Source organism: Patella vulgata, chromosome 1 (assembly GCF_932274485.2).
Source record: "Patella vulgata chromosome 1, xgPatVulg1.2, whole genome shotgun sequence".
Taxonomy (NCBI): Eukaryota; Metazoa; Mollusca; class Gastropoda; family Patellidae; genus Patella; species Patella vulgata.
Genome location: NC_065879.2, coordinates 73,333,417 through 73,394,364, shown reverse-complemented (window position 1 = coordinate 73,394,364; position 60,948 = coordinate 73,333,417). Strand labels below are relative to the sequence as shown.

The window sequence follows — 60,948 nt, the reverse complement described above, 5'->3', positions numbered from 1 at the left end:
GCTCAGGTCGACCAAGGGCGACAACTCAAGCCCAGGATCGATTTATCCGTACCTTGGCCTTGAGAAATCGTGTCATCACAGCAAATCAGATCAGCGCTCGTCTTCAAACAGACACTGGTGTGAGAGTGAGTGGCCAGACGATTCGGAATCGACTGCATAGGGGTCACCTTCGCGCCCGACGTCCTCGCGTGATCCCTTGTTTGAGAGATCATCACATTCAGGCAAGACGTCGTTGGTGTAGGGATCGTCAACACTGGGATAATCGACGCTGGAGCAATGTGATGTTTTCAGATGAGTCAAGGTTCACTGTTGATTTTTTGGACAGACGTAGGAGGGTGTGGCGTCGTCGAAACGAGCGCTTCCAAGACGTTAACGTCATCAGACATGATCGATTTGGGGGTGGTTCTGTTATGGTGTGGGGAGGCATCACTGTTGCTGGAAGAACGGCTTTACATGTTGTTGCAGGGCGTGTTACAGGCCAGTACTACCGGGACAACATCTTGGCAGTCCATGTTGTGCCGTTCGCACGACGTCATGGCCGCTGTTTCATCTTCCAGGATGACAACGCAAGATGTCACAGGGCCAGGATCGTTACAGGTTACCTCCAACAACAGAACATCACCACATTACCTTGGCCAGCACTGAGTCTCGACCTCTCCCCCATCGAGCATGTCTGGGATATGCTTGGACAGAGGTTACGTCAACGTCAACAACGTCCTGCCAATGTCCAAGAACTTGCTGCTGCGTTGCAACAGGAATGGGACAATCTGGACCAAAATGACCTTAGACGTCTCATTAGGAGTATGCCACGTCGGATCAATGCTTGTTTGGCAAACAGAGGAGGATTTACCCGTTACTGACTTGGTTGTGATGCTGTGGTAACTTTGCTGTTTGACCCCGGGTATCATTTTACCCTTATAATGGTCAGTCTGTGCCTTACTTAGTCTAACGATCATTTGGAATAAATCGATGAATGTGAACTTCATTTCATTTTGTCATTTGTTTCTTCGTCAGTTTCATTAGGTGACTTTAATAACACTTAAAAATCAAATATCCCCTACTTTTTTTGAATTGTATACATTGTATAACCCTTAACGAGTTATTTCCCATTAGCGGTAATACCAAGCAGATTACCCGTGCTGAAATCTGTTCAAAATGTGAAAGCTAATACGGTTAGACTGTATGAATACAGGATCGAAATCCCTAACTTGCACAGATAATGGGCAATGTGATCGGGGCACTCCGCGACTTAACCGTCGGAAATACCATTAGTTATTTATTTATACGTACCTTAATACGGGAACTATACCAAATAAATACGATGGACTTTCTTGGCCAATACCAAGGTCGACCACGAGACGTCCGGTTGAGCAAGCCAACGTCTAACTCACTGAACCACCGTGGCTCCCTTGGATAAAGGCACTTGGAGGGTAATTAAAGATAGCTAATGAATTCAAGATTGTTCCATTTTCAAAATTATTCTTTTCAAAATGCAAGATAGAATTTTGGTGATTATTCGATAGTCGTCACTCTTCATTGTATAATCAGGGTATTTTGGGCGGAAGAGGTAAAGAACAAATTATAGTCAGGTGGGCGACGAATGGAACGATAATATAAATAAACGCAACCCTTTCTTTGTGTTACTTCTAGGGTCGTCAAAACGTTGTTACGAATCAACCATAATAAAGATGTCTCTGTCAAAATTATATTTGGAGTCTATTTGACGAATCCTGTCACAGATGTAAAATCCATGGACGCCAATATTGTGTCTTTTAACCTACCTAACTGTCAGAAAACGAGATCACAATAAATAAAAAATATTTCTGAATGATAACAAATTTACATTGGTATCCAATGTGGAAGGAAGAAGTCTTCAAAATCGAGACTAAACTCACGGCGAAGTGGAGTATTCGGGGCTATAAAGTTTTTAAAATAGATGACGGTTCCGTTGGCAAGGAAACCAGACCACCAGGAAAATGTTCCAACTGTTGTAATGGAGTGGTTCATCGATGTCAAAATGGCAAAGTCGATCTCTCGACGATTTCTTGTTACATATATGATGTCATTTCTACCATTAAGTACTTTCCGGGCCCACTTTAGATCATTTGAGCAGACCAAAAATATCACATGATCATGTTTCTCATGGAAATATTGAATACTTTTGTAAATGTAACTTTTGGGCGCCGTGCGATACCCATACGCTTTGTTCTTTTTCTTCAAATAGTCACCTCTGCGGATGTGAATTCCCACATAAATTAGGTTTTTAGGAATAACGCTCTTCTTTTCTTGGAAATGTAAAGTAACATATTGCTGAATCATGTCGTGTGCCTTTTGTCGAAAATGGTTTTTGATAACAAACTGATGTCGAATATCTTCCATGCTGTTTTCAAAGTATTTCCAGGACTGTAGAAAGTTTCTTATTCGATAATCTCGCGAAGGAGAGAAATTGTACACGTTAGAGTCAAATCTGCAGGGCTTTTTTTCAATTATTACCTTCCGCCTTTTGCATTCACAGACATGATTATAAGTTAGTACGCGCATGTCAAATAGAGTTAAAATGTAACTTCGTCTGCTTATGATCACACCCATGCTTTTGTTTTTGGCGATTCCAAATGTAGATGCGTACTGAAATAAATTGTTGCCCAAACCACCTTCAAAATAAATACAAAGTGTATGTCTTGGCCATTCTAAAGTATCGCGTGACGAAGGCTGAATGTGGATTGGCTGTTGTCTTGTGCCGTACATCCGGGAATTCAAAATGGCGATCAGGAAGAAATTGAAAACGAGGCTGGTTAACAACATGATCTTCAGGAACTCTGAAAGTATAACAAACTACGATTAAGTATATTCTTGAATAGAGAAAAAACAACAAACATGAGTGAAATGGACTGCAGGAATAATAATATTGACAATAAACGAACGGGTGAATGAATGAATTACAATAGGTTCAACTAATAGGAAGGACCTTGAATTGAAAATCCAGAATAAAAAAAAACGTGCGTAAATTCGTCTGTAGAAATAATATAATATTGTGCATCAGCGAACAGGTGAATGAATGAATTAAAATAGTTTTCAGCAGTCCTAGAATAAATTAAGAATTTTATATACGTTTGTGGGTTCAGAGAAAATGGTATTATCCTGACCAGTAAAGTATACTATATAGCGGCCATTTCGGTTGCCTTGGGTTAACTTGTTTCCGTGGCAAACTTTGTGGCAGACCACCAAAACTAGTACTAAAACAATTAAATATGTAAGGTGGTAGTTGACTTCATCTTGACTAATTAAATGCCATTTCAACCATAGACGGCTATTGATAATCTTCTTTTTTTTTTTAACAAAAAGGGTATCAAAAAATCGATATTTAAACCAGTATAACTCTTACGGGCACTTTAACCAGAATATCTCTTACGGGTACTTGAACCAGTATAACTCTTACGGGTACTTTAACTAAGCCGATTTAACAAAATTGGTATCAATCTTCAGATAAACTGTCATTCTTCAACTGCAATTTATAAATTTTGTATTCCTGTTCCTGACATCTAACCAAACAGCTTTCAATATTTGCCACTTCGGAACCACAATTTGAGAGCTAAAAGCAGGATTAGATACCTCTATTATACAATACAATAAGAGAGAGAGGGGGGGGGGGGGTGTTAACGTCTACTCGACACAAACTAGGTCATTTCTGGACTAAGATATGGTTCAATTTTATTTCAATAATTGGCTTTAGCGTTGCCACGTACAACCGGGGATTCGAAACCACGCCAGTTGACTCAAAGACAGGCCTTATGATACAGCACGCAACTGAGAACATGATTCACGTTGACGTATTATATTTTAGTTTTGATACTTCAATATCGACCTTTTGTTTAAATAGGCATTTCATATACTGGTTTGTGTCGAGTGGACTTTAAACTCTCTCTCCCTCTCTCTCTCTCTCTCTCTCTCAAACAGTGCACCAACAGAAAAAGTTCACCATTGGATATTTGAACTAAAATATCGAGCAAATCTGGTATAAATTCAGAAGAATTATAGTCTCAACGCCATAAATTACGAACTACAGTTTCATCACAAACTAAAACTAGGACGACAAACCACATGACTGTATTCAATTTTGTATTTATTTTTAATTTCCATCCAGTATTCTAAATTTTCTTTATATCCTGATTCCACAAAATTGATTGTGATTTTGTTGTAAATTTCAGGCTTTTTGAAAAATAAAATATTATAATATGTAAATAGAAATAGAAAGTGTAATAAATAGACTTGTCAATCGTTTCATTTGTTATGTTATTGTGTTTGTTAATATAAACTATATTTCGAGGGGCTTTAAATTGGGTCCACAACTTCGATTAATGTACAGTAAACATTCAGGTTAACTCTTGCCAGGTAGAAAATTGGTGAACAGACTTTGCAATGGCTCCCTACAGGACAAATAGTCATTTCTAAATCAAATGGCTGCTGGCACATTATTAATTAGTGATTTCATATTTACCTGGATGTCTAACAGTTTGCTTCAAAACTAAAGGTAACCGTCTCATGGTAACCACCATGAAGATGATAATAAACATTTTGACGAATTCACAGCTAATATTTGAATGTTATAGATGCTTCTATTAATCGACATTTCAAAGACTGATGATACACAATAATTCTCGCCATCGTTTTGTTTACATGCACACATCTAACAAATAATATCACCGTATGAAATCCGGACAAGGACTCAAACATGTGAACTGTTAGAGTTATCGGTCCTTTCAATCTGTATTAAAGTGAGAGAGAGAGAGAGAGAGAGAGAGAAATGGGGTTTAACGTGCACTCGACACGAACTAGGTCATTTCGGGACTAACATATGGTTCAATTTTATTTCCATAATTCAATTGCGCGTAGGGGTCTTTAGCAGTGGGGGGGGGGACCGGGGAAAACCCACGAGGTTGGACAGGCGACCCTACTCCTTGTCACGTACAACCGGAGAATCGAAACCACGCCAGTTGACTCAATGACAGACTTTGGGTTAATTGAGGTGAGAGTGAAATCAAGAATTTACTGTTCTTTAAAGATGGGTTCCCGCGTACAAACTGGGTGATTTAATGGTATATATGGACTAAAAACATATTCAAACTAAATAATTTGTCATAACTTTGCTTCAAATCTGTCTCAAACATTGTAATTTCGAAGGAATGTCCTGCTATAAAAATTCGATCAAACCAGGTCATGTTTACGTCATTGCATACATAAGACGATGTTGTCTTTAATCGCTTACTATTTATTACAAATATCGAATCCTAATTAAATTCTCGGATTATCCACTACCCGCGTCTTTTTCCGTCATTTTTATCTCAGAAAGTGTTGTACGTCTAACTCTTCATAAAGTTTATCAACTTTTACATCAAGCGCTCAATGTTCGCGTGTGACCTTTGACATCAGGCGTGCAGAAATTCCTAATCGTCGGGCTGTTGATTAGGGGAACCCCTACACCTTTGTCCTGTATACGCTCCATGAGTGTTTTTCGTGGAATTCAGTATTTTTCTAGTAAGATTGGATATCTCTACTTTCCATATATACCAAAATTACCATACTTTTACTGGAAATAACCAACCGATAAATACTTTTCTGGGAACCCATCTTTAAGAAAATATACGCTAAAGTTTAGCGTTTGAAATGATTGTTTACCAATTTCTTTAATGGTTGTGGATTAAAATAACTAAAATCTATTTGAAGTGTTGACTTCTTATTAAAATTTAGGTTCATACAAATTAATGTTAAGATACACTTTAAAACAAGAACTAAATTGAACTTAATAAACAAGCTGGATTCGGTGTCTGTGATTCTCCGAAAACGGCAACTGGCGAACGCCCAAAAAATTTGGGACAATGCGACTTGATGGTAGGGATTTCTTTATTCCCAGCGTATGTTTTATTCTGCTGTAAAAAATAGAATACCGGAAAATTCACTACGAAACGAAGAAATGTCAGATGCTGATAATACGAGAAGGCGTATATTTTAAATGCCATTTAAAGACATGTATGGTGGCCTATCGTTATCATTCAGGATTTAACAAAATTTCTTTAAAAACCTAAATAAAATGAAATGGAAATGAAAAGCAAAATCAAAATCAAAAGTAAATTAAAAGCAAAAGTCAACCAAAAGCAAAAGTTAAATCAAAACTGTGTGTGAAGCTGTGTGTGGACGGGATCGTTAAGAGGGGTGATGTTGCGCTGGGAAAACAAACTATATCACCACTTAAAGGGCGACGGGACCGGTCATCTATGATATCACTGCCATCACCATTGAAAGCACCGATGACAGTGATGTCAAAGATAGCTGGCCACGGAATTGTTTAAAGTGGCAACAGCATTCCACATGCTCTATCCACATTCAGCTTGGAAGTCAGTTGATAACATAATCTATGCCACGAAGGCTTCTTGGAAATATGTTAAATTGGTGAACAAATAATCATTTTACGCAGTTGTATATGGGAGAAATCGAATCTGTGCCCCTGAAGTCATATTTATATCGACACAAAACACGAATACTTAATCAAAATCAGCACATCGTCCTACTTTCCCGCCACAAATGACAATCATATTGGGAATATGCTAAATATGTGAACATGTGATCATTTTACATAGGTGTAAATGGCACAAATGGAATCTGCGCCCCGAGAACATATGATATTGACACCAAACCCTACTACTTAAATCAAAATCTGCACATCATCCCATTTTCCCGCAAAATATCATCATGAAGTGATGGAAAAAAAATGAAATACAGTCATGCCACCTGTCAATATTAATACGGTGCCAAATCATAGTTGATATGTCGATAACATTAGAAATAAGTTGAAAAAAAATAATATTATCGCCTAATGGTTACCCTTGAAATAATGGCGTTCCATTATTAAACGTCGAAACCTTCAAAATAAAGATTTTTTCCGCGATTTTGAGCTACACAAAGTTGAAGTAGCACAATAAATGTGTAACCAACCATTTAACCCTATCATCCATACCATGAATAGTTACTTAAGCCTGGCAGAAAATTTTAAGTGAGAGAGAGTAATGGTTGAAGGCAGTGCAAAGAGTTGGGAAAACTTAATGGTGGTCTGCATCCAAAAGGCGCTTTTATAAGCAGGTTGCCTCCCTCTAATAACAATCTACAAAAAAAGCTCAAATAAAATCTGAATATATTGTGTGTGTACTGCGGAATTCAAAAACTCATGGCAAATTGCATGCATTAATATATCTAGGAATATCTCTTTAAACAAGTAATACACGCAGACTCTTGGAAGCAATCTTCACCTTCACTTCCGTTATTTTTATGTCTAGGAATTGGCCATGTTTGGTTTGATTTCTCTGAGCTGGAACAGTATGTTTTATGAAAATGTAATCGCAATAAACGAATATCAGGCTCGGTGGACATTAAAACTTGGCATTGTGCAATAAACAATGCAGTCAATCAAATATGCAGCTGAAATATAGAATGAACAGTAGAGAATGTGAAAATAAACCAATATATTATAAAGAAATAAGATAGTAAGTTGAGAACATTGTAACAACAAATCGATATAACTTTACATCGAAACAAACCTAGTGATGTCACCGAGGTACATGAGACACAGCAACTTGAATTTTCTTTCTTTTCTTTTTCTTTTATATTTTTTTTGACGAAGCACTTTGTCGGTATAAACAATGGCGTGGAAGAAGGGTGAGTTCAAGATATATTTTAAAAGAATGTAGAGATTCAAGTTAAAGCCACAACAAGACAGATTGTTCACATATATTTCAAAAGTCAAAAGTATGTACTAATTTAATGTAAAGACTGTTGTTATCTACGTTATGAAGAGTGGACATTCTTGTTCTAATAGATAATGAGAAATTAATATATTGAAAATTTCATTCTAATTACTTTATTCTGAGGAAGTTATGACTGTTCGGAGATTTATCGTAGATCGAATATCATCGTAGCAACGGTACTTGATAGCCGAGACTTAGCCTCGTTTGTTTATTTTATAATTAAATCTTCAAATCTCGTGGATGTTTAAATATATTTAAATATCGATCATCCGATAGTCTAGAGATGGGCTTGTGTTAATAAATGTTTAAATGTTAATTTATATATCATTTGAAGTCAAAAGATAGACCTGCAATAGGCAGATTTAGCTCTTATATAATGCATCTTTAAGTACATCAGGGTATGAAAAGACGAATGAGGTACTTTGTACTAAAAAGAGAGTACAATTTCGCTTGTGCGTATAGAGGTCTTTGGTAGTGGGAAGAAACCGGAGAACCCAGAGAAAGCCCACGAGGTTGGAGAGGCGATCCTACTCTTTGTCACGTACAAGCGAGGAATCGAAACCTCGCCACTTGACTCAATGGCAGATCTTCTTATCCAACGCGCACGCGTAACTATGTTCGGCCACCTAACTACGATAGATAAACATGGCGATGTGAAATCAATAGAAACGAATCAAAAACTAAAATGACCATAATAACATAAGTTAGATTTGATCGATTGGAATAATTTGTCTGCAAACTTTATTTTTAATAGAAGAGGAAGCCAGGGTTTCTCAATGGGTATTATGCTGGCTCATTAACCAGGGGGTCTCGGGTTCGATCCTGGCGTCGGCGAAGAAAGTTCTTCGGGATTTCAAGCCTGGCTACACCGTTAACAGCACATAAAAGATGCCTGACAGTCGGAAATCCGAACGACAAGACGACTTTCTTTGCCAAGGCCTATGTCCTGCACCACCGATGAGAGAAAAGCAGGCTTTAATATCCGCGGAACTTTCCCCCACCGTGCTCTAAAATGTATACATGGAATATCCGAACAACTCTTCAGACTCTCCGGCATGACAAGGTGAGACCAGGTCTGTTATTGAGACAAGTGGTGTGTTGTCGATTCCCCGCTTGGACACGACAAGAAGTACGGTTTCCTCCTACTTCTAAAGACACCTACGTACAAGAGAATTATTGAAATAAAATTGAACCATGTTAATCCCGAAATGACTTAGTTTGTGTCGAATGAACTTTAAACCCTATCTCGTCTGAGCATAAAATGGTAGGTTGCCAGCCACTGCAACTAAGTGATGAATAGTAAAAACTTATGAAGTAATTATCTATCTGCAATAATTAAAATTTGATTGGCTTCTAGTTCTCCCTAGTGCCGACATTTATTATGGTTATAAAATGATAACTGTTCGAGTTATCAGACATGTACAGGTCACAATTCTATGGAATACAATTACTGCTTATTGCTGAGCGACGTTTCGACTAGGCTTCTCTAGTCATTATCAAGCTGTATTCCATAGAATTGTGACCTGTATATTCCAGTTCAATTACTAAATGCCATTGAAACATTTTATCAGAGATGCTTGTCAATCAGTAGACTTCTTCGAATCATGAACAAAGAAATAAAAACAAGGAAATGGTAATACTTGCTATAAGAAGGAGATCGCGTGACTAAGTGGGTAATACGCTGGCTAGCTAGCCTGGAGGTCGGGTGTTCGATCCCTGCATTGGCCGAGAAAGTTCATCCCGATTTTCCGGCGTGGTTTCCCCTTGTCAGTGATGCAGGTCGGAGGGCCTGACAAGGACAGCTGCCTAGTCGTTTGGATGGGACGAAAAACCGAGGTCTCGTGTACACATTGGCGTGCACGTAAAAGTTCCCTTGGCAGTTGGAATTCGATATAAGAGTAGGCTGTAGCGCCGCTGCCCGGGCAAAATTTCCCTCATCGCACACTGTATGGCCTATGCCCGTCTTCATTAGCCCAGGTTAGGAGCAGAACAGTAGGACGTTAAACCCCATTAAATTTGCTAAAAGAAGCCCTCGTAGCATAGATTATATTGTCAAGAAATGACACCCAAGCTGTGTGTGGACGGAGGCGTTAAGAGGAATGCTGTTGCGCTGGGAAAACATCTATGATATCACTGCCATCACCATTGAAAGCACCGATGACAGTGATGTCAAAGATAGCTGGTCACGGAATTGTTTAAAGTGGCAACAGCATTCCACATGCTCTATCCACATTCAGCTTGGAAGTCAGTTGATAACATAATCTATGCCACGAAGGCTTCTTGGAAATATGTTAAATTGGTGAAATCGAATCTGCGCCCCTGAATTCATATTCTTATATCGACACAAAACACGAACTCTTAAACAAAATCAGGACATCGCCCTACTTTCCCGCCACAAATGACAATCATATTGGGAATATGCTAAATATGTAAACATTAAATCTGCGCCCCCGAGATGATATTGACACCAAACCCTACTACCGTACTTAAATCAAAATCTGCACGTCGTCTCATTTTCCCGCCAAATATCATCATGAAGTGATGGAAAACAATATGAAATATAGTCATGCCACCTGTTAATATTAATACGGTGCCAAATCATAGTTGATATGTCGATAACATTAGAAATAAGTTGAAAAAGAAAAATAATATTATCGCCTAATGGTTACCCTTGAAATAATGGCGTTCCATTATTAAACGTCGAAACCTTCAAAATAAAGATTTTTTCCGCGATTTTGAGCTACACAAAGTTGAAGTAGCACAATAAATGTGTAACCAACCATTTAACCCTATTATCCATACCATGAATAGTTACTTAAGCCTGGCAGAAAATTTTAAGTGAGAGAGAGTAATGGTTGAAGGCAGTGCAAAGAGTTGGGAAAACTTAATGGTGGTCTGCATCCAAAAGGCGCTTTTATAAGCAGGTTGCCTCCCTCTAATAACAATCTACAAAAAGAGCTCAAATAAAATCTGAATATATTGTGTGTGTACTGCGGAATTCAAAAACTCAAGGCAAATTGCATGCATTTAAAATATCTAGGAATATCTCTTTAAACCAGTAATACACGCAGACTCTTGGAAGCAATCTTCACCTTCACTTCCGTTATTTTTATGTCTAGGAATTGGCCATATTTGGTTTATGGTTTCTCTGAGCTAGAACAGTATGTTTTATGAAAATGAAATCGCAATAAACGAATATCAGGTTCGGTGGACATTAAAACTTGTTATTCAGTCAAATATGCAGCTGAAATATAGAATTAAACCAATATATTATAAAGAAATAAGATAGCTGAGAACATTGTAACAACAAATCTATATAACTTTACATCGGTGCAAACCTAGTGATGTCAACGAGGTACATGAGACACAGTAACTTGAATTTTCTTTCTTTTCTTTTTTTTTTTTAATATTTTTTGACGAAGCACTTTGTCGGTATATACAATGGCGTGGAAGAATGGTGAGTTCAAGTTATACTTTAAAAGAATGTAGAGATTCAAGTTAAAGCCACAACAAGACAGATTGTTCACATATATTTCAAAAGTCAAAAGTATGTACTAATTTAATGTAAAGACTGTTGTTATCTACGTTATGAAGAGCTGGGCATTCTTGTTCTAATAGTTCAAAAATAGATAATGAGAAATGAATATATTACTTTATTCTGAGCGAAGTTATGACTGTTCGGAGATTTATCGTAGATCGATTATCATCTTAGCAACGGTACTTGATAACCGAGACTTAGCCTCGATTGTTTATTTTATTATTAAATTTTCAAATCTCGTGGATGTGGATGTTAATTTATATATCATTTGAAGTCAAAAGATAGACCTGCAATAGGCAGATTTAGCTCTTATATAATGCATCTTTAAGTACATCAGGATATGAAAAGACGAATGAGGTAGTTTGTACTAAAAAGAGAGTACAATTTCGCTTGTGCGTATAGAGGTCTTTGGCAGTGGGAAGAAACCGGAGAACCCAGAGAAAGCCCACGAGGTTGGAGAGGCGACCCTACTCTTTGTCACGTACAAGCGAGGAATCGAAACCTCGCCACTTAACTCAATGGCAGATCTTCTTATCCAACGCGCACGCGTAACTATGTTCGGCCACCTAACTACGATAGATAAACATGGCGATGTGAAATCAATAGAAACGAATCAAAAACTAAAATGACCATAATAACATAAGTTAAGATTTGATCGATTGGAATAATTTGTCTGCAAACTTTATTTTTAACAGAAGAGGAAGCCAGGGTTTCTCAATGGGTATTATGCTGGTTCATTAACCAGCGGTTCTCGGGTTCGATCCTGGCGTCGGCGAAGAAAGTTCTTCGGGATTTCAAGCCTGGCTACACCATTAACAGCATATAACAGATGCCTGACAGTCGGAAATCCGAACGACAAGACGCCTTTCTTTACCAAGGCCTATGTCCTGCACCACCGATGGTTATAAGATGATAACCGTTCGAGTTATCAGACATGTACAGGTCACAATTCTATGGAATACAATTACTGCTTATTACTGAGCGACGTTTCATTATCATTATCAAGCTGTATTCCATAGAATTGTGACCTGTATATTCCAGTTCAATTACTCAATACCATTGAAACATTTTATTAGAGATGGTTGTCAATCAGTAGACTTCTTCGAATCATGAACATATAAACACTGTGTATAAGTTTAGCCTCTAGACCGCCCACAATGATTTTTAAAGTGATCAAGGGTCATAACTTTGCTATTCAAAATCGGACATCACTGAAAATCAATAGGCTCTATGACCTTAAACAGCGATGGCTTTTACATTCGTCGGGAATAACGTATGGCTTGAACGTCCATTATTTATTCGCCGGGAATAACGTATGGTTGAACGTCCATTATTTCACTATCTTTGAAAAGGCTGTTATTACTGAGAGCTTTAAAAATAGAAAACCGTGTATTTTCTTTGAATAAACTACGTATTTTATTGATATGCACTGAAATTAACTGCTGGAATTTGACTTCAGAACTATTAATTTGAGGAAACGGGTAAATTCTAAGACGGTTAACATATCGTAATGTGTAGTCTCCTACGCTTAGCACGTGCTTCCCGCCAGGAAATTGGCGCCTTTGCAAATTATAGTATATATGTGAACAGATCGTTAAATGTAAATAACTCCGTCGTTCCGGGATATTTTATTTGTTTAGTTAAAGATTCTTAGTTTGTTTTTCTTCTTTTTGAGAAGAGTTTAAGAATCTTCATTTCTTTGAATAGTTTTCTTTTTACTTGTATCAATTTCAAATCCCGTGCTATAAATAGTGTATGGTGGACCGTATGGCTCAGTGATTAAGATACTGGCTTGATAATCAGCAGGAAGCCGCGAGTTCGATTCCGGTTTCAGACGATAAAGTTCCCCGGGATTTTCGAGCGGGCACATGGTTTATAGTTGTTAGTGGTGCAGGCCAACGCCGGAAGGGAAAATGGGACCTGCTGGTTAGCGAGCCAGTTGCTTACCCACAGAGCCACCGCGGCTCCCATGAACAATGTAAATATAAATAATTTTCATTTTCATACCATATATTAATTTTCAACAAGCTTAAATTAAAAACTGTTTACGATGAACATTGATAATGCATATGGAATGAAACGGGAGTCCACTTAGGTGTTTAGTCGCTCCATTCTAGTCCTATGATACAGAACACATTGTGCTATTTATCCCTTTCCTGTCAGTTTCGCTTTAGTCATTTTTACTTAAAAGCAGTTGACGTTTTCGACCGGCCATGGATCCATACTTGATTTAATAGTTCCTGAAAGTTTTACAATGTCTGTGTTTGTTACTTAAAATTTAAAAGGTCATTTGCCTGCCTGGATATTGTTTCTAATGTTTTGCTTTCCTTTTGATTTTGTTTTCGCTTTCGTGTTTTGCGTTGCTTTGCTTTGTTTTGTTGCATCAATTGTTGAAGATTCTTTCGTCCATTAGAGCCACGCTCAACTTACGCAAGTCACAGACAGTAAACAATTCTCAGAAAACTATTGCCTGTCCAGAGTTTGACATGGATTGTTAGAAATAGCGGATACACAACGAACGACCGTTGTTATGGTAACGATTATCTAACAATTACTGATAACTGCCATTTTATCAATGTTTATCTAATATTTTTATCGCAATTCAAACAATGGCCTGATTATTACTGGATCATGTTTTATCAAGACTAACTCGAAATCAATAAGTGGACAAATTTAAAGTTGACCTTTGACCTCTTTGATTTACTATCAAACCATTGGGACTGGGGTGAGGGGGTGGAGGAGATAATAGCATTATAGCACGTGATGTATGTATGTAACTATGATGGAAATAATGCTTTCTCTAATTCATAAATTGAATATAGGTCGCCATTTTAGATCAAAGCCTATTGGTCTTAATATTTCCATTAATAAATGATAATAAATTAATTCCAAGTCCCTTTTGTAAAATTTTTGTGGACTAGTTTCTTGAAAGATTAATAAACATTAAGGGTGTTCAGTAAGTATAACATGGAATTTGCCGCCTGATGTGAGAATGGCTGACACCAATATTGTCCTTTAATTGTGAAAACTAGGAGTAGACGCACAGAAACGTCTTGATGACCTAGACTACCAAAATCTGTCTTTAAGGCCATGCTGTGTGTGAGTTAGTTGTATTTTACGTCCGCTTCCACCGAGGGGATATCGCAGCCATGCTATATTTAATGGCCTATTAAAGCAAATTGTGAACACTGACTTGTGTAACTGACTTTGAGAAAAGTGTTACAGGGTGAACATTTCAACACTAATAGCAATTCAACACTGACACGGCACTAACTCTACACTAACTGAACGCCAAGCAACTGGAAACAATTTCAGTGTTGCTTACCCAAAACTTGAAAAGACCCAATGTCAATTTGAAACAAGTGTTAAAGATTAGTGTGTTAATGTGTAGTCAGCATTTAAACATGACAAGACCCAATGTCAATTTTTATGCATAATTCGTGTTTGCTCCGGCCCATGTTTAAGTTTCTATGTGCGATTTGGTATCTTCTAGTACAATATTAAAAGATTGTTTAAATTAAAATTTAATGTACACGGACAATGAAAAGCGATATAACAACTAACAACTAGTGAATTATATTTTATAGGTTGAATGAAATGATTTATGTATATAAAACGGGGCCTGCACTTGTTAACTCTCACTTCTCTGGTGATTAATGTGCAACAGGCGCGATATGTTTTTACTGAACGATATATGGTGAACGTCATACTCCCTCTGCGACACCGTCCTGTGGAAATATTTTACCAAAGATTTTGTGACATGATATCAATTATTTTTAAATCCTATAGAGTGTGGTCACACAAGTGCTATTTTAGGCAAATCGACATTCTCCCAAAATAAAGTTACAACATACGAGGGCTGACTGAAAAGCTCTTCGCTCCCGGTGTTGGCCGAGAAAGTTTATCGAGATTTTCCGGCGTGACTTCCATTTGTAAGTGGTGCAGGACGAAGGACCTGACAAGGACAGCTGTCTAGTGGTTCATATGTGACGAAAGTCCAAGGTCCCGTGTAAACATTAGTGTGGAAGCAAAAGATCCCTTAGCAGTCTGAATTCTGTACAAGAGTAGGCCATAGCTCCGCTGTCCGGGCAATATTTCCCTCATAGTACATACCCGTCTTCATTAGCCTAGTCGGAGCAGAACAGTAGGACGTTAAACCCCATTTTATTTCATTTTTTTAAAAAAGTTCTAAGTTCTGTGAAAGATCTGTACAAAGTCAATGTTTCCATTTTTTTCCTACATAGTCCATTTCGAGGTGTACACACTTCGCCAAGGATGTTGCAAGACCTGGATGCCGTTCAATAAGAAATTTTCTTCAGCCACCCTAAAAAAAATGAAGAACGGCTAGTTCCTTTTTCATTTTTGGAAACAGGTCCCATCCATGATTACAAATCTGGCCAAAAAGAGTATCAGAGTCTGCTTCAAAACGGCGCAGATTGTCACGGGACACGTTTCTCATCCGCAGTCAAGGGCTTTGGCACCCATCTTGCGGAAACTTTTGTTATTCCTAAATCGTTGGATATAATGTCCTCAACCCTGGTATTAGAGGGAGCCCACAAAACTGACAATGGTCAATCGGCCATCACCATGGCATGCACCCGGGTAATGTATTCTTGAATGGTTGCTGTTGATGGCCTTCCAGGACGCGGATCATGCTTTCTCTGCCACACTTAAAAGGAAGGGGCACCCTAAAGTGGAGACCATGGCGGCGTGTGACTGTGTTGGGTTAGTCCTTTTAGGTGTAGGTACTTGATTGCTGCCATATAGCCAGTTTTGTCCATTTCTGGAGATTTCATTGGGTAGATTTACAAGATGGTCTGGTACGAAAACAATATAAACACTACAGTTGCAGTTCAGTCAATGTTTGTAATGATTGTTGATGGCAAACGTTTGTTTCATCCAACCCTCATATTTATATAGATTCAGTCGATTCCAATTACCAGTCAAAAACGAAAAAAATACCACTTGAAAGTGTTATCGGGTGTTTTCATACGGTAATTATACGACAACTACCACTGCTATTTAGATTTTAATTTAACAAGTGGTGTGTAAACAGAAATCATTGGGATTATATAAATAAATCAACAATATCCTAGTGACTACCGTAGAATTTCTGAAATGCCGACTGTTGTATCATCGACAAGAGCATTTTTGTCAATATCGCTCAAAGTATTGCAAAGTGACCGACAAAGCATGCATATTCTAGACACCAAATCCAAAATTTGAATTATTTCATAAAACATTAACAAAATCGTGGATAAATGAAATTGACAACAAAACAAACTCTTGTCGGTGATTAGCAAGATCATTTTAATCAAACTTTCAACCATCATAATTTAATTTCAATAATAAGATCTCACAAGAGTGTTCTTTGTCGATAAGTGAAATAGACAACAAATAAAACGCCCTGGTTGCTTCTTGTCGGTGACTAGCAAGAGCACTTTTGTTTAGTAAAAATGTCAATCATCATCAATTTTGTCAATTTTTTATAAATTCATTTAAAATTGGAGATATGTAGTATTTGCATATCTATAACATATCTTTCCTTGTCTATCACTTTTTGCATTACTTTGGGCACCATTTTTATCAATATACCATTTACCATGTCTGAAGCTTTCGTTTATATCTTGATTTGCTAAACACAAATTGGTGCCAACTATTTTTGACCGCCACAAGTTCAGATTTATATTTAACGTCTATAGAAGATGAAATTAGTACATTGGTTTGCTTGGATAATTTTGGTAGAAACCGATGAAACTGCGTCCATAAATATTTCATGTGATTACAGAGAACAGATATACACATAGGTGGTTTATGCCGCAACCTGGAAGTTAGTTTAGGTATATTGTACCTTCGCGTGACTAAATCTTTGATTTGCTCACAAAGCGAAACAAGCGCGTGGTGTTAATATTCTTCAAAAACCAAAGACTTCCCAAATTATTTGTTTTATACGCATTTATCGCCGACTATTATTTATAATTATAAAACAGAGGGAGCGTAAAGGTGATTTCAAATTTTAAAACAAAGCCATTGTATAGTTAACCAAATTATATTTCAATGCAATTGGAATACGCGTTTTGTATTATCAGATATATTTATTCGTGAGACGGGAAAAATTTCAAGTAGACCTATCTTGAATTTGAACACAACCCAGTGTGTGCAGAAAGACGAGACAGAAACAGGAGAAATAATCAACAATTATCAGGTTAGTTAAGTCTTATTATCATTTTTTATCATAGTTTATCATATGTTTAATTATCAAGACACTAAAGTATCCCGTATACAGCATGTCCTCTTATCCTTTTATCGGCCATTTTGTGTGATAGGGTTGGGATAAAATATAGGATTGCAGATAAAACCATAAACGACTGAAACGAAAATTATCAAAATTATCGACTTTTGTTTGTGGGTTCGTAAAATTATCATATCTTAAAGCGATAAATGTTGGTATTATAACAAGCTTTATTTTACCGTCATCTTTGATAAATTTTAGAGAGGGTTGATATATAGATGTATACATATAATAAAATCTTTAATCACACTGGCATTCAGTCTTTGCAAGTTTACACCCGTTAGATGCAGTCCGTTCTGTAAAACGTTCACGCAATTAGTTTAGGGCAGTTACGTTACGGATTAAGCCGCCACGTAATAGGTGTTTAATTATTGTTCGAATATGTTGCTGTCTGGGATGTTAAATATATCGTAAATTCTGTAATCACAAGGAAGCGATTTTCATTCTTACGCGTACGTAAAATACGATGCGTTTTGATAAACGTTCACCGGATGCCGTTTGATAGCAGTATTAATTAAAGGTAATTTGTATGCTGGATAAGTTAAATACTGGATTGGTACAGTTTAATGTGCTTTGAAAGAAGAAGTTTAATACGTAAACACTTCTTCCGAAATACTGGTTTGCGATTACTTCGTGGAATCTAATATCACAGGTGTGTATTCCCTTGCGTTACAGGAATGGGATTAAGATTATAGTCTTTTGTGGCATAATACGTGTTTTAAAGTTTATCCTAACTGGTGTATGAATTTGTGACACTGGTCAAATCGATAAAAGATTTGTTTATAAGTGCGGGAGTTATAAAACTACATTAAATAACATTGCTTCCAATATAAATTTCGGGAATTTTGAAAGGATTATACTAAATATGGAGGGATTTCGGTTTCATATTTTCGGTGTTTTGAATCCAGCTAAAGAATATTTGTACAAGAATACTTACTATAAAGACGAATATCGTTGACAAAAAGTAAGTTGTAGAAGGAACTGGGTACTTTAATCATTTATTATAGTCTCGGTGCGTCATTTTAGCTTCATGGAATGATTCATTTGCAAACTTCATTTATATTGTAAAACATGAATCGCTAATAGAAACACCAGTCCAAATTGGTTAAATTCCGTTCAGTATTTACAAAGATATGTGGAATTTAAATTAATTTCATCGAGCTACGCTGTTTGCTATGTAATTAGCTCGCCGCCATTTTGTTGTCCGCGAAAATCTAAGAATAGGCATGTTTTAAATCCGTTTTTTTCTCGAAGCAAAGTCATTATCTAGCTTTGGTATTTTGATTTTGTTTTGTTAAACATACATTATGCAAGAGCTAAATCTGCCAATTGCAGGTCTTTCTTTAGGTCTGAAATGGTATATAAACTATTTATTAGACATTTATTAACAGAACAAGACTATAATCACCTCTCGATAGCATCGAGATTTTAACTAGATTAGAATGGTTTGCCATTTGAAAATTTAATTTAAAAATAGGAAAGCGAGGCTAAGTCTCGAATATACCAGTGCCCTGGTTACCACTATGCACACATATTGTCAAAACTACAAACAGTGATAATTTAGCTCAGAATGAAGTAATTTGAATGAAATTTTCAATATATTTTCTTTTTTATCATCTATTTTTGAATTATTATAGCAATTGTGACCACCTCTGAAAGACTAGAAACACGAAGAACAGTCAGTTTCGACAATTTTATCGAATTACTAAAACATCTCATTTTTTAAGATTGGGGACGCTATTTTAACAGGTCTTGTAAATTGGTGGTGTCCCTAGAGCTTTTTTTAAAAATAATTATCATGGTTCTTGCAAGGGGACATCTAGAAATTTTCTAAATTTTGACTCTAGTAGCTGTCATCATTACCAATCTTTGTTAGAATACACAAACAGATGGACCATATCCTTTGATAAACCTATATTGAAATTAGATTGCTAGAACTGATACTAACGATACGATACGATATTTTGTATTTATGCTTAATACTGATTATTTTTAAATTGACCCCCATGGAATGATCAAAGGTATTAATACTGTTTATTTACAAAAAAAATGTTTTTCAATCAATCTTAATATGCATAAATATTTATATAGATACCTACCTAAAACATGTTAATATAAGCACCACAAGATGCTCACGTGCGGTTATCTTTATGCGCGTGTGTTGCGCGAGAAGGGAGATACACTAATATTTTGACATGTTGTATAAATATGTTGTATCGGTTCACTTCAGCGAGACGAAATGATTTATTTTGACAAGCAGAGCGAAATAAAACACCATGTTTGAACTAGGCTACGGGGCGTCAATGATTTTTTATCCTAATTTATTTATCCATCGTTTTTTCGTTAACGGTCATAACTCACCCTGGCTGAGGCTCTTTATCTGATAACGCCCGCTCGTGCATACGTCACGCGGGGACCATTTGGTCGTCTGCTCCATGTCAATGATGTGACGTGACGGTTGATGTTTTAAAGGAACGGCAAGGCCAGATACATTCCAGAAACTATATATTAATGTTCACAATTTACCTCTAATCAATAAACTAACTGCCAACAAACACCCCTTCAAACATGTGATTTGACACACAGTATGATAATAAGTGAATTACAGATGTGGTATGATGCGACTTCCAATTTGTATATGTTTCGTTTCAAAATATTAAAGCTAAATATTCTAAGTGGTAATGGACATGCATGTCCGAAACGTAGATCTGTTTAAATAAAATAAAACCAAGTACGAAATGTTATTTTCTATTTTGTGTGAAAATTTGTTTCCAAAATTGTTCCCTTTCTGTTAATACACATTTAAAATGTTAGCAATTTGTTTGATTCTATATTAAGTATATTGTAAAACTATTCACCACTGTTTCCAAACAAAGAAGACTTTTAGCTGTATATGTTAGTATAATAGGTATCATTGGGTATGGAAAAAAATACAGCGAATGAAATGCCTGATTTTTTAAAAAAGATAATTGATTTAAAAAAATAATTCTACAGAAATACTTATCATTTTTTAAAATCTATAATAATTAGAAAGATTACTGAAAGTTTAATAAAACATTTCAAAAATTCCTAGAAAAAAAAAGTATGACAAACAAGTTTTTTAAACAGACACGCGACCCAAATATTTAATAACAAAAACGAAAGTATATCTTTATGATGATTTAATAAGAAAAAAAGGTTAAGCAAATCTTTGAAAGTATCTACAAAATGTTATATGTATAATAAAAAAGCGTGTTTTCGTCTAAATTTATGAAGCCTCCCCGCCGACGATTTTCCATGCGATAAGCAAGAAATTCTAGTCGACTGTTTATCTTGAGAAATCTAAGTATTAAAAGCACAACTGGATATTTTGTTGAGGGTATTTAAAACTAATGTTTAGATAATACTGTATATTAATGTCCACATAGAAATGTATATTTATATAATATACACGTGAAGAAATAATAAAAACGATCAATTTTAAAGCGAGTTCCGTTTTGTATACACTTTTCGTCCTTTATTGAAAGCTTCCCAAAATGGAAATTTTAAGCGTTGGTGACAATAAAAAGATGGTTAAAATTAGTCTTAGATGTAAACAGTTTGATATTTATAAATTACCAAACATATACATAATAGGCAGTCTATGAATTTGGATATAAATTGATGTGTAAATTTCCGACAACCGCGAAATTTTCACTATTGCCGGATTGTGCATCGGAAATGACGTCATATCCGGAAAATTACAAAAACTATATAATATAATGTTCAATAGCTATAATGATAATGATATGAATATTTAATCTGTATTATAAGGGAATCAAATTGTATTTGGTGTATCCTTTACCCTCGCGAGATTTACTCAAGGATAATTATGTCCGAATAACTAAGTAAAATGAAGTTCGATGATGGACTATATTATGATTTTAATTTCTCAAAGAGGCCACGATTTCCAATCCGGAAATACTCCACATTGGCATAATTCAGAGTTATTTTTGTTTTATGAATTAAATATTGAAAGAATTTTAAGGGTTTGGGTTGTTGATAACAGTTTCACGCAGGGCAATCATATTTGAAATTATTATAAATAACTTAACTTTTTTAAATAGCTTAATAATTGTCAAAGAAATTTTGGGTGTTGTTTACCGCTCGTGTTTGTTATTATTAACATATCTGAGGAATTAGTTTAAATTCAAAACAAAATTCTTAAGAGTTAAAACTGAAAGTTTTTTGATAGCGTCTCCATTTTAAAATGATACGTCTAGAAGTTGCAATCGTTTCGAATATGTGTTCAAATTACGAAATAAAATGCAAAGATTTAACTTAGGCATTATCGAAATTGGCATTGTTGGGAAATCGGTGGTATGGTACGTTTACTCCCTTCAGAACATCTGATACCACCTCGGATTTAAGAGCGTGGGTGTTGCTGGCTTCGAAATCATGCACGCCATGCTCTGAGCATGCACAGTGATCTAAAAAAACGACGCATAATCTATCCTATATAACCAGTAGACAAAATACAAAGTCAAGTGTGCGAATTCCAAAACAAAAAAAGTCACCACATGAGAAAACAATCACATAATGAAAAATGTTCTGGGTGTTCATGAACGCGCCATTATTCATAAGAAGTCATTAGTGGGGAAAAGATGACCCCGAACTAATTTTCAAACTTAATTGACATGATTAATGAATTGTATTTAAGATCCCCGAATAACATATTTCAAATGAAGTGGTATATATGCTAAACTGTATTTTTTCGATATCCTACAAGTTCTGGAACTTTGCAGTAATATTCTCAGCGTGTATATAAACTCAAACTTTAAGAATTTTACGGAGATTAGATTTCATTATGCGTTCTAAACATGCAGCAACAAGCGGTTTAAGTTGCAACTCTCTTTTCCCGTGAGTTACAATTAGTTATAAATGATGTTGTCAAATCTCGCGAGACAGACGTACGTAACGCTAGATCGTATCAAAAGACAAGTGAAACGCCCTATCAGTTACTGGGTCGGGAATGTGAGAATTTTAAACCCAAACAAACGAAAACACCATAATAACCTTGCTTATATTGCTTTCCCCCAGGGAGAGAAATTGGATGAATGAAATGATTAATCAGAAACTTTTAATGTAAAAATGGAAATATCGATGTTTTAAATTGTTTTGCAAAAATATTCGACCTTTTAAAAGTGTCCATCGAATGAAGAAATTGAAATTAACAAAGCTAATGAGGTACAAGAAATCGCTATTTCTTAATAAAAATTATCACCATAGATAGCTCATTGATTAATTCTGTGATCCAACGCCCATAAAGTCACCGACAGTTCACATAAAAATCATATTAAAATCTATATAACGTTTATAGCTATAATTTGATAAACTATAACACATACTTATGGAAGAATAATTACTTGTGTATTAAAGCGACGTTTCGAAGAGTATTCTCTCAAGATGTTCAAGCAAGTACAGTAACAAATGTGTAGAGCAGTTATATAAAAACAAGCAATAACAACAAATTAGAAACCATGGATAACAACAACAAGATCAAAGGCATGAAAACAACATCAAAGGCAAGGTGCATATAAAGGATTAGTGAGACCAATGACCAACATTGGAGATATTAATAAGTAATTATAGGGGTAAATTATCTTAATTAGACTACCAATAATGACAAATCAGAAACCATACATGATATTTTGATATTTCAGCCTATTTTGAGACACGATCACCGTCAAGTTTGATCGCAGATTTTGGGGTCATAACTATTTTGTACTAAGTGCAAAGTTTTGTTGGTTTGGGGGGTTTTTTCCCGCGAGAAAGGCTTATATCCGAAGCGTTGTATTATATTACATTAATTCAGCCATTATTTTATATTCTGCAACTTTATAAGTGATTTAATTTCTTGTGTATGTATTTGTCTGGTTAATTAATTCAATGAAATAAATGTTGTGTTTTCAAACACATTTTCAAATAAGAAAAACAAACTATTTTTATAGAGCTCGGCTTGTTATATAAAATGAGTGTGTTACATACATTAAATCTATCTTGAGGGAATAGCGTGTGTTTCTGTTAGGGTGTAAAATTTCATCATTACTAATACCCCTGTGGTACCTTTAACTTAGTGCCGCTAACTAGTTTGTATTTCAACTGATTCTGCTATGCTATTAAAAGTTGTCAAGATATTGCAGTTCGAGGTTGTTACATGGTCTGTGAGATGTTAATAATATATTATTTTCTGGTAAATTGTTAAACTGGAATCAGTTAATAAGGTTTATTTTTTTTCTGCGTTTCGATTTTTGGAGCTTTTTGCCAGGGTAGTGCTGTCCACAGCTACTCTTTGTTCCAATCTGCTAGCTATAATATAGCTTATTTTTCGCAAAAAAAGCATCCTTTGCACCAAGAATTGATAGAGTATATAGAACTGAAAATAATATAAAAGCTGGTTATTCTTACATCAAAGGGTTGTGATCCAATGTCTAATATTTGATCCAGATCCAGATAATTAGAAAGATGTAGAATTTGAGGACACAGTCCTAATGGAGGTATTCATACAAACCATAAATTTCAAGTTTCAAGACATTTATACTTGAAATTGAACAATAGAGGACTCAAATGCTAGAAAGTCTTTCTACAAGTTTTCGGCTTGTTGTCAAATCCATTATAGACTCAATCCACCAGAAGTTCAATACGTTTTTCCTTCTTTAAATCCAACACAAAGAATGGCAGGAAAATGGTCTTCGGATAGTAATTTAGACTATTAAAATAACCTAGGTTAGATACTATCTTTAGAAATGAGTCGACAATATAGATGGCGGCCTAAATACCTTGGAAATTAATACAAAGTTTAGATGACCATAAATAATGTTTGTATTGGCCGTTCTTAATGATAATTATGTGAACCAATAATGCCTTTTCCTAAGATTGCATTCTATTTTGCAAGATTCTAGAAAATCAATTTATTTTCTCGAATACCGGACCTTTGATAAAATGGCGTTCTGCTTATATCACCTCCAAAAAGCCCTATACATGTTGGACAATCGAAATGTTCACCGCCAATATTATTATCAAAAGATTTATAAACAATAAATATGTTAAACGATAAATATTACATTAAAGTCTTCAATACAGAACAAGATAAAGATAACAACCTTGACTAAAAAAACAGTTTTAATAATTTCAACATAAAAATAAACATATGTTTAGTATGGTCATTTAAAGTGAAAACATTTAAACCCACATTTTAATGAGTTTAGCAGATTTTCATATCATGGGGTTTTTTTTCTTAATTTGACAGCTCGACATAATCATGGCTTTGGTTTTTTTATTATTGAACGCTATACATTATTATATAAATTATAAAAGTATAGTTACTCCAAAAATAATTAACAATGTAGGGGAGTAAAAAGGTTCACTTAAGACACAGTTGAAAAGTTAGTTATTATCGGCACTGACATCCTTTCAAAATGTGAATTAGGGATTACACTTACGCTCCAGAAATATTGTGTGTGTAGCTCGGAGAGGGGAATATGTCTGCTCTTTTATGAAACACCTGATACCACTTTTTTATGATGGGGTTATTTTATGTATTAAACGGCCTATTTTATTTTTTGTTGGTGTATTTGTCAGGGAGAGGAAGGGGTAATGTTAAAGAATTGTTCCGTTTTAAAGTTTTGCATCTACCTATTTTAAAATTCTTAAATTGGGTGTGTAAATTCTCACTAGGATCCATTTCGACATTTCTACAATAATAATTGTAATTGTAATACAATGCTCTTCAAATTCTGATCAACTCATTTAATTAAAACCTTTACAAAGATAAGACATTTTAAAAATTCAAATTGTGTCGCATTCTCACGAATGTCAAGCTGACGTCATTAATCTTAATTTACTACAAATTTAAGATCTTGAAGAGTAAATTAACACAAAGCGAAACGAAACATGATACCCGTACATCTTGACTGTGTATATGAGATGGATATATAGCTTATAATACTAGAGTGTCTGAATAAACATCTTAAGGCAAGCATACAAAGTCGGATCGTAATACTGGTCCGAATCACGTTACGTGTTATAGTTTTACTAGCAAACTGAAGTTATTTCATAACGCAATTTAAATGACTATAGGAAGAGAGAGAAATGGGGTTGAACGTTCCCTCGATACAAATTATACGCCATAAAGTGTGCTATGAGAGAAATATTGTCCGGCACTAAGACTTGGTCTTATATTCAATTCCATCTGCCAAGGGGTCTTTTATGTGCACTTCAGCATGCGCATTAGACCTCAATTTTTCGTCCCATCAGAACGACTAGACACTGTCATTGCCCTACACCACCGACAAGCGGAAAATCCAAAGGAACTGTCTCGGCCAATAGCGGGAGGGAACCCAAGACTTCCTGTATATACCAATGACTGTATATACCAATCTGCTAAAACTAAGTTTCTAGAGATTAAATAACCATGGAACGTCATAGTCCTACTTATAGTAATCCTAAAAGATTATGTTTTCTGATTATCATATTCGTTTCTCTTATCTGAAAACGGAACCCCAATTGATGTCAATATCTGGTTCAGATTCCGGGCGCACAATATACAAATAATAACAAATTGTTTGTGTTCGTTTTATTGCATCGATTTCCAGAAGGTCAATGCGCACCCAAGACGTCCCTTGGAATCCTGGAATGGAACCACCGACTCGGCTGTGACAATCAAATGCAATGGTCAGCCTTTCATCCAGATTGAGTACGGCTCGAAATTCTACAAACACCAAAGCATCACGGAACAGTCGAATCATTGTTAAACACACATACAACCTATCAAATGTCTCGACATCGACGACCACGGAAAGAAAAAATTAAAGTAAAATTTACGTTTCGTTTTATAAATAAATCTCTTATCTTGAACAGATATTTTAATTAACTGACGGCTGATAAACTTTTCGACCCTGTTCCAACTTGCGATAAAAAGAAACGAAATACATACTGGTACATTCTTTTTCTCGGTTTGTGATGTCACTTGTGTGTAAAACAATGGGTTTTTCTTTTCTTTGTTTTTCCGTTTCCTATTCTATTAGCGTTTTGTTTTTTGTCCCCATTTAAAAAAATAGTTTAAGAACCATGCTTTCATTTAAAATTGAACAAGACCAGGACGCAACAGATGATACATTAGACACAGCACAATCCTAAAGAAGATATTTTGTTTCTTTTTACGTCGTATTGAACGTATATGTTTTTAGTGTTACTCAATGTCTTTCTTTTGCAATCCGGAAACTCTGACGAAATTGACCTGTTCACTTATCTTTTGGGTATACATGCTAAACTAAGTATTAATCAATTCTAGCCCTAGAAATATTTTGGGGCCAACCCTAGGCCCTTAAATGTATTTACTGGTTTTATCATATTTCTGTCATTCTTCATTTTAAATTATATCTTTTAATGACAATAATTTATTCTAAAACGTGGAAGAAAACTCTTGTAAACACGAGTATCGAGTTTGGATCCGTGCTTTTCGTAGAGTTATTTTTCGGGCAGTGGCGTCATACAGTAGTCCGAGCAGACCTGTTGAAAAAATGAAAAACCATCATTGACTGCTCCACTAACACCCACACATCTTAACCTTCTTGCTACGCCCTTTTAAATGAGCCAAGTTTCCATCCTAGACCCGTATGTATTTTCGCATTGCTAACCCCGTGGGTTCTCCCCGGGTTGTCTAGTTTCCACCCATTACGAAAGACCTGTACAAGAAAGCGAACTGTTGAAATGAAATATATGTGTTAGTCCCGGAATGACCTGGTTTGTCTGGAGTGGACACAAGTTTCTCTTTCTCGTTGTATATTAGCAAGATGTAAGTGTAGGTTCTGTCTGGTTTTTGCACATTCCGAATATCCCCTCTAAGCGGGGCGGGGGTAGGGGGCAAAGGGTTAACGTGTGCGCGTTGCATCATAAGGTCTATCATTGACAAGAAGTTGGGTCCACTGTCCAACCTCGTTGGTTTTCTTCCGGTTTTTCGGTTTCCTTCTACGGTTAGAGACCCCTACGCGCAAACGTATTAATGAAATAAAACTGCACCATATGTTAGTCCCAAAATGACCTAGTTTGTGTCGATTGGACGTTAAACCCCACTTCTCTCCCTCTCCCCCTACAACCAAGTGAACTGTTGGAATAAGATATATGTGTTAGTATCAGAACGACTTGGTTTGTCTGGAGTCGACGTGACTTTCTCTGCCTCGTTTTAGCAAGATATGGAAGCCAGTAACGGTACCCGTATGTAAATTTCAAAGTTGTTTGTTTTTCCCAGGAATACATATCGAGCACCTGGCCTTGGTCATTAATCGTCTTAATGCGGATTATCCGTAATTCTTATCTATGGAATGCTAATTATAGGTAAATACTGATACTTTGGCATCGAATATGAATTGTATTCAGCAGAATACTAAAACAGAAAATTTTGACACAGGGATGCGGTTGTCTTGACTACGAAAGAAAGAATTTACTTGGGGGTGGGGACTTTCGTATTAACATCGACATTTTGTATTCTTAAATGTTTTTCAGAAACTATTTTCGTTTGAACAAGTCCAAAATTTGTTTTGATATGAATTTGTGTTCAATAAGTTTGTAAAATACTAAACTCCTTGTCTCTTTGGACATCGAATCCTCGCCTATACGAAAAATAAATTATACACTTTTCGGAAGGTCCAACATTTGTCGATATGACTTCTGGTTTCGTATAAGTTATCATTTAGATTAAGCTATTGCTATAATTAAGAATTTTAGGAATTGTAAGGACTTCCAAAGTTTGATAAATATGGCCCTTGTCGTTCATCTTGAGTAAACAGAAAACATGTTTAGATATGACTTCTTCATGTACCTCTTAAGTTATCGTTACAATATGAACAAATTGAAGACTACACTTTTTTGTAGTGTTTCAGTCCTTAGAATTTCCTATCAAATGATCAATACTGTGTTATTCTGTCAATCAACTACAAAGATAAGGCGGTGTTATCATCCAGGGTGGGGATTGCTCTAGTATACATTTGTTTGTTTACTAATCATGGATGTTAATTGTTGGAGTAAGTGTTTTCTCACGTAGATTAATAGCTTAATCCATTAATCGCTAATCCCTCTGTGTAAAGATGAACGCACGTGTTTGTCATTGGAAAATAGTATTGTCCCCAAAGAATTCAGTCGTTCGTAAAAATATTTCATGTTAAATTTTCGGTTGACAGTAGGATAAAGTAAATGAATAATTAAAACAATATTAGGGTTCCACATTTAAACAAAATCTACATCTGGTAATACCCTGGTCCGTAACTTATAATGCTTTATTATGAAACTCAGTTACTGCAATATACAACATATATTGTGTGATCAAAAATTGTCAAGAAATGTCTAAGAATGACTAGATGACGCTGCATATTGCTACCAAAAGTATAATTTTCGGGAAGTTTAAAATTCCCAATAATTGTTCTGCGAAGTACTTAAACGTCCTTGATCTAGAATGTAAATAACCAACAGGGCTAGAACAATTCTTGCTTGAATAAAGAAATCATCTCCAAAAATGTATGTCAATTTTATGTGTAAGGAGACTGAAAATAATAAGTAAAATATGATAAGTAAATAAATATGAACTACAGCATCAAATTAAAGATTTATGCTATTAATAGGTAGTTGAAAAGTTCGCAGACTTTTTTTTAAAAAAAAAATCATTTCTTGATTGTTATAAACTTGGTTCGATTTGAATACAGGAAACAAAATGGAGTCAACCCGCGACAGGAGAGTGAGTGCCAGATACTGATATTGCAATAGCGCAGACATTTATAAATAAAATAGAAAAGCGCTTTCTAAGACCAACGTATTTTGCCGCTTAAAGATGAACCCACGGGATACTCTCAACTCCAAATCATAATGCTGTGGCCCGTTGAAAGTTTACAGCATCTCTTTTCTAGTCTCATCCTCTCGGTTTTTTTTTAAATTTTTATTCTATTTGATTTTTTGTTGGTGTTTTGTAGCATGCATTCGTTGAACACATGCTATGCTTAATGGATGTTTGCTACAAGTTGAAATTTGAAGTATGAAACCACTTTAAAAGAATATTGGGTCTAATGTATACATTAACATCCATAAGACATGAAATCTAGATTCATGTTTTATATACAACTTTATGAATGATATAAACACATTGCTAATCTCTTTACCACAAACATCGCTTTATTTATAAAGAAAATATCTATATTTCTGCTTGCAGGTGCGTGTTCTCTGATTGGTCAAAGAAATACTGGAAACTCAAAGACGGCGAGGGTTAACGTCTTCATTAATGGTTTCCATGTCAATCTGAACCCTAGATGCCAATCTAACATCACGTGATTTTAAAACCACCCCTTTGTGGGAGGAGTTTAAGAAATCGGTTCTATTCGCTTATGGAGTGGGTTGTTCTGATGTAGATGTATATATACGTACGTTGTCGAATGGTATTTATCTTTAAAATAGAGATTTGACTTATCATATTATGATACCAACTGATATAGCCGGATAAACGTGCGATAACGGTCTTGCGTTATTTCAACTTGGAACTTTTTTGCTAACACGAAGTATACAATTGCGACTGTGATTTTGTGAATGAACTTGGAACAAAACTTGTGTAATTTCTTACCGAGGATATTATAATTTTCTTTCATTTACTCGGACTTGGAACATTTCATTAAGTTGCGTTTGGATTCTGACATCAATTTGAACGGTGGTTTATTTTGTTCTAAGACATTTTTTTCTGGATTTTTGGACTTTCTAATGGAGTTCAATGGCTCAAGTTGAATCGCCGTGGATTTCCACCCCCTACCATCGGGATCAGAGTACTACATCGTCATCTTCTCCGAACCCCGTCAAATCGGAATCATCTAGTCCATCGTCACGATCGCCAGTCGCTCAAGAATCTTACAGCGCTGTTTCCCAGAGGGGCATGCACCCCGTTCTTAATCTGCCCGAATATCACTCCAAGTTGTTGCCGAAAGAAGACGTAGAATACTATCTCAACTACCTGGACCATCCTTCCATCACTTCCCAAGGGCACCTACCACCAACTACGTCATCGAATTCAGACCCTCACCACCTTAGCTCAGCAATGTATCAAGGGTCCGTCCACGCCATGTCGGTACAAACGCCTTCAGGATACCCCCACGAAACTTCCAGCTCGTATCTACACCCGGGAACCAGCCCGCTGTACGTCCCTACTCCTCGTACGATGCTCCCGATGCAGTACGTGAGCAACCCAGCCGGTCAATCCCCACCGGGAAGGGGCATGTTACCGATGAACTACCCGACACAATCTTCGTCATCCTACAACTTACAATCCGACGTTTCTTACGGATCGAATCCATCAGTACAGCAACGTTTCGGCTTTAGCCCGACATCGACGTCTCCGATCTCGACACCGTCCACAAGACCCGATGGAGGATACAGTGGTTCTCTTGCCCGACCCCCGGGTATCAATCCCTACCCGACGTATATGGGAACAGATATTGGTCGATGGAACACCTTTAATAATATGACACTACAGCAAGGATTTTGCCGAACCGGTCCAGGTTAGTTCATATGATTTTTTTTTTTTTGAAAACATAATAATGAGTTTTGTCGACACTAGTTGCTTGGTCCATGATAGATTTGAGATATTTTAGTTTTAAAAAGATAGTTCATTAAGAGCACAGGTAGATGTGAAGTGCTGCTCAACTTCGTGATTTCCAAATAAAATCAATATTTCTGCCACATCTAATTTCGTATCAACGATTAATAAATATAAAATGAAAACAGTACATTATACATTTACTAAACATCTTTCTCAAAATGGACGTTTTAGAATAGCATCATCTTTATCACACGTTTCACTAATTCAAACTATGGCATACATACATATCAGGCATATTTATCTGCTTAAATACCATTTTCGATTTTGAAATTTAAACGCGATATTTACATATATTTGTTATTCAGAAAACAACACAAGTGGTTTGTGTGTGTGATGGCGGGCGGGGGGGGGGAGGGTTGTTATAATTGTTAATTTTAAAGTCAAATTGTAGTATGAGATTGTAAACAATTAGACTCAAAACTCTTAACTCTTTAACTCCTAATATAACGTCTAAAAGTCATATCGGTATCCAAGCTACATCAACGGAAAACAATTATACAATAATTTTAAAATACTAAACATTAACGGCCACGGTACTTAGCGATCAAGCCATTCAAAATCGCGAACATACATGACCTTATCTAAAATATAGAATTTGGAGAATTTGTCCCTTAATATTTTAACAATAATGAGAATCGCAAGAAGATTAATATTGACAAGAAGCTAGAATTATTTCAGAATAGTTGTCGGTATTACTCCCCATATAATTCAAAACACATGTTTTGAAAATGATGGAGTTTTTATATATAAATAAAACATGTAATTTTCAGATAAGAACGTGTGATATCTCGTTTAGATCATGAAATATTATGATTACATTTACGACAATTATAATACTGCATGAAATTGCTGATTTTCCACTGTTCGATACTTTAATTTTTACGCCACTATTGACAGTTTTTCTGGAGAAAGATTCTTGATTTTTATTCTTTTTTAGATATTATAATACTATATAAAAAGATAATCACAAATATATCACAAATAAACCGAAACTTTACAAAAATAAATGGTAGGTTGCAGAATTTCTTCTCGTATATTTTTCTTTGTGTAAAATTGAAATTTGTTTAATTTTACATTAAATATCAATACCACGAAAGACAATCTGAACTTTGGAAAAAAAGTAAGACGCTAATCCCCATTTCATTTCATTCAGAATATCTAAATTCTGAAACTAAAGATTACTGACACGATTAAAATGACGATAAAGTAAAACACAATACTGTATTATACTTTATTAACAATATTTATACTTGGTTAAGAAAGGTTGTATGCAAAATATTGACAGGTTTATAAAATTCATAATTTCGTTGGTAAAATACTTTAGTAGTTTAACTGTAATGAGGAGATGAGACGATAAGATATTTAAATTAAATATAGAAAACCCATAAATTTCACACTTTGTAGATAATAAAACTTTAAGTGTTTTCTTCGATATTAATGTTTCGGTGTATTAATTGAAGAAATGTGATATAATTTTATCGTATAAATTAAAGTGATTTTTCAACGATTTGTTCAAATTCTATTATGCCGGGATATTAGAAAATGACTTACAATATACCACTTGTATTTTCGTTCAAACAACTGATTATTAATTTTAAAAAGATACAAATAACCCTATGAATTGTCTTCTCTTTGCGCTAGTAACAAAATGGTGTATGTACATTGGAAAATATACAGCATAATTTGTAAGCCTCAGAAAAACAAATCTACAGCAGCAGACTATTTGAAATGTCTCATTAATATTCGACTATTAAAACACATAAACCCAACCGAAAAAAAACTTTAAAGAGACACAATATTAGAACCAGATGCGTCACAGAATATAATGTAAATCAAATTTCTACATAATTGCTATAAAAAAGATTTTTTCCTTAGAATTAATTGGGACAAATTGGGCACATACAAATATATATGAAACCAAATGTCGAAAATCCGGATTTATTTAAAGCGAAACTACGTTACTATTTCATTGTCATTACAAATTTGATACAATAACAAGTTTTTAGTGTTACTTACACATTCTTTATTTGAATTGTTTAACAAATCGAACGTCACCCTTTTGCTACAAATCGGACCTCATCTTGTCGTGCCAAAATACCAAAGTAAGAAATAAATCCTAGATTATTTAAATATAGTTTTATATTTTATTTTAAATCAACCAACAAATACTATTTTTACCAGAAATATTTACTGTGAATCCTATAACAAATAACTGTAAAGGTACGGGTCTTTGTATATCAAATGTCGACTTCTCCTTTAATTTAATAAAAAATCAAAATGTTTTTTTTTTTTTAAATAAAGTTTTATATAAAGCCCCCCCTCGTGCGATTACATATGTAACGTATTTTCCACGTGCATCGGTTTGTTATGTATCATTTAACACTGCAAGGAGAAATGTTTAGTACCCCCCTGTTAGAAATTTCACAACATCAATTACTTTAGCGTCTTTTTGATTTATATTTAATTTCAACAAGAGCGAAAACACGATTTCCCCCGGGAAAAATCCTCCCCACGTTGAACCAGTGAATGAAAGTTAACTTAACACTTGTCTCCCCTTGGGAAAACCCCTGCATGGTCAAAGTTTGATGTTTCAAAATGTTCTCAATTTCAAGTAAACCCTCTTTTTGATGTCATGAACGCAAGTGGGAGTCTGTCACTGCCCATTACCCCGAAATATCCATTTATGAGCGACAATTTTATTTTAATGGCTTTTCGGTTGCGAAATAAAAGGAACAATTTACCTGGTGAATACCATTTGGTTTACAATTAGAAAGTTGATTTTTGAAAAAGTTTTATATTTTACAACAATAAAGCTACTGTTGACTTTATAGTTTCATGGTTTGATTTATCATATTTACATTGGAAGCGGTAAAAATTGAACTCATTTCGAAAATTGAACAATATCTACTGTTAAGCAATCTCAACCAAATTATCACGTGTTGCGTAAACACGAATATGCTAGTCATGTATTACATTATCTATATCAATTATTATAAAACATTAATTGATAAGCTATCGAACTTTGACCTTTCAGTAATCTGACCTTTGGTAAGGGTCACCATATCTAAGTGTTATTTGACAATATTGCTCGCAAGTTATTGAATATTTTACTGTCGTATGAGTGTTTGACGTATCACGTGATGTTGTAAATTACCAGCGTAAAATGTGAAAGTTTTATGACGTCACTTAAATGTGTGCACACAACTTGAATGCGTACAATGTCGAGGATATGTCATTTCTTTCAGGCCATTTACAAACACTGTTCTGAATTAATAACTAATAAATTGTTCTAACAAATATTGTAGTTGACCTCTTAGTGCCAAATTGAAAATTTGAGTGGGACTCTTAAAAACTGTCTTTATTGCATTTTATTGACTAAAACATGTACAGACTAATATTTGTATAGTTTGTATATTAAAACCCCTAGTGACATTTTAATAAAATATAATTTTAGGTCTATTACGATATTTAGAATTTAAGATATTTGAACCTTAATTTTAAAACGTGTTAATTACTTATTTAATAGTATCAGAACAATTCAAGACATTTTTGCAACTAAATCAAAAAAAGGTTTAGTTTCTTTAAATTCGAAATATTAAAATATCTAAAATTTGTTAGTATGAATTAATACCTGTTAGAAAAGGGGGAATCTTTATTGCCCGAATAAAAAAAAACTTACATGGTCTTGTGCATGATTAAATATTCATAAAAGCGATTTTGTATATATTCCCAAATACGATAAGCGGTCTGGTTGTGATACATGTAAAACCAAAAGAACTGTACACAACAAAATATGTATGTCATTTTTGTGAAATGGTGAACCACCTTATGTTTAAGTATGTGATATTTAACGCAAAATATCATATTATGGTACACACAATATACCATAACATGGCACCTATGACAATTCATACACAACTAAATCTAATATATATCGAACAAAATATGTTGTATACAAATATTACATATTTTGGTAGATATTTCAATCCATAAAGTGATTTTGTGCCTAACACTATTATTTATGAGGAGTAATAATGTTTAACGCGTGTCAAGATCATGGGCCAAATATGTTGACCTTTAATTAAACAATGATGAATTTATTACTTATATTATGACCCGCAATATTATAGTCATTTTGATGGAGTTTATTATTACACAGTCACAGAAAACCGAGAATTAGCCAGGATGGTATTAAATATTAATTTTAAGAACAAAATTTAGTTACAAGTGAGCGTTTCTTCTTTAGCTGGGTTGGTGCAGTTCAGTTCAACGTTAAACCCCATTTCATTTCATGTTACAAATAGTGGTCAGTATAGTAAAAGAGTGGATCTAGGGAAGGGTGGGGATAATCCCCCATTTCTAGTAAAGGGTGGGGATAATCCCCCATTTCTAGTAACCCGCCTGTACCCCATCGTGTTAGAAATATAAATTATAGACCAAAGCACATCAAAACAATACCCCAACTCTGTCAATTGCCATTTTCGGGTGTGTTCTGATGGACCTGGATTTTCTAAAAAGTTACTAACATCGTTTAGTTGTCACTGTCATGTCGTCAGATCAGAAAACTTCTAAATTGTTTCGAGACACACTTGTCATGATATAGATGATAAATTAAGTATTAATTACAAAAGGTCACCGGGTCATTAATTAAATAAATAAATACTATGTTCTCATGAGTAATTAAAGAAAATAATTAGAGGAAGATAGAAAAATAAACAAAGAAAATTGCACGAGAGGCAATTTAACCACCATTAATGTTTCGGAAAATAAACATTACGTCAATGTGGCACTATCTCATTAGAAATTGTGTATTACGTCATAGAAAATGGTGCAGTTATGGTTTCTTGGAAGTGCTGACTGGCGGAAGAATTAAAATGCATAGTTGCGATATTTTCATTTTGCGAACAAAGAATTTGTAATACATTTTATATTCGTTTTATGGGTAAAATACCAGTACAGAGCTATAAATTTCGTCTTAGTTATCCAGCTTACTTCCAAGCTTTATTTAGGCTTAGTTATCCAGCTTACTTTCAAGCTTTATTTATTGTTGATAGGAATATGTTTTGACATAAAGCATTAAACCAGACACTTTCTCAAATGTTCGCCTCTTACCATGGCATGTAGTCAATTAACCTTGCCTTGACATCCGAGACTACAATCCCCTTTACCTACGTTAACAGAGCGTCCGGATACCGATGTCTATCAGAATTGTTTTCAATTACAGCGTTAATTGGTATTTAATTATTCTGAAATGAACACCCGATTATTGTTAATGAAAAACATCAACATACGCGTGAGATCTCAACACGTGCGATTTTTTGGTCGGGCGCCTGCTTTCTACTCCTGCTAAATGCAAATAAACAGAGTATCATTTTTGATGAAAATAGTTCAAATATATATATCTTTTTTCTTTTTTTTTAATTTTTTTTTGGGGGGAGTATGGACACAATATCGTTATGTCTGTTAAGTAAATCTAAAACCGTTTTCTGAGTTGTCAAAATACGCTAACAACTAATCGGTAGACAGTGGGAGTATCACGGATTACTTGAATTAGCATATCAACCGTGACGGACACACCTATTGAACAATGAAACCACAAAAGAATAGGCGTGTATAGTTTGTCACGTGGTTTTCAAACCGTATTGTCAACCAATCCAAAAATTTGTTAGGACTTTGTAATTCTTTTTCATTCCAGATTATGGTTTTATTTTCATTTAAAAGCAAATGCTGTAGGATAGATAAAAACTATCGTAAAACCAAGAAACTTTAATGTTTAATAGGCCATTTGTGTCGATAATATACATATATTTGACTATAAATTAAGCACACATACTTTGTGATTTCTGCAAACATTTCATGGCACGTGACAACCCCCTATAGCCCGCATGACGTCATTTACAGCGCGTGCTTTGCGATATTTATATACATTTTTTTTCCAGAAAAGATAAAATTCGTATGGTTAACTTCCGATTTGACAGTTACTGATAAAACAAGGAATCAATTTACGAGATAAACTTAAACCGAAACGAAATGTGAAATGTCAAGCTCTAAAACAAGCTATGTGTTTGTATTAATGAGGCTTGTTTTGGTGTTTAGAAAATACGGGATTTATTTTTTAAAGTGGCATTTAGCTTGTGTTTGTTAAATGTCATACCACTACATATGTAGAACTACAAATGAGTAGAACTACGAAACAAAATTATATCTTTTTACTAGACCGATGCTTTCCCTGCATAGAACAGCTGATATAGTAAGATAGTAGCATGGGGCAAGGGCGCTCTGCCCCGAGTGACACTTCTGGTGGGCTTCGATCTTTGGCCCACCGATCGGGCAAGACATTATGAAATAAATGTATCTTTCCTGTTGGGACAGTGGATAGATACAAGATGTCTAACACAATTTCACAATTTTATTTTCCTACGAAAACAATGCTTATGTTAGATTATGTTACATTGTACGCTGTGTTCCATGGGGAGCGGGTGGGGCAATCACAAGAATAGCCCCTGTCGGCACAAACTGTCCATACGCCGCTGGCTGGTACCTTTTAACATCTTTTGAAGTCCACCACTACAAGCACGTACACATGCTCTTGTACATCTACGTATAAGAATTGTTATATTTGAATATCATTATTGGAATTATGCATGATGCCTGAATGTTTTAAATTAACTTGTTGAGATTCATCTCAAAAGGATCCGATGCAAGCATATCCAGTATATTTAGAAGATGTCACAATGGCTGGGATTCGCATTTGTTTATATATTGAAATCATAATAAGGGTAGAGCTTTTCACGCAGGCAACTGATCCCTGAGTATATAAGAAACATAATTTTTAATATGCAAGAGTGAAAAAAAACATGCATCGTCATCAATGTAGTAGTATACCGTACCACTTCATTAAAATTGAGGTTTAAGTCATGGAAAACGGTGCCGTGTAATTATTTGTATAATTTAACAAGAGTAATAATTCATATATATGTTTAGACATGGCTTAACCCTAAAAAGAAATCCAAGATTTTATTGGCGCAATTTTCGAGTCAATGTAAATGTTCTCTACATATCAGAAAGTATCTTCTCAGTCATCTTCTTGTGGCAGTAAAATAATATGTAGACAACAAGTTTTTAAAAATTCTTGAACCTTATTTTGGAGTGAATTTCGATGCACTCTAAATACCAGAAAACCCATTCTCAATCATCACCTTTTTGTGATTTTAATCTTTTTAAATTTACGTGTTAATTCAAAATATAAAAAAAATATAAGACTGTTTCGTGCACTCTGTATAACCCCACTTTCTTATCTTTACAGACCAATCCTAAAACAAGTCAAATATTATATTAGTGAACTTTTAATATCGTCGTCGTTGCTACAAATTCTACTCTAGCTAGCTGATAACTCGGCAACTTTATCCCCCCCGAGTCGATGTTTTTATTATTTTCAAGTAGGACCCAATCCTTAAGGTTAAATCCCCTTGCCTAAACCGACTACCCTTTGACCTTTCGAAACAAATAAACTATCCCAATTCTGTAACGTTTACATGTCATTTTAGTCTGATCATTCGCGTTACTACTTAATAAAAACCAGTATTAGAAATCTTATTATGTGTATAAAACTAGCTATTAACAATTTGTCGGTCATATCCGCATGTGACAACAACTTCAGATTCTCTTAAAATGTTGATACCTGCGTCACCCCAGCCGTAGTTTACGGCCAATATCAATGTGTTTGTTTTGAGCAGCGGAAATAATGAATTTTTATTAAATTTACTTTTTTTAATCTTGCAAATTTTAACTGAACGATTGAAATTTGAAAATCAACTCTAAATTTGAAAATATCTAAATCAAACGCTCCAATTAGCTTAAGTAGTCATGAGTTCCATGCTCGGGCTATGGTAAGCCTGCCTTTTTCTGGAACCCGGATTACTTATTCTCAATTTAGGAGTTACCCATGGGTAATTATTGTCATCAATCAAAGGACAACCATTGGTCCATTTGTTAAACTGTTCCAATGGCGTTTGATCACGGAACTTGCAATACCCAGAGCACAATCATTTGCATTATCAAAGTTGAGGTTAAAGGGTATCTATATAACATACCAAGGTGTATTGCTGTATACGTGTAAGGTAAAATTTAATTGTAATGTATAGTTATCTACTATATGTAAGAATAATATCCAAACAGTAGCTTATGTAGTATACATATATATGTATAAACCGGTGAGCCAACTTATAAAGATAACTCAGATAATATGAAGACTTTGTTTACGAAATACGTCATCATTATCAGTGCTTTTGTCAACGCAAACAGAGTGACACGTCAAAATGGAGATAACTTCCACGATGTTAGATAACATTACCTCGAACAACAAATCATTTATTGCTTATTCTAAACATGCATTTAATTATCAATGACAGCATCATTTGGTTCCAAAACTGAATGGACACTTGCTTATACTTTTAAAAAAAACCTGTTTACATTGGTAGGAGCAATCTGAACTGAATCAAAATGGAAGAGATTGCTGAAGTTCTGAGAATGTTCTAAATCGGAAGTTCATGCATTTGACCTTAATACAGCGAACCCGTCAAATTTATTTGAAAAGGAGCATTGGTCATTTTTGTGAATAAGTCCATTAAATCCAAATAATAGAATAATCTGACCAAGAAATTATAATTACGGAATTATTAGTTCGCAATAATAATAATGATCAGTGAGTGGTTTTGTAGGCCCATAGTTCACACCACGACGTGAGAGACAATATCTAATAGTTGACCTGTGAGTATTATTTGTAATGTTATCAAAATTGTTATCAGTATTGTTAGTATTGAAGTAGCGTATTATATGATAGCATTGATAACTTCAATATAACCCCGGACTTGATAAGCTATATAATTCAAATTCAAGTTGTTGATATTTTCTATGAGAACCCGCATGGTTTCTTACTACTCTTGTTTCGGGGTTACAGATGCCCTAACCGTCCCTTCGGATTTATCTGATGAATTTATTAGCATGACAAATTTCAGCTTTTTATATCTATACTCTTTACAGAATTTAACGATATCTTTTCCTATTGGTCAAAGTTAGTTAGCTATGCCGAGGCAATTGTAGAAATCATAGTCCTGGCACCGCCATTTTCTGTAGCACTATCAGATGTCCTTTTATACCCTGATCAATTGTTTAGTATTGGCTTGTTATGGATACCATCATCAGGAAGAATTCTGAAAAATCAGATTTGATTTTCTTTTATAACCTCGCATTTTAAATTCTTCTGGAAATGTTAATTTCTGAATAGTTTTAATATATTTACTAAAGATGTATGTATTTTATTCTATCAATAGTTTTAGTATACATGATCAAATATTTGTTGAAAGTGTTTAGCAAGATCACAGTTCTCCTCGTTAGCCGATACAAACTATAATTCTGAACTTACGAATATCATAGCATTAATTTACTCTCAAGACTCACAACTTGTTTTAATGTAGTGAGTTCCAAATTCTGATAAATTTCCCACAATTATTAATATACTAAATCTTAGACATAAAAAGCATCTAATTTCGTTTTTAATTATCATATAATTAGTACTAAAAGCAAAGGCTGACAGGCAAAGAAATCGCGTTACATTTTACAACCAAGTCCCTTTTTTCTCACGAATTCTAAAGAATCGCACCAAAGAAACCTCCCAGTATGATGTTCAACGTGTCAGTTCTGAATAATTTTAGAACTTTCTCACCAGCGTTTATTCCTGTAACTTATTCTAAATTAACTTGATATCTTTTGGCACTTGGGCATCAAACCCATGTAACTGGATTAATTAGAACCCGAAATCAAGCACTAGCCTGTACTGCGGAGTGACACGACTACACGCAGCTTATTAAGCGAAATTAGTCTCCGCCATGTTCAAACACGTGACCTATGTACCACTGGTAACCTTGGTGTCACGTGCTGGCGCCGTTACTATGCACGAGATGAGAGCGAGGTGCAACTTTCTTATCGCGTGCTAATTAGGGATTCGCAGTGACGTATGTAGTTGAGTGCGATTTCTTGGGTCTATAACATGTAAATTTGTCTTTCTAATTGCTATTTTAGCAGTAAATCCCCAAATTCTGACATAGGTTTTGGAAAAAATACAAGTTGGTTGACCCCAAAGAGGTTATTCATACATTGCTGTGGCATTTTCTTCGTATCAAATTTAATTAGTAAAAATGTTGTGTTCCCAAAAATTTGAGCTACTAAAATTTGCAAATTTGACTTGACATGTGTGCTAATTATAATGAATTATTTTTATTTATATACTTTGCTGTATACACTGAACCCAGATACAGTTGTCTGTTTTAACTAAATAGAATTAAAATACAAATATACGCGTACAAAAAACATATCTCTGAATATACGAGATATTTGTATAATATAATTCCAATTTTGTCATTTCGTATTGTAACCGTAGTTCTGAATATACCAGATATTGGTATAATATTCCTCCAATTTTCAGTTAAATAAAATATATAGTGACGTGTTAAAATATATCTTTTTTTTATGTTTTTGTGGAAAGAAATAGAGAATCTCCTACGAATCTTTTTTGATATCAAAAAGTATCAACACAAGTCGATAATGTAAAAAATAACGAGACTTTGCCTAGCTATATTTTTACTTTATAGACGAGTGTTAATATTTTTTTATATGAAAAAAAGACGAGTAGGAGATTTTATTTATCACCCAACCCTTTCTTACACGCGCAAATAAACAAATATAATTCTTTAGTATAGATTTTATTTTAGGAGATATCGCTCAGTAGATTATGAAAGTTATGACACAAGCGATATCTACGGTAGAATGTGTTATTGGGCGATAACTGAATTTATACAGGGCGTGTACATTTCAAATCTAGTGTTCTTTAGTTGTGCAGTAGGACGTTAAACCCCATTTCATTCCTTTATTTGTGTTATGTTTTAGGTATATATTATATTGTTTATGCTAGACATAACAATAATGTTTTGACCTTTATATTTCAGATGGCCAAGATTACTACGCTGACTTGGAAGGTCGTGAATGTGTTAACTGTGGCGCTCTCTCTACGCCATTATGGCGACGAGACGGTACCGGACATTATTTGTGCAATGCCTGCGGCCTTTATCATAAGATGAATAGTGTCAATGGGGCGATTCTGAAACCTCAACGTAGACTGGTATGTACAATTCAAGATATTCGTCGCCATTAGATATCATAACAAAACAGCTTAATTTGTTAAATAATAATAATTCGTGTCTGTTAAAATATGTATCGTATGTCCTATTTTGTCATCGACTGGTGGCACTTTTAACCGAAGGTTATCATCTATCCAGGTAATTTCGGCATCTGAAACCCAAGTCCAAATTATGGGACCATGTATCCATATCGTAAACTAGACTATGCATACACATGTATTTATTCTAGAACATCTGGTACAAAATCCCATTTGGTGAGTTCATACAGTTAATAGACATTTAACGTACTGAACATGTATTAAACGTTATCAAGCATATATCAACACAAATAAAAGAAAAAAAAAGAAAATTGGGTGAATGTGTAGAAAATGCAAAAGAAAAACGTGTTACATAACAGGCAAATTTCTTCTCATCGCACTCGTAACCATGTTCGGGTGGGACGAAAAACCGAGACCCACCCATGTGCACATTTGCAAAAGGGCCATTCTTCTCATCGCACTCGTAACCATGTTTCCATTGCTCAATCGTTCGGGTGGGACGAAAAACGTCATTGACAGAATTCAATGAAGAGGTGAAGAAAACGACACTGTTCCTACCAAGGCTCAAGTTAATTACCAAATGATCAAAGTATTCAGCTTCAACCCCACTCCATTCCTTCGTTTAAGATGTTAATTTCATTTCACTTAGGGCATAATCATAATACTTTTGACATTGATGAAAAAAGTCACAACTGGAAACTCGATTTTTAACAAATTGTTGATACGCCTAACATTTATTTTTAATCGCATCTTATTTTATTTCAGTCTGCATCAAGACGTATTGGATTATCATGTTCTAACTGTCATACAAGTACGACTACGTTATGGAGACGTAACAACGAAGGCGAACCAGTCTGTAACGCTTGTGGTCTTTACTATAAATTACATGGGGTAAGTACAATGAACTTTAAAAATAACGATGACACTGTTGTTTCACTTGTCCAATTGGGCGTTTTGAGAAAACTCTAGACCACCGAGATTAATTTCTTAGTGACAAATTGCAATATAGAGACTACAGTTCCGTTACAATGTATCAATAAAATACTGAATAAACTATATGGAACTTGCATTGGGGGATTTATTTTTCTTTCGACCTTTAAAATATCTCCTTGATGTAGGTTAATACAGCGGGCTTCTGGTCATAATTACTTGTTAAAGTCCAGTTCAACCCACCACAACATGTAAGTTGGTTATTTGATTTATCACAAATTATTATTGTTAAACAATTTCTTTGTTCACAGATTAATCGACCATTAGCCATGAAAAAAGATGGAATTCAAACCAGAAAACGAAAACCAAAGGGTCAAGGAAAAACAAAGTCTGTCTCAAACAAATCAGAAGCCCCGCAAGTCGGTAAGTAAGACTTAAAGTTGATTTCATATATTATAGAGAGGATGACACGATCGAATGACATAGCAACTAGACATTCATTACTTCACGAACTGCACGGAGGTACTCGATTGGAACATTCCGGAAGCGATTTCTCTGAAGAGTGTCAATAGGGTAAATACGTGAATGCCCAGTCATAAGGAATGTGCCAGCCAATCATCATGATTGAAGCGTTTTTAACGCCACGACCCACTCGCACTACATTTGTTTTCGGAATTGGCAGAACTGTGTCAGGACTTCTTCAGTTCAGAATTGACAGACCTGCGTAAGGACTTCTTCATTTCGAAACTTTGTGGACATTTTAAGTAATTGTCACATTTGAGGACATTATGTATCAAATTTAAAACCAATGTAACTACGTCGTCTCTCTATCAGTCGTAATTGTTCACACCACACGAGGGTAGTTTGTTTCTCTATATGTGCACGTTTCGTTGACTGAAAAACTACGTTATGAAATAAATAAAATAAAATGAAAGGGTGTTTAACGTCATACTGTTATGTTCCCACTGGGTTAGTGAAGACGGGCATACACTTTACAATGTGCTATGAGGGAAATTTTGCCCGGGCAGCGGCACTATGGCCTATTCTTATATCGAATTCCAATTACCAAGTGATCTTTTACGTGCATGCCAATGTATACACGTTTTGTCGTCCCATCTGAACGACTAGACAGCTGTCCTTGTCAGGCCCTCCGTCCTGCACCACTGACAAGGGCGAACCACGTCTGAAAATCCCGATGAACCTTTGCGCCAATGCATAGATCTCCAGGCTAGCGAGCCAGCGTCTCACCCACTTAGCCACCGTAGCTCCGCTATTTTATTAAATAATATAATAATATTTTCTATTTTATTTCAGAAGTGAAAACTGAACCCGTATCACAGAACTCTCATATAGAAACACCTAGCCGCCATTTACCAACTCCGCCCGACAGTCTTTCCGGTCAAATAACCAATCACTATTCAGCTAGTGGAAATATGTCGTCCATGGCGTCCCTACCAAATAACTCAGTGACATCGCTTAGTCCTAACCTATCTGATCAAAGTTCTTTGAGCAGTCCATTGCATGGCCATACTTTGCCGTCTCCCCAAAACAGTCACCTGTTCGCGACCCCTTCTCCACCTAAAGCTGTTCCGGTTAATATGGACAATGACCATGCGCATTCTTATCCAGGAAGTCACCTGAACATCCATATGATGGAAACTGGAAGTGGAAGTCAGGTACCTGTGGCTGCCAACTAACTAGTTTAGAATGTTACTTAAACCGAAGTTACCGTTGATTGCACAGTTAGAAAAGGTTGTTTCGTGTTTGACTTCTTACCTTAGTGTGTGCCGGAACGATGTGTGGACATGAAAGAAACAATGACATCGTTCATTGGCAATACGGATTTAGAGCATGGAAATACACGTGTTCACGCTACCAGGAACTCTAACAACAACACCGATTGACTGTTAATGGAACAAGGTTTCCAATGGAGAATCTTATTGCTGCAAAGGATTTTACGAATATCCACATTTTGTATGGATATGAAGCTACGTATTGCCTAAACTTAAGGGTCTTCAGCTGTTTGCAGCCTATTTGACCGTATAGGATGATGATTATGCGCAGACGATTTATTTTTAGATGATCGGAATGATTTTAAAACGGCGAATATATTTAAGCAATGTTAGTGCTGATCAAAATACCACAACGAAAACAAACAGATTAACGTGTCTCTAAGTCAACGACGAACAAGATCTCACCATAGTTTGCGCGATCCCCGTAAACTAGAAAAATCATTACTGTGGCATATACGTTCATAGACTATAAAGTATCGTCGCTTTATTTTAAGTAGTTTTCAAGTTTATGTCAAATCTAAATATTTTGATATCCAAACGAGTTGAAGTTTGGTTTTGACGCCATTTTGAATTGTTTGAAAATGATTGTACTTACGGGTACATATGAAAAGACAGTATTATTTCACGTGCATGTACAGAACAAGTTTTATGTATATATTTATATTTAGTCAACATCTGTATTTGAATATTTTAGGGTAATTTCTGTATGACGTCACTGACCATCTCAGGTTTTATGTAATAATAGTATGAATCTAAAAATAATCTTTGTAAACTTAATATTCCAAATTGATCCCAATGGAAAAAAAGAGATAGCTTCGGAAATTGCGACCGTTGCTTTCACAAACACCGCGTTACGGGACGTGGTAATCGATGTTCTAGAACGACTAAGCATATCCTTCCTCGTAGATAACTGCAGATGGTGTGTCCTTGATTTGCACAGATTATAAATAATATTTACCTAGGTACCCCATTCAGTGCAGTGACGAGAGAAACCTCTACTTACAATAAATTATATAAATTGGAAGATTTATTTCGTTTCTATATTGCAATTTCATTAATTAAACGAAACAAAATTGAAATTATATTTAGTTAATCTGCAACTTACAATGTTGAATTTGATTTAATTAATCTGCAACTTACAATGTTGAATTTGATTTAATTAATCTGCAACCTGCAATGAATGTGTTATATTTTGTTGATATATTATTGTGAATTGAAGTGCCAAACTGATCAATAGTGCCTGTAAATTATTTTGGTTTTCTTTACCATTTTGAAAAGTGCCATGTGAAATTTAATGCCATTTTAAATAGTGTCTTATGAACTTTAGTGCCATTTTAAATAGTGATTTTTGCGCCATTTTTATAAACGATACCCGAATGCCTACATGTCCAGATTCAGGCTGTTAAATCCCATGTATTCATTTATTTGAAATGATCTATTAAGTCTCCCTTTCCGTATTTTGCGTTTATTTTAATAATTATTCAAACGTTTCAGTTCTTGATTTGTAACGACACGAATCAGTGTCAAAATATACATTTTTTGTTTGTTGGTTTGTTTATTTGTTTATTTTGTAGATAAAGCATGTCTCTTTCTTGAATGAATAATGAAATAATTTAATGGAATAATTATAAATATATTATATAAATATATACATCTTGATTAAGTAATTAAAATAGATGAAAAGTTATGGAATCTTTCTTGCTTTTTCTCTGGCAAAACCAAATGAGGAACACATAACTAGCAAACTGGTCCGTCAACAAATATACCTGTATCACTGTGCTGTTATGAGAGAGAGAGAGAGAGAGAGAGAGAGAGAGAGAGAGAGAGTGGGGAGGAGAGGGGGAGAGAGAGAGAATTTAACGTCCACACGACACAAACTATGTCATATGGTTCAATTTATTCATATAATTTGGCTGCGTAGGAGTCTTTTAGCAGTTGGATGAATCGGAAGTACCCGGAGAAAACCCACGAGGTTGAACAGGCGACTTTACCCCTTGTCACGTACATGCGGGGAATCTAAATCACGCCACTTGACCCAATGGCAGACCTTCTGATCCAGGCGTTAACCATTCGGCCACCCAATCCCCGTGCTGCTATGTAGAGCTGTAGCTAATCAGTGTTACCACTGAGTTGTAATATCTGTTGGCCTACACCCAACAACTTCTTTAAAGTGGCAATGCGTATATACAAGCCGGAATAATTTGAAATTTGTCAGCGTTTAACCATAATAATATTAACTTAGAAATATATATAACAGTTTAAACTCCTTCAATAACGTTCTACTGTCCTACTCTCTATACTTGTCTTTGAGAAATGTGGGGGTTTGTAAGTTTCGAAATGAAATGAAATGGAGTTTAGCGTCCTACGTTTCTGAAATGGGGTTTAACGTCCTACTGTTCTGCCTCGACTGGGATAATGAAGACGGGCATACACCATACAGTGAGCTATGAGGGAAATTTTGCCCGGACAGCAGCGCTACGGTCAACTGTTATATCGAATTCCAACTGCCAAGGGATCTTTTACGTACACGCCAATGTGTATACGGGACCTCGGTATTTCGTCCTATCCGTCCTACACCACTGACAAGGGGAACTACACTGGAAAATCCCGATGAACTTTATCGAACCAGCGACCTCCAGGCTATCGAGCCAGCGTCTTAGTCTTACTCACTAATTTCAGCAAGTAGCATATTTTAACCCCATACAAAGACTGGACATGGTGGGGTTTTATAACTTAATAGAAACATTTCGACTTTAAAATACCAATCCACAGGATATATGTGTATAAACGAAGAAGAAGACGAAAATTATTTGAATACACATTTCTCTTCAACTGAGGAAAATACAAGAAAAGAATCTGTAAATCTGAATCCAAAATAAAACCACTTTGTGATTAGTTAAAACAATCTTTTATATGAAGTTACAATATTAGACCGATTAAAGTTACAATTTCATATTTTTAAGTTATATTTTTAAAATGTATTAAAATAAAGCCCTAAAATAGATGGTATCTATAAACAGTCCTAAATTGTTAAAGAATTAATCCTATTAATCCTATAATTTACTATTGACAGTTGAGAAATTGGCAAAAATATCATTTTCAACTTCAAATTCAAACGTTTGAAGATAGCTATTTCATGGTGGGGAATAGAAAACAAGGGAGGTAATTCGGAGGTAATTGTGTTATTATTTCCGGTGTGAAGATTTTTAAGTGTGAGAAAGATCGTATAATAGTGAGTTGACAACCTAGTGAGCAAAAGACATAAAAATAATTATGTTTTGACTTTCTTAGAAAATATGAAATTGTAACTTTAACTTTGTAAATTCTTTATATTCCATTCATTGTCTAGTATTAAATAGTTTCGATTTTGCTCATACAGAGGTACAAATCGTTTCATCTTTAATTAACAAAATATCACACCGATTATGAGAAGGAGTACTAAAACCGGGCCCACTAGGAGATTCTGCTCTGATAGTTCTGAAAAAAAACCGATCTAATCTGACAAACTGACCCAGTATGCTACACATCTAAGATTATTTCGCCGGTCATGGGGTGACATGTATTCTGCAGTATTCGTGTATGCATATTAAGAATAGAAAACGTACATTACCAACTCACCAAAATACCAGAACCAACAAATTCAATTCAAAATAAAATTAAACCATATGTTAGTCCCGAAATGACCTAGTCTGTGTCTAGTGGACGTTAAAACCCCCTCTCTCTCTCTCTCTCTGTCTCTCTCCGTGCTTGTATATGACAAAGAGGCAGCTCGTACATTCATTATCAATAGAATCACCCGAAGAACGGCTAGTAGATTCGATTAGCACGACTAATTTTAATCCAAGGGCACGTAACCGTGTTTGCACTTAACAATGGCCAGTTGGGGTACTGAATTGTTATGTAAGTTTGCGGTATATTGTTGGGGTACTTTATATCGATTTAAAGTACCCGAATTAAACGATCTGGTCATGATGTATTTAAAAATGTGGGAAACTAAGGTAAGGCTTGTTGAATGTAAGAATATGGTGGCTTAATTGTCTATATATCTTGTCGTGGTGCATACTGTATATTGTACGATAGATAAAAAGATCGGAATATATCCGACAAATATCCCAAAGGCATAATCCTGTATCACTGATCAGCAAAAATTGGTTAGCTATGAGACCTCCTAAAACGAGAAGTGGTATCCGATGTTCTAGAAAGAGTAAACATATCCCACTGTAGATAATAGATGTTTCTTACTTATCTTATCAATTGCTTGTCCAGTTTTGCTTGTCCATGTCCTGTCATTCAAGGATTAATGACTGGTAGCGTCAATAGGCTGCACAGTTACGGAAGTTACCCTCCATGGTATGAATAATCATGACTAATTATTCAAAACCAATCATTGGTCATCAGTATATTTTGTGTTGTTTTTCATTAAAATATCAGTCTGAAAAAAGTCACAACGTTCAATATATATGATCACACATATACATATACACTAAAAAGTCGCCGATGTCATTTGTATTTTTTTCGATAGCATCAATCCACGCTAAAATGTCCTCAAATTGGTTAATTAATTATTATTAAGAAAACAAAATCAAAATATCGACGGTAGATAATCCCCAGACGTATGTTCGATGGGATTAAAAAGAGGTCCATTCAAAATTTTTAAGCGAAGATTATAGGTGGCGCTGGCTTGTTTCGACCACATTCCTTTAATATTGTCTGCAAAGGATGTCCGATGTTGACAAATTTTCAAAGCATCATATCTTTGTAAATATTGAACGGAATTGAACTATTTATGAGCTTATATTTCTTTTAGAAAGTTAACTTTGGCAATATTTTAGTTTTTAAGAATGCGTTTGCGAGAGAACCATGCAGGGACCGGCACATGGTGGGTGACCGATTTTCACCATTTTTTTTATGTATAATGGGTAACTCCTCCAAACTCCACTGCCACAATTTTAGATCAATCGAAATTTTAAGACCGAAAAGAGCCAAAAAATCATCATTTTCAGACCACTTTTCAATTATTTCGTACAACTAAACTACGGCGAGTAGATTAATGAAACTTTATAGCGTAGCAGATATCGTTCGTGAGAAAACATTTTGAAAGTTTGATGGATTTTCATGGAGCGGTTTTTGGTACAGGGACTATTGCTGCAAGGTACCAAAATAGCTCAATTTAGGTATGTCATTTTATTCTATCTATATCTCACCCACTGCGGGTTTAAGTATTTTTTTGGAATGCTGACTGAAAAGGCAATGATCTATTGTATTAAGATGAAGAAAATAATTGGGTGGCACTCGACCCGTTTAGTAGTAAATAATTTCCATTTTTGTACAAAAATAACGATTTTCAACAAAAATGACGAAACATAAACCGCTTTATTTATACACTGAAAAGTGTAACATGGCACTTGAAACCAAATTAACGTGGTTTCCAGTTCCATTAACAGCAAGCCATAATAAAAATAGAAATAAACAAATAAATATAAACGCAGATTATATACTTTCATCAAAAAATTCAAGTTTAAAAAATGTTCCATTATCAAAACTACAATTACTTATTTCTATCTATCTAGCGCTATCTATCTATCTATCTATCTATCTAGCACTATCTTCTATCTATCTATCTATCTATTTATCTATCTATTTATCTATAAGTATCTAATCACGAAAACTGAGCTCACAATTACACCGTTAAAATTTTCAAACGATGAAGTTTGAAAAGCTTACTTTACTGTAAATGCCAAAAATAAAGAGCTGTTCTTGGTAAATACAATTAATGTCTCTAGACTATTTTTCAACACTTTATTAATTCGGCAATATAATCTCATGATCTAGTAGAAGGATGATGAATTTTTGAACAGCAAATCGTAAAAACTAAATAGTGTACTAGTCATATACATCTGTCTATACTTGACAAGCGAATCAAGCGATATTTCAAAAAGACAAAAAACAAATTGTATATGAGCATAAGGTCACTATTTTAGCATACTCCCCACAGTGTTTCGTTTGATTAGACCTAATCCCACTCAACACTGCCGTAGTGAAAGCACGATCCGTATCCAAATGATATTAATTTTCACTTTGAGCAACAAAACTGATGAATGTGTTCGGCCGGAGTTTACTGAGGGAACTTGTATGTGCATAAAGTTAGATAAGTATATTTGAGCTAAGCCATTCACACACTGATACGTCAAAGACAGACTTTTGAAGATGATTGGCAGCCAATAGATTGATTTCAGAACAGGAGTAATATGAGAGTGTTTTGATGATCTGGTAAGAATTCGAGCTGCGGTATTTTCAACAAGTTGATTTGTTATAATATTGGCACTAGATGTTTCTACTAACAATTTACAGTAGTCAATCCTTGGGAATACCAAAGAACATATAAGTGTAGCAGCTGCTTCCTGGCTAATAAAGTGTTTATATGGCCAATGTTCCTGGACCAAAGATAACAGTTTCGACAAATTTCACTAATGTGACTGTCCATGCTCAAATTGGACCCCAAGAGGAAACCTAACCTTTTCACAGTGTCTCATGGTACAAATATTGCATCTCATACAACCACATCATTTGAACTTGTATTTTTCAGATGTGTATTTTGACCACGTCATTCTGATTTACTTAATCAATTTAATTTCAACATATTTCTTTTCATCCTATCTTTAATGTCATGTGTACACAATTTGATGTCAGAATAATTAGGGAATGAAACAGTTTTTGAAAGGGAATAAATTGCGATCACCTGTGTATCATCTGCATAAGAATGTCGTCCTAGAAACCATGATTATCGATTAGTTGTCCAACTTCTTAGTACACATTACAGAAAGGACAGGTCCAAGGACTGATCCTTGTGGAACTCCCGAACCTTCTGTACCGACCCTACAGAGGGTTGCTGGAAGGCGGTTGCATGGGGCATTAAAAGGCCTAATAATACAGGCAATGAATGATTTTATTGGAAAAATGATGTAAAAAATGAAGTCATTTTCTTCAAGTTCGACCATCAAATTTTATATGAAAGACATCCGTGCCAGTCATTTTGTCAAAACCAAATATTAGTATTAGTAGTCCTCAACTTCCATTATTAATAGAATTGTCCTCAGTCCCGCAGTGGGTGAGATATAGCATCATGAAATTTATATGTTTTAGCATATAGCAAAAACTACGTCTCAAAATAAATTCCTCATAGCCTCAAATGGTTTTGGAAAAATTCAATAGTCATATATATTGAAGTAGTAGACATGATCATTCATAAAAAATAATTAAAAAAAATAAAAAATCAATAGACAATTTATGGGAAATATTTGAATTTAGGGGTTATTTTTAAAAAATAATGACGGGTTTTTAACCCTAAAATGGCCATAGCTGGTTCTCCGTAACTACAAGGTTGGTGACCCTCATATTTCGTGTGGGGTATACGGGGTACCTAATGACCAAATCTGCAAAGTTTGGTCAAAATCGCCCGACACCGCTTGTGCCGGTTTTTTTAAATTTTGCATGATTCTCTCGCGAACCCATTCTTAAGGGATTAAAAATGTCTCAAATGACGACCAGAGACTTTAACTACACTAGTTAACTATCACACATTCATGTAGTGTCATCTTGAAATTTTCACGATCTCAGCTGTTTTAATCTGTTTAAATTAACAACTATTGGCAAATTTTGACACTTGCTAAGCTACTTGTAGACTGCTATTAAGGTACTATAAGTACACAAAACTACTTATATACTAGAATGCTATACTAATATAAGTATTTTCATATCTACACCATACACATACACGCCGTTCATTAGCAGGTGTGTGCACGAATCAAGGGGTTTGCTTCGACAAGCATGTACGTGCGAAGACAAGTTCGTTTACCCTAGTGGGAATTGTAAATTACAATTTTCCCACAATTAGGAACACAGCTCTGTTGTTGCGCTAGAAATGAACGAAGACTTTGGGGTTTTAAAGAGTTTTCGAGGGCAGACGTGAAAAATAACGGCCATGTTTTTCTTTGAAATCGACACTGCGCGTGCTTGATTTTCTTTGACGTTAGTCTTTCATCGTTTACACGTGTTTAGAGTTTTTTGAACAAATCTGTCAAATTTTGACGAATTTTATTTATTTTTGTAAATTAAGTGTTTAACTATAAAATATTTCAATGAATAGTGTCATTTATCAAGCAATTTTCGAGTCCGTTCATGTCAAAAACGATCCCGAAATATTTGTTTACATTTATTTCTAATATTTATATTAATTTATAAATTTTAATTTGATAAGATGGATATCTAACGGTTAATATATAATTTGTTTTGACTTAAAGCCATATGCTTTATTTATCTCCCTTTTTTCATATATTTATCTAATTATCAATAGCTTGGAATTTAAATATTTTGACTTTGACTAGTACACGGAATTTGTCTATATTTTTGACAAATGAGCAAAATATAAACGCCTATAAAATAAAAACAAAGTATAAGAATGGGTGACGAAATATTTTACGATAATATAGATGAATGCACAAGATAATGCACACATTGACCAAAATTAACCCGAATTTCAGCACACCCCCATCTTGTGATAGTGGTGTTCTTGGAAACGAAACAATCATACGCTGCCTCGTGATCATCCCCCACCACAACTATAAGACTAATACACTAAATGGTTTAATGTTCCACTGGAATATAGAATGCACAGCACCACAAGTGCATATAATGGTATAGTAAACTATAAATTCAAAATATACAGGGTCACCACATGATGGGTGCCGTACATGACGCACGACAAGCGTTCTATTTCTACAGCACCTGATAACACACTTTAATTGTACTTTTTTTCTTCTTTTATAACCACTATTTAAGATATAAATTTTACATTTGGCGGGAAATTTGCATACAATATAATTGAACCGATGCGCAATTTTTGTTTTTATTCTCACAAACGTACAATTTTTCTAAATTTGTAATATAAGTGATTTTTGTTTATAGATTGTGTTTGTTAAATCAGCAATCTGGTTATACAAGTCGGACTAATGAATGGTCATTAATTACACTATAACCATACATAATATTATTTTTCAAATTCTAATACTTTTAACTCTGTTAAATGCAACCCTCTGGAATAGTATCACTTGTTTATCTCTCTATCACATCGATTAAAGGGGATTAAGTAAGATTAGATAAAAATCAAACTGACAGATCTCGCTATAATAGTTAAAAAACAGATAATGAAGACAATATGCTGAAAATTTAAGTCAAATTGCTCCACTCTGAACCGAGATATTAGCGATTAAATTTTAGGCTAGCCTCGAACGTCATTACTAACTTTGGTGCGATAATAAGCCAAGTCTTGATTATCCAATTTCACGTTAAATTATCCATCACAAAATGTATTGAAATCCACTAAATATTGCAGGCTAACGATGACATCGAGAGTGGATTATGGTCTGGATAAGTTAATTGATGTCTAATTTAGCCCTTGCACAACTTTATGTTAATGTAACAAACGCCAATTTGGTTGTAAAACTAATTCAAGAAAAGTAATTTCCAAACACTTGAATTGAGATAAATATTGCGAGCTGGAGACAGTTATAATAATATCTCTGCAGACTGCAAAAATTGGTCATGATTTTATTACCATTAACTTTGCTATGTTATTTTAGAAACTTCGAGTTATTACGGATAATAGATTGATGTATACGGAGATTACTCTAAACATTTCCATATTGATTTAAGCATACTCGAAGGTGCAAGGAATGTGAAATTATGGCATCGGTACGAATTGTGGTCTGGCTATTAAAGAAAACACGTCATAATAATATGGGAGTAAGAGGTTGGCTCGCTAACCCTGGAGGCCCCGGGTTCGAACACTGCGTTGGCCGAGAAAGTTCATCGGGATTTTCCGGCGTGGTTCCTCCTTGTCAGTGGTGTCAGAGGGCCTGGCAAGGGAAATGTATAGTCGTTCGGATGGGACGAAAAACGCAGGTTTCATGTACAAATTGACAGATGGAATTCGCTATAAGAGTAGACAAAATTTCCCTCATGGCACACTGTATGGCGTATGCCCATCTTCATTATCCCAATCGGACCAGAATAGTAGGACATTAAACTCCATTTTTTTTTCATAATAATATGATTGCCTATAGTTTTATGTATAATATACAGTGCCAGTTTTGGTCTGTAAGGGTGGTTTGGATCAGTATACATGTCCAAATAAACGTTCCGATAAAAATACTGGTATATTTCATGTAAGTAAAGAATGATTCCCACACACTTGGTGCCATTAAAGTGCCAACTAGACCGACTTGTCAGTTATTAAAAATTTACAAACAGGGTTTCATTCTCTTCAAACACTTGTTTGAGTCTCAAAACGACATAGAAGTGGCACTTGGCTCTCTTCTCTACGCTCGTAAATAATCTTAATTAAACCTGTTTGCTCTCTTTAATTATAACCCAACACTCTTCGCCCGTCACAGAATACCGTGAGAAACTTCATCCAGCCCGACGGTCCATTGGCTAGACAGACAGTTGCATGCTGGGTACTTGAGTTGCCGTGCCACCTGTTAACGAGTGTTCACTTTATTAGTTGTCGTCATTTCAAGTATCTAGCTTAAATTTACGTGAAGAAGATCGTTTCTCGAAAAGCCAGATTGTTATAAAAAGACTTCGAATGGTTTATTACCTGACAAAGTCAATTTTGGTCATGACTCCTTCTTTTTATATTGATGGACCAAGAGGAGATTGTTCGTAGTAAAATGCTTCGTTGCTACTCGTTAGGTCAGGTCTTTTTGCCCCCCCCCCCCATTCCCATTCAAGTGACAAAGTGAAAAAATCTGAGTCTTTACAATTTCGAAGTATTTCCGAATTATTACAGGATAAAAAAATGTTAGTGGCTTCTATTTCGTAAGAAAACGATACACGTGTTTATGTTTAGAGTATACATGGGCTGCTACAGTGATTCATTCCAACATTTATTCGCTAGGCATAACTTTCCAGTTATGATGGGGGCCCCGCTTGGGACAGATTACACTAACTCTTCCGTGGACAATAGTCCTATTGCTATTTATTATGTTTTGCCTTTCGTTATATGGACTCTCTCTATTTGAATATCACCAGAATTTATTACTTACGGTATTGGCATTTACACCATATTCTAAAATTAAAAGACGTCTGTCTTCCAGCACCTTCTATAGTGTTATCTTCATACTGCCTTATAAAATTAATTTCTTATACGAATAATTTTATTAATGTTTTGTCAATGGAAAAGGAGTAAAATCCCAAAACCAACCTATATTTAAAATTTGATAGCCTTGTTCGGATATTTATAAATATGTTGCATGTGGTCCTTTTGTTTTAAGTAGAGAAAATGATGTAAGTACATGTATCATTGTAGCCACATCTCACTCTAGAAATAATATTATTTCGCTATTTCTTATCATCAAAAATATGTTTAACGTTTTGATCGCCCAGCTTCCACTCTCAATACTCTTTGACTTATTATTGAATCTTTTCTAACACGCAAGAAGCGGCCACTTTAAGAATTACCAACCTTTACGAATACACACCTGAAAATATAATTATTTCTGGCAAATAACGGTTTTTCTGAAGTCCAGCTTTACCTCAAAAGAACCCCATTCGTCCATGAACAACAAAGGCATGAGCATTTCAGTTCAAGTTGTTCTTTTATATTGAATCTGGAAGAAAGATTTACTCATAGAGTAAGTGGAACCAATAAATTGAAGGCACGCGAACAAAAGGACCTACTTGAGGAAGGTAAACAATAAAAACACCCGGCACGCCTCGTCAAAATATTGAACAGTTATGGTCCACTGTTTCTGTTTTTGTTGCTAATATGGTTTAAGTTAAGTGAACAAACACTGTAACCATGTGCCACGTGGCATCGCAGCTTTTGTTATTTTAACGGAACCATTGGTGAGAGTCACAAAGATAGAGATAGTAGTTACACCACTGTAAAACTAACAAAATCATCGCTTGACCATTAAAAATAACAGAAAAAACTATTAATTTCCTTAATTAATTATTTTATTTAGATGTATGTATTTCATACTTACAAGAGAAATATGCGCAGATGAGCAACTATATGAGCGGAGTGAATGGTAAGCACAAGATAAAAACAAAGCGATACTAAACGAATCTCGAGATCACCCTCATGACAAGCCCCCTTCAATGATCCAGAATCAGAAACTGTATAAATGTGTACACTGTTTTCAGACCAGAAGAGCCCTAGAGCAATTAAGGACATAGGGAATTTGTGGACGCACTTTGATGCTTTGTATTCTGCCAGGAAATCAAAGTCTAAAGCCAGACTAACTGGTGTCAGTGTTTACCAGACATAAGATTTACACAAACCAGATCGAACATCAATCTTCCAGTTCTTAATTAAAATCCAAACGACACTGGCACAATTCCCGCCAAAAAGTGACAGAACCATCATCAATTGCCTGACCTGACACCGCATGTTTAGAAACGTTAGACGTCACGTGATGTTAGGATTACGCCACAATGGCGTTATGTGGTGAAAGGTTGTGTTAGTTTTATAGCGCGTGACGACAGATAAAATAAAGGTTTAGATAAGTACCATCTCGTTAGCTGCAGTTTCGTAAGTTAAAACTAGTGTAAGACTCATTAAGTTAAGAAATAATTAATGTGCCATATTACTTGGGTCGGAATTTCTACACGGAGACATTTCCACTTTCGATGTTCCGTATCAAGTACGCCCAATGAGCTTTTCCAAAGACTTTTCAAGAAATCAGCCAATCTGAGTAAAAGGTTACTTTTTCTGACATCTTTAACTTTTTCTTTTCAAAAACGACTATTTTAAAAACCAAACTCTCCAAAATCTTTATATAGATCGTATGTGCTATATTCATGTCATGTATGATATAGTGTTCGTTTCTTGTTTTTCTTATCCATTGCTCTGCGCTGTCTCTTAAGCAAGATCAATTGATAGGTATTTAACTACTTTTCCATCAATAACGATACCTCTGTTCTGCAAAATTATTCTGAAAAAAAATCAAAGGATTTTCCATAAAGCCAATTTTTTGCGTTTCGCAGTGGGTTGATCTGTCTCACAGTGGGGAATGTGGAAAAGACCGGCACTATTTCGTTTTGCGTTTTCCCCAAGTGGGAATACCGAATCTTTTATCTACGTTATCTGAAGGTTAATCATGGTCCTTTAAGAAGCCATGTTGAAAAACATCAAAGATGGAGCTTGGTTAATTATTTCTTAATTAAAGTGATATATATCACAGTTTTAGTTAAAATTACCCAACTGTGAATTTAATACGATAATCTCTAGAGAGCTGTTTCTCCTGGGGTGTAACCAAACGAATGTATACTCTTTGACCATCACCAATGTCCGTATGAAAGAAAAGTCAGCCAACTAACAGATTAACTGAAAATGTGCTTGTTAAACTTTACTAGTGGTTATGTTCTCCGCAATATGGATTATTCAATAACTTCAAGCACAGATATTGGTATATTTAAAATAGGGGACCTAATGTTAAAGCGCACGTTTAAAAGATGTTCGTAAATTCAAAATAGTGAATGGTTCGGAGAGACATGGTTGGTAATCCATAGGGGGCCGAAAGTATGTTTTTCTTACAACTAGGTGTATTACTTATCATACGGAATATTGTTTTCTCATTACGATGTCACCTGTCTGTACGTCATGTGTGTAGACCGGGTATGATGGAACATCACTGGTTACTCTATTTTAAGAAGGATAACATCGTGTAGTATGAATTTTTAAGGCGATTTTGCGATGGCATGGGCATCTGGAATTTACAAAGGTCTATCACACATGTTTTGAGAAATAGTAATTTTTTAATATAAAAGATGATTTATGAGCTTTTCAGAACATCTCGTCATCTGGAATTCGGCGAGATTTTTTTTTTTTTTAAAAATGCTTTATGAAGCCGAAACTAATTAAGGAGATTTTACGCCATTTGAAATTCAGCAAGGACTATCACATATTTTTGTTTTTCAAAAATAACTTTCGAATTTGAAAATGATGAGCTTAAGATAAATATAATTGATTTAGACATATTTCTTATTCTGTGGTTCCATATATTGGTTGTAAATATTTCTTTTAAAAAAATTAATATACTTGCCATTTATTGTGAACTTTGAAAAATACAGACTTACATCTAAAATTATAAAATGTCAGTCGAAAGTCCATTTACATGTATATTGCTAGAATTAAATCTGTGAACCTCAAGACAAAGGAGGGTATTAGGAGGTCGAACACGAAACATTGAAAACCAACGGCAACGTATTTTAGATAGCTCGCGTGTGATTAAATTATGCGATTATTTCCAATTATGACTAAAAATAAAGTATAATATATAAAGGCAAAATGTATAAATAAACTTTATTTGAACGATGATATACATGTATTGACGGCAAACAACTGTCAGTTGATGTCAAACGTGATGTTGTCGTAAACATAAGCCAGGCACTCATAAACGACATAATGAGAGAACAAATGTTGGTTGTCGTTATGTGTCAGGTTCGATGTCGTAAAATAAAATAGACCTGTTAAAGTCTATAATGAGGTATCGTAAATCTCAATGTTTTCACGACCCCCGGGGCGACCGCCATGCGAGATGCCGCCATTTTACGAGCTGTTTGTAGTAAACATTTAGAATCTGGACAATTTCACAAGCACCTGTGGTAGATGACGTGCATTTCTGTTTGTTCTTTATTTACGTTGCCAATAGTGGATTTAATAAGGAAATTACGACTCCCCACCCCCACAAAAAACGCCCATTAAAGTGAATACTGGACAGAAACAAATTAATGTATATTTCAAAGTTATAATAAGTCTAAAATAGTAATGCAAAACCTCTCTTCAAAACATCTTTTTACCACCCCTGGTATCTTTGATCCGTGATACTTAAAAACGTATGCACGCTGAGAGCGTGGCGATACTCACAAAGACACGCATTTGCGTTTTACGACGCAATTACACAAAATCGTGCAAAACCCCGTAGTGTTCTCACTAATCCGAAACGACGTTAACAAGTGAACGCATCACTGACATTCCAATGCGTTTCGTTTTAATTGCACAGCTGAGTCAGTCATTCCTTAATTTCAACGCCACCAGGGATCAAAGCGGAAGTTACTCCCTTTTTCGCTATCCAGCATTCGAGTGTGAACTGCAAGGGAAGACAACTCTGTTTGGGAGATTGGGTTACTCCCTCTATTAGGAAATGATTGTAGGCGTAGAGTATTCACAGTTTCTTAAGGCAAATATCTCAATAAATACAACAATTAATACAAACTTCGGATCTATTTAAATTGTAATCGGCTTTCTACAACAATTGCTACAAATTTCGGATTTATATTCAGAGCAATCCGCGTTCTACAACAATTGTTATAATTTCAGATTTATTTTAATAGCCGTCGACGTTCTACAACTTAATTCGTGGAATAAAACGATGAAATACTGGTACTATTAAATTTAGTTTTAGCTATGAATATTTGGGATACTTTTCTTGATTTAAAGCACTTCGAAAGATTATGAAAAAATTAGTTTATTATTTTTACGTATTTTTTTTAGATTACATTTTAACTATTGAAAGTATGTTTTCGATTTTTTGCCGATTTTAACAAGCTTGATATCAATCTCTATAGAAATTGCCATTCTTAACTGAAGGGATCGTTTATTTTATGTCCGGGAGGTTAACTTTAAAGTTTCCAACACTGAAACCACAATTTCCTTAAT

At 35.0% G+C, this 60,948-nt stretch overlaps 2 protein-coding genes across 2 annotated transcripts; one reads left to right on the top strand and one right to left on the bottom strand.

Annotated features, from left to right (window-relative positions):
- Window positions 1–1,216: 1,216 nt before the first annotated feature.
- Window positions 1,217–4,683, bottom strand: LOC126811992 (galactoside alpha-(1,2)-fucosyltransferase 1). The gene is made up of 2 exons (XM_050538092.2): window positions 4,496–4,683; window positions 1,217–2,816 (listed from the first exon to the last, which is right to left on the bottom strand). The coding sequence occupies exons 1-2, from the start codon at window positions 4,569–4,571 to the stop codon at window positions 1,840–1,842; spliced, it is 1,053 nt and encodes a 350-aa protein (XP_050394049.1). The 5' UTR covers window positions 4,572–4,683; the 3' UTR covers window positions 1,217–1,839.
- Window positions 4,684–29,883: 25,200 nt separating this feature from the next.
- On the top strand, window positions 29,884–46,911 carry LOC126827178 (transcription factor GATA-4). The gene is made up of 5 exons (XM_050556419.2): window positions 29,884–31,167; window positions 42,272–42,444; window positions 43,267–43,392; window positions 43,743–43,854; window positions 44,746–46,911. The coding sequence occupies exons 1-5, from the start codon at window positions 30,387–30,389 to the stop codon at window positions 45,126–45,128; spliced, it is 1,575 nt and encodes a 524-aa protein (XP_050412376.1). The 5' UTR covers window positions 29,884–30,386; the 3' UTR covers window positions 45,129–46,911.
- The last annotated feature ends 14,037 nt before the right edge of the window (window positions 46,912–60,948 follow it).

Excerpts from the sequence above, each read along its gene's own strand:
- LOC126811992 (XM_050538092.2), bottom strand. The coding sequence starts at position 4,571 with ATGTTTATTATCATCTTCATGGTGGTTACCATGAGACGGTTACCTTTA. Across the intron at positions 2,817-4,495 it reads GCAAACTGTTAGACATCCAG|AGTTCCTGAAGATCATGTTG; the intron begins GTAAATATGAAA and ends TTATACTTTCAG.
- LOC126827178 (XM_050556419.2), top strand. The coding sequence starts at position 30,387 with ATGGCTCAAGTTGAATCGCCGTGGATTTCCACCCCCTACCATCGGGAT. Across the intron at positions 42,445-43,266 it reads TGAAACCTCAACGTAGACTG|TCTGCATCAAGACGTATTGG; the intron begins GTATGTACAATT and ends ATTTTATTTCAG. Across the intron at positions 43,393-43,742 it reads TTTACTATAAATTACATGGG|ATTAATCGACCATTAGCCAT; the intron begins GTAAGTACAATG and ends CTTTGTTCACAG.